This window comes from Pan paniscus, chromosome 12, assembly GCF_029289425.2.
Source record: "Pan paniscus chromosome 12, NHGRI_mPanPan1-v2.0_pri, whole genome shotgun sequence".
Classification (NCBI taxonomy): domain Eukaryota; kingdom Metazoa; phylum Chordata; class Mammalia; order Primates; family Hominidae; genus Pan; species Pan paniscus.
The window spans coordinates 107,296,189-107,368,277 of NC_073261.2; positions in this window are offsets into that span (position 1 = coordinate 107,296,189).

Consider the following 72,089-nt stretch of genomic DNA (forward strand, 5'->3'; position numbering starts at 1 on the left):
GAAGTGGCTGCTCTCAGGGTAATTTTGTCATTCTGGCTAATTGAAGCTTATGCTCTCTTCTGAGAGCAAGAAGCTGAACTCTCAGAGGCTCCCATCTGAGTAGATAAAACCTAATGGTTTGGCCTTACAAACCAAACCTCTTTCTCAGCTTTACAACTCAGAAGGGAGGTGGACCATTTGGAGAGAGTCCAAGTAGAAGGAAGATAATAGTAAAAAGGCAAGTTTTGTGAAGAAAGGCAAAAGAATCAGCACTGCTTAGCTCAAATCCTAGAGGGGTAACTTGTAGTTCACAAATATTATTACGGTGGGTAGTGAGAGCAGAATGGGGACAGATGGGGGAGGATGAAAAACCAGTCATGGCATGCAGAGAAAGAGTTTGAAGCTGAGGGCTTATAAGACAGAGAAAATGAGAAGTTGGAGGAATTTGTGTGTGGAGGCAGGAGCGTGGCCCAAATGGCTACTCATCGAGTCATTATAACTTACTGGTCACAACTACATGCCAGTCCCTGAATGTGTGGGGTGTGCAAAGTGACCCAGATATATTTTTGAAGCAGGGGCCTGTCACTGTGATGTCCTGGAAGAGATGACCAGATGGCTGTGAGGTCCCATGGAGTGTTCCCGTGGCCTGGGTCAGGGAAGAGGGCAGTGTGTCTGGGAAGGGGCTCCTCCCCTTTGGAAAACATAAGCCTCCTTGGCTGGGTTGACAGGTTCTAGCTGACACTCCAGTTGGCTTTCCAACTGTCGGCCGGAAAAACATCTGGGTGAGCCCAAGGGCCATGTTGGGGAAGAAAGGATCAGGTAGGTGGTGTGTATGGAGAGGGAAGGAAAGGTGGCCTATGAATAACAATCAAACAAACAAAACCAAACAGCAACAACAAAACTTTCAAATGAACCAATGGTGTCTTGTGGGGCTTGGGCATCAAGGCTGTGTAGGAGGCAGTGAGGTGTCTTTGCCACTCAGCCAGTGCCTGGGGTGTTTAGGGCTGATAAGGGCAATCCTAGGGCAGGTCAGGAGAAGAGAAAGGGGCTGAGGGCTTGAGTGGGATGAGGCCGTCATCTCAGGGCCCAGGAGAAGGGAGTTCAGTGTGGATCACTGGCAAGCGTTGCAGGGCAGGAAGGAGCAGGGGGAGCAGCTCTTAGTAGATCACAGCATAACTCCTACAGGAGTTTACATTTTCTCAGTGGCAGAAAAGAGCTTGGATAATCAAGGTGATAACAAGAGGCCATAAGGACTAATGAGACTCCAAAAGCTTGATCTTAAATCCTCATTCAAAATTTGAAAATGAAATTATGAGACTGCTGTCTGAGGAACTCACTGAATGATGTTTGAAAAGTCCAGAGCTGCATAAACCCATAGGGTTAAACCAGAAAAGACTCTTAGAGGCTGGAAGCCCAACCCCATTTGTTTGCAGCTGAGGAAACAGAGAGAATGGGGTTTATCCCTAATCCCCCCATTAGCTGGGCTGACCTGGGACTACCCAGGAGTCCTGAAAGGCTGTGGGATGGAGGATGTAAGTGGCGATGAGAGGGAAGCATAACTGCTGTGTGCTTATTTGTACACTGAAATGATCCCATCAACCAGAATATCTTAACTAAGCACATGCCAACTAAGTGCAAGGCATTGAGAAAGGTAGTGAGGTTTTCGATTAAGAGCTTCCAATTCTTTTGGGAGTAACAAGACATCTCTGGTGGAGAGAATAATACTCCACCCCACATTAAGCCAGAATGGTACTTTTTGTTTGCATACACAATCTTACAAATTAGGAGGCTTACTAGCCCTCATATCTTCCATTCTTATCCGAGCAATTATTCACGAACTTCATTTATGAAACCTAAAGGCTCAAGGTGGATTTAACAGTAAACCAAGAGCAGAATGCTTGGTTGAATAAGGCCAGGAAGCATGCACACACTGCCCGTCAGCCTCCTCAAATATTATTCTAGAATATGGATTGCTTGATAATTCATTGGATGGAGAGACCACTTTAGTGGGCATGGTCCTGGATGATTTTGAAGAGGAGCTCAGAAAATACGTGTGTGTGTGTGTGTGTGCGTGTGTGTGTGTGTGTGTGTGTATGTATGTGTGTAGCCACAAGAGAAGAGGGAGAAAGTCAGAGAGATGAGAGAAGAGGAGACTCCACAAGGCATTCATAGGCTAGTTATTTGGTAAATCATGGTGTAGCTCCTACTTATGATGCATAAAAATGCATGATTGATGCTGGTGGTATATGCTGATGTTTTCTTCACAAACACCTGGGGCCAGGCCATGAAAAGCAGAGGGGAATTACGTAAATTCCTTCAGCTGAGTGTCAGAAAACCTGAGTTCTCTCCTTCCCAGTTTTGCTAGCTTTCTGTTGCCCTCATCCATGAACAGGGGTGTCTTGATAGACAGATAATTTAAACTTACAGCCAATAGTAATGGTGTGGCCAGGGAGCATCTGGATGCCTTCTCAGCTCTGAGTCCAGACTTGTTTAGTGAGGGGAGTCAGGGTGCCCACGAATGGCTGGCAGGACTCCCTGGGCAGGAAGGAAGAGTGCCCTCATCAGACTCCTGTTCTTTGTCAACATTTTCCTTCAGCACCACCCTACCCTGGAAGCTCCTGAAAGAAAAGAGTCACTCTACACTCAAAATCTCTCCTTGTTTACAAGATATTTGGGGCACGGATGGAATTATTGCATCACAGGCCAATTTCTTCACCTCTTTTAAAAATTTTATCACGGGAAGCAGCATGCTGAAAGATCTCAATGCTACTGAAGATTGCAAAACCAAGTGGAGATTCATCTGTTTTGGAACTCTGTCAAAAGACTTTTCCATATACATTCCATTCCCTTCCACAGCTCACAGTGTACCTACCCTGTACTTTCAGAGCAGTGAGGCAGCTTCTTCACCTTTCTCAAGCCAGGGCAGGTCCTGACAAATTACTCTGTATCAGGATCTTTCCAGGAGACATTTTCCCTGGTAAAATGCTCATGAAACTTCACTGATGTGGACAATCTCTGGTAACAAATCTGAATTGTCAAAGATAACAAAAGCCAAGAAAGCCAGTTGTATACCCAAACTAGACTAATAAATGCTTCCTGATTAATAGGGGGTTTTATGAAATATGTTTAAATAAGCAGATTGAATTGGATCATAATTAACATTACTTATATAATTCATAAAAATAGTTATTTCATTAAATCAGAAAGAAATTTCTACTTTGTTATCCTGTTTGTTTTGCTGATATTTTTAAATCAAAACCCTTTTTATTCAAAGATGTGGCACAGGTAAATTTTCAGCCAGACACTCAATTATCCAAATAACTGACATCTTTCTGCTCTCAGAAAAACGCTCTAGGAACACAGGCTGCTTGTTTCTCTCCTACCTTGGCCAGCAGAGCATGGCAGTGTAAAACACAGAAAATTGGCAAAACTCCATTTTCAATCTGTGTTAGAAACTGGGATCAATCTTGCTTCTCTTTCTCCCTTAAATAGAAATAAGAAATAAAAGAAACCCTTTATGTAAAATTGAATCTTGACATTCTCCAAAGGGTGGCAGCTCCTACATTGCAGATGAAAAGGGCTCAGTTTTCCCAGAGAATACTCTGAGAAAGGAAAGTCAAGGTGAATGAATGGCCTTCTCCTGTGAGTGCAAGAACTTCTCCTCAGCCACCTCCAAGAGGACAGAGGGGAGGCATCTGAAGGTTAGGGAACTGAGTCAGCAAGGGCCAAAGGGACATGACAACCAGAGAGGTTGGGAGTGGGAGCTTTTGCTGAAGTTTCTTTCGCTCGTGTCCTCCCTGGCAAGGGGCTTGGCAAGGCTTCCTGCTCTTCCTTCCCCCTTCTCCAAGCACTGAGAACAAGTCGAAAGAGGAAGCATCAGGGGAAGAAGATACTGAATAACTCCAAACTCAAGCACTGTTTGTTGGTTGGTTGATTCATTGATTCACTCATTCATTATTCAGAAAGTATCAAGCATCCTTTGAGTGTCAGGTCCAAGGCCTAGGCTGGAAGTACAGAGATAAATGATTCACAATCACTGTCTCCAATATCCTTCCAGTCTATGGGCCCAAGAAGAAGCTGCATCTTGTCAACCATCTTGGAGTTCTGGCTGAATTTGTATTTGGGCTTCCTCACTCATTGTTGACTTACAGAATCAATCTTTTCCAGTGGATTAGGACCATTAATATCTTATAAGTTGAATAGGAACCAATCTAACCTGCATAAACAAGAGAACTTAGCTTTGGTTCTGCCTCAGGGCAGGCCTAGGATAAGGCAAGTGGGAGGTATTTTGTACACAAAATTTAAGGAGGCTCTCACTATCAAGGTACTGTGAGTACAGGGTCTGCCTGGATATGGCAGGTTGACACTTTCTGTACCAGTCATTTAAATGCTCTGAGCCTCAGTTTTCTGTCTGTAAAACTGGGACAATACCCATATCATAGAGTTGTGGAAAATTTAGTAATATAATGTTTATGCAAGTACATTACAAACTATAAACAATACATATATACGTTGGTTTTATCAATAGTAATAATTTTCATTAATCACGACATTGATAATAACCATAACCAAAACATCCTTTGCAGTGAATGTAGCACATTACATGGGAAAGTGGAAGACAGAAATGGAAGAATCTGGTCCTTCACCTTATAAGAGGCAAAAGTTAAATATAACACAGTAGTTAAGTATAGTAAGATTTTGAGCTATAGAGTCAGAGAGACTTGGATGTTAATCCCACCTCTGTCATTTACGAATGTTTAAACCAACCTCTAAAATTCACTTTCCTCATGTGTGAAAAGAGAATAATAATAACTCAGTTGTAGGGTTGTTATTGAGGATTAAATGAGATGATGTGTGTAACACTCTCACCATATCGCTTGATATTTAGAGAGCATTCCACAAATGTGAACTATTATTGTTACATGGAACTGTAACGAACCAGGTCCTGGTGCAGACTAGAATGTCTCTTGACTTTGCTTTTTACATTTTCCATAGCTGAAAGCATATTACAGAATTCTAAATTATAAGGATATTTTCCCTGCAGGCTTGATTTTAGGAAGAATTATGCTAAATATTGTTCTGCTCTTTCAAAGTTTATCCAGAATGACAGTTGTGGTGTATAATACCTGAAACTAGAGATTGGAACTTTTTCTTAAAAATAGGAACAGGAGGTCGGGTGTGGTGCCTCATGACTGTAATCCCAGCACTTTGGGAAGCTGAGGTGGGCAGATCACTTCAGGTCAGGAGTTCGAGACCAGCCTGATCAACATGGTGAAACCCCATCTCTAGTAAAAATACAAAATTAGCCAGGTGTGGTGGTGCATGCCTGTAATCCCAGCTATTCAGGAGGGCAAGGCAGGAGAATCGCTTGAATCCGGGAGGCAGAGGTTGCAGTGAGCCGAGATCACACCATTGCACTCCAGCCTGGGCAACAAGAGTGAAACTCTGTCTCAAAAGAAAAAAAAAAAAAAGAACTGGAAACTACATTAATGAAATCAGGTTTTAATATTCTTATTAATTTAGTAATTTCAATATTTACCTTAAATATTATTTTAAAATGGGAATTTCATTTAAAAAAAAATTTTTAGACAATGTCTTGCTATGTTGCCCAGGCTGGACTTTAACTCCTGGGCTTAAGCAATCCTCATGTCTCAGCCTGCTGAGTAGCTAGCTGGGACTACGAGGAATTTCAATATTTATTTTAAAAAACATCAAGAGTCTGTCATTGTCATGACCTGACTCCTGATTGCCACAGGCCCACTCTCTGCTTCATCCAGTGAGAGGAAGAATGACCTTTGTAACTCTTCTGTGAAGCTAAAAGTGAAAAGGAAAGATAAGCTTTGGTAACATTCTCTTACTTTTGAGAAACCATGAGCAGAAGCCAGAGGCATGAGCAGAAGCCAGAGGCATGAGCAGCGCTGGTCTGGGTCCCTTGCTGCAGGACTTGGCTGGTGCCTAGGGACAGGGAGGCCACATGGAGTACTGAGAATCAGGAATGGAAGAGAAGCATTGTCTCAGCCCCACTAGAAGGAACAGGCTTGGAACTAAGTAAGGCCCATTCCAGCCCTGGAAGAGGTCAAACAGAACATCCATAGGCTTAGGGAAAGACCTGACTATTCAAGAAAGGATGAGAAGCCTTCTCTAAGCAAGTATTTACTGAGCACCCAGTAACACCATCAGGACTTCAGGTATCATAGACACGATGGCCAGACCTTTAAGGAGCTTCTGGCTGGTATGAAGCCAAGAGTTCCGCACAGTACGCGGAAACTCACTTCTATAACGTAGACTTGCTGCTAGTCATATGAGGATTCACAGGTAAACATGATCACATCTCACCAATTTGCCTCTTTCTGACCATATCTTATTCACTCATCTGTTGTCTATCTATTCCTGTTGCAGATGCCTAATCCAACTTCTGGCATAGAGAAGGCCCTTAGAGAAAAACGTTGTGAATGAATGAATGAATGAATGAATGAGTGAGTGAGTGTGCTGGGTGTTGAATCAGGTCCTAGCCTTGATGTGCTAGGAAAGGGATTCTTGATGATGAGTTACAGGATTCTCTTTTACCAGGGAGAAGGGATCTTGGACACTAGGAATCTTTACTTATCCTTGAATGCTAGTTAATTAGGTCATTAGAGGGATGTTCTTTATTTCATAGGGTGCATTTCAATGCACAAAGAAGATCAAAGTTGAAGACTTTGGTTTGTGTGCAATTAAAATATATGTGATAATTTTTTTCCCTTGAGTTTAAGTTTAGAAATAAATGTGTCTCCAAAGATGGATTTAAATGTTTTGGATTTATAGGTATTAAACCAATGTACTTTCCCTTTTTTGTTGTTCAGAGTGCTTAAAACTTAAATCAGAGCCCAGCTGTTGTGCTAAACCTGTCTCAGTGCCTAATTCCATTGTCATTCTTACTTTACATTGAGTTTTTATCTTGGGATCATAGGATGGGTTTTCATGAAGCCACCATATATTTGCAACAATTTCTGGGAAGAGAGGACATAGATATCAACATTTCCTTGGAAGGATTTGTGATTGTTCACAAAGTCCAAGAACCACAGGTTTAACTGATTTTCATTTTCAATGGTGATTCCCAGGACACACAAGCCTATAGTGACTGGTGAAGCTGAAGCAATAGATACTCAAGAGTAACTCTCTAGTTTATATCCCCCATTTTGTTACTGTGACCCCAATATCCTTACCCAACCCCTGTCTTACTTTGAAGGCAGGGTCCACAAAATACCAGTTGTACCAATGGCAGAGCTCAGCTGCCTCTCTCTTGCCCAGGGGTGAGATTCACTCTCTCCCACTATTTCCCGTAAGACCTTTGCAAGTCAAATACCTTACATCTTTTCATGCTATAAGCTGTGTGGGAAATGTGATGTACTTTCTGCTGCTCTCATTGCTTCTGAGAGCTGTATAATACTGTAGGGAGGCAGTCAGAAAAAAGCTGGAGTTCAAGAACTTCTAATGGAAACTTGGAAACAGTGCCAAAATCCAGTTTTCCTCCCTTGCTTTTCCTATTTGCAAAACAGCGTAGGAGATTGGGGCTAGTTGATTTCTAAGATAATGATGATTTTTCCCTTGACTCTTGACTCTTTTTTTTTTTTTTTTTTTTTTGAGACAGTCTCACTCTGTTGCCCAGGCTGGAGTGCAGTGGCACGACCTCAGCTCACTCCAACCTCCATCTCCCGGCTTTGAGCAATTCTCCTGCCTCAGCCTCTCAAGTAGCTGGGATTACAGGTGCTTGCCACCATGCCTGACTAATTTTTGTGTTTTGAGTAGTGACAGAGTTTCACCATGTTGGCCAGGCTGGTCTCAAATTTCTGGCCTCAAGTGATCTACCCGCCTCGGCCTCCCAAAATGCTGGGATTGCAGGCGTGAGCCACCACACCTGGCCTTGAGTCCTACTTGCTGTTTCATTACTTGCTACCCAGAAAATTATCAATTTTTCTCATACCTCTTATCTCAATTCTAAAATAAGAATGTCATTGTAAACTATCAATCCAGGGCAGGGGTGAAGATGGCTGGTGAGTGAGTAGTTAGCAATAATAATAACAGTGGAAAATGAAAGAGATTAAGTAATTTGCCCAGTGTCACAAAATAATGAGAAGCAGAGACCCAAACCCAGGCCTAGCTGACCCCCAAATCCATGCCCTGAAACACTTTGCAATACTACCAAGTGCAGAGGGGCATTTGCGAAGATCAATCATGGGATACAGGTTTGCCCTGAGTGATGACATCGCACATTAATCAAACTTCACTTGGGGGCAGGAACTGGATTCTAAAAGCAACCTGAAGGCTGCAAGAACTCGGAAGACAGAGTTACCTTCAGTCTTTATGAAGCCAAGGGCACCAACTGAGCAATCTGGAAAGGACTTTTCTAGTTATTTCAAAGCTTAAATATGTAATAAAATTCTTGAAAATAGGAAATGCCAACCCTTTGTTCATATAGCTGTATTTTAAAAAATTATCCTAAGGATAGATTCAGAGGTGTACACAAAGTGAAACATACCCATGGTCACTTCAGTGAACATTTATAGTATCAAGAAAGATGAAATGAAGCCAGTGATCAACAAGAAGTTTGCACAAATACATACACATATACACAGTGGGACGTTAAGCAGACACTAAGCCCAATGTGGAAGAGTATGTACAGATGGAGGAAAGTTTTCTTGTGATATTGCTAAGGAAAAAGGCAGGCTACAAAACAGTATTTATTTTTATTTCTTAAAAAGTATATTCACAGATTAAAAAATGGACTTGGGCAAATGTAATATTCACTTGCCCGGAGTGGTAAGACTCCAGGTGACTTTTGTTTTCCCCTTTGTGATTTCCCACTGTCTCTAATCTTTCTGTAATGAGCATGTATTACATTTGTAGTCAGAAAAAATGTCTAATAAACATCATGTATTAAAGAAGCCAAATCCTGTCCCTGTAGCACTCAGCTCAGGAGTTATGCTGCTTTGTGGCCTCAGTGTCATACAGGAGCTCTAGTCTTACAGGATTTCAGAGACTCACCCTCTAAGCTTCTGTCCTGAGGGCTCTGGCACTGGCCCTGAGCAAGTGCACTGGGTTGGAAGATAATCTGAGTGTCACCTCTCCTGGATACAGGTAGTTACCCTTCTCTGCAAAGCCAGGTGACGGATCTGATCTCATGTACCAGACCCATTTCCCCTGAAGAAACTTCTTCCCCAACCCAGTGGACTGCCTTGTAAAGGGTGTCCCTTGTCTCCACTGGGTGGGCGTCTTTGTGCTACGGGATGTGGTGATTGTCAGCCTTTCCAGGGACTTCCTCAGGCCTTCAGGCAGGAGGCACTAGGCAGGCTAGGACAAGCTTGTGCTTGCCTGAATTTGCCCTGGCAACACTCAGGGCTCGGCTTTGCTCCATTGTCATGCATAAATAGCAGATAATCCTTTCAGAAGTAGGCAGGATTTAAGTCTTATAGTCACCTACCCAGAGGGAGCCATTGGCGGTGCTCAGCCCTCTCTGTGCTGTCTTGCTTAGGATGTGAGGGTGTTGGTTAGATAGGCTCAGTGTTGTAACCAGCAGTCCGTGGACTCAGTGATTCTGAAGGGCAGCTGCCTGTCAACCTTTAAAAACATGGTCATCCCACTCTGAGATGACAAGAGCCACTCCTCTAGGTGAGTCCCTTCTATTTGTCGACACCATCTGGTTGATGTCTGACCCCAGGGGCACTGGCCAAAATGTGGGGCTAGTTTGTGCTCACTCTAGGAGCTGAGGAGAAAGGTGGGCACCCTGAGCTGGAGGAAGGCTGCTTTCACAGTACTATGCCTGGGAGGACAAAACCATGGACAGATTCAAGTGCAACTGCTTTTGCTCCTCTGACCTTGTGACCTGAATGGGGAAAAGTGCCTCTGTGAGCATTGTCGGCGGGTGGTGCAGGGAGAGGGCAACATTCAAAGCTCTGCTGTGCATGTGTTCCCTTGGTTTTCTTGCCTTTCTTTCTCCCCCTTTGAAATGAAAAATAAAGCCACCTGTCAAAGCTGGTGATATGTTCAGACCTGTAACCCACACAGATTCAGGAAGACTTCAAAGTGGAAACTCCTCGGATCTGATTACATTTCATCACAGATGGTAAATTTATGCCCTGAGCCCCCACCTCTGCTCTGACTTCTGTACTTTAAGCTGGTGAATAGAATATACAGTGGTGTTGTTTGCAGACTAATGAGTTAAATGCCATTTATTCTCTTAAACTTTAGAGACTATCTGGATTTCAACAGAGATGAAAATGAGACTTAGCTTTTTTTGTAGATTCCGGGCCCTGAAAGACATTTGCCTTTTAGAAGATAAAACATTCCCTATCAGGGTGTCTGCCAACTTGATAGCACTTTAACTTGTAAAAATGGAAATAAAAATAGTACATAAGTCACAGGGCTGTTATGAGCAATCATTAAGTTATTATGTGCAAAGCACTAGGAATACCGCCTGAGACAAATTAAGTGTGGTATATGAGTGAGGTATTGTTTTCCTGAGGCATCAGATACAGATGAGGCTGGAAAAAGGAAGGTGAGTCTGTGTGCTGACGATGTATCTGTAACTGTGTATGCCCCCTGTCTAGTAAACTCCACTGGCAGCCACTCCAGGCACACCATGATCTGACTCCAACTTAGCAAAAGGAGAAAGCCCTATGTCACATGGCTTGCTTCTGCAGCAATTTTACTCCAGAAAACACTGTCATGTCGCCTCCTCAGAGAAGACCTACCCAACTTTTGCTGTCTGTTATCTCTGAACCTATATAACACACATATTCAGGGCCATGGAATTTGGTCTTGGGATTGGACTGACTAAAAAAGTCTGTTATTTGACTTATCCTATGAGGCTCTTTTTACTGCTTCTATGAGAGGAGCCCATGGGGCTTCTCTGTTGTTGCACAGATCTGTCAACTTCTGATTGTTGTTCAAGGCTCAGATAAAAAGCATTTATTAAGAAAAGAGTAGGAATGACTTGGAAGAGATGTTGGGCTCATTTTAGAACGTCTCTCCCCAAGGTTAAGCTGAGTAGCGCAGACCTGGGGAGCACTTCCCCATCCTGGCAAGGGAGAGTCTGTTACCTCATGTGCACAGAGCACTCATTTGTTTTCCACGTGGGTACAGCTAGCCCAGCAGGAGAGAACATTTCCCTCTGGTTCAGGGATGTTCCTTTGTTTCCTGCTCTGTCAGCTGTAAGGTTCAGGCAGCATCACGCCCCCACAGCCTCTCAGGGCACAAGGTGGGAGCTCCAGGTACATGCCTCTAGCTCATGAGTTGTTCCTGCCTGGCTCTTCCTCGGGCTGAGAAAGGATCCAAATGCAGTCTGGTTTGGTATTGAGTAGCTCCTCATGGCCACTTGACTACCGGCTAAAAAGCATCCCTAGAGAGAGCATTTCTAGGCTGTGCTCTTAGAGTAACTAAAGTTGTATTAGGGGAATGTTTTCACATCAGGGTCCTAAGTTGACTTTAGACTCCCATTGCTCTCTCCTCCCTTTCCTTTCTTTGTGGCACTTTCTACACAGATTAGAATCCTGTAAACATACTCTTTTAGACAATTGCTATTCCCACTGGCTCTTCAGCCAAGAATAGAGCATTCAACAGACATCTCCTGACTGCAGACTCTGCCCATGATCTCGAAGAAACAAAATAATTGCCGTCATCTTGGAGCTAACAGTCTCGTGGTGCAGACAGATATGTAAAGAGGGCAGAGTCCGTGGCAGTGGAGGTGTGTGCGGGATGGGGAGCTGGAAGGACCATGCTCTCCACAGGCTGCCTTCTCCAGCCTCCTCCAGGGGTGGCTTCCTTGTCTAATGGAAAACCGCCACAGCAGGGACCACCTCAGAAGGTGCCTTGGGGACACATAGATTCACCAGATGTAGACATCTTCTTTTTTGGGATTGATACTGGTATTAACCATGGCCTTCTCTCAGCTTTGAGGCTTTCAGAGAAGCCCTGTATCTCTACACTGAAACTTAGCCTGGTTCTTAATTTATCGGTCTTCTTCTGTGCACCTGGTCTTCTCTCTGATTACCAGGTTAATTTAAATATCAAATGCTCTTAAGTTTTTTTTTTTTTTTCTAGACTCCTCACCTTCTTACACCCATCCCAGCCCAACTTGCATGCAGTCTTCATAGCTTACTCATCCATTCTCAGCCTTTGCTTGACTTTTGGGAGGCACTGTCTATACCCTTCCTATAGAAACAGCCACTCCCATCCCAGGCCTGCCTCTGGTGTTGTGGTATCATAATGCCTTCAGTTTAAAATCCTGCTGAAATGCTCAGCACTTGTAAGAGAGCTCTCTTAGATTATGAATAATTTGGAACACAGATTGCTTCCCATATATTTTGGTGCCCCTTTCAAAGTCTAGAACAGTGGATTACATGTGGTAGTTATTCAATATGTTTCTGTTTCTGATTGCTAATAATTTTATGCACCTTATTTCTAAATCTGTCAATAAATACTGCTTGACCATATTACTCTTTCAAAATTAAAACGAACTCCTCACACACTTGTACACACAAGAATTACAATAGTTCCTGTTTATTGAATACTATGTGCCAGGCTGTAGATGACTTACATGCATCATTTTATTTTAACCCTTGTGATAACTCAGCAAAGTAAATATTATCTTTATAGTACAGATAAAGAAACTCTGGTTGTTGCAAGAGCCTGGATGAACGAAAATCTGTATGCCCACTGTTCATTCAATGATGATCTATGCCAATTGCCTAGTGTAAATGCCTCTGCCTGGGGGCAGTGGGATTTGGAAGGGATTTCATGATGTATGAGAGGACAAGGGATTTTAGGACCCATGAGTCCCCCTGAATTGCAGAATTTTCTTTTTCTCTTTTGCAGTATTAAGCTTTAAGCAAAAGTTACTTTAAATAAAGTGATGACAATAAGAGGGTCATTTGGGTATTTTTACTCATCATGTGACTCAATATGGATTACTCAATATGGATTTAGCACAGCTGTATTTTAATAATCTAAGCCAGATTAAATGGATCCATGTTTGAAATGTGTATTTTATTTAACAATGTGTTACTTGCAGTACTTTAGATACAAGTGGGCTTCTAAGTTCCTGTTGAGGAAGCTGTGTGGATGTTCAATGAGCTACAGGTTTCACAAGATTTGTCTCTTCCAAATCTTATAAAAAAATAAGCTTCAGTAGCTCATGTGTTTCTCAAATAAATGAACACTAATCAAGTCACACAGTTCAGTTCATTTAGTTTTTAAAATAGCTCCATGCTATTTTACTTTAAAAATCTTAAGAGATTTCCTGAAGAGATCATTACCACCAAGTTGGTACTGACTTGTGGAGGCAATAAAACAAATAAAGTCATTAAAAATAATTTGAACAAAAGGGGTAACTTGATATCATGCCGTCTACCTTCGGTTAAAATGACATTTTAAAGTTCTCTTTCATCTTACTAAACAGATCTCTAAAAGAAAAAAATGTGATTAATAAATTATCCTCCATAAATCTTATGATAACTATTATAGTCTTTGGAGAATTATGAATCCACATCTGGAAAAAGTATTTTATATGCTACTGCCTGTAAAGCAGCATGCCATGCATTTTACAAGTGCACATTAGTAAGTAAAAATACGGTATGTTTTTTGTGTTCATCATTTTCCCCTCCAAAAGAAGTGTAAGCCTAGTTTATTTCATAATAAAGAGTGCTAATAAAGTTTATGTGAAGCTTGTTTTCTGCCCTTACTTTGGTGCTGATGCAGTTTCGGTAGGTTATTTGGAATGGGCTCTCCATGAGAACTCAAGGAAGCCTTCACTATAAGCTGACTTGGTTGGTGCCCTTAGAATCCCTGTGTGGGCAGAGGCCAGCTGGTCCAGAAACATCACAGGAGTAAGCAGAACACATAAGAACCACACACTTCACTTTTCTCATGTGCTTTTGAATTTGATCCCTTTTATACTATTTTAAATGCACAAGTCTCAGGAGCTAGTGATTCAAAATGCAAGGTTGGCTCATTTTTTGAATTAGGAATTTGATTAAACTTAAACATTGGTTAAATAAAACGAGCAAAGTACTTTGAGAGCCAACAATGATCCCTTGGAAATAGAAAATGTTTTTTCGTTTCCAAGCAGCTGTTTGCAATAAGAAATGGCTGGTGAAAGAGAAGGACGCAGTTAAGTGAAGGTAACCCCTCCAGGGTTTTATGGTGCTCTGCAGTCATGTGAGCACAGTCAGTGATAAATATCGCAATAGAGGTTTCAATGTGCCTGGTTTTATTTTCACGTGGATGCTTGAATACATTTCAACTCAAGTCACAGAATGCATTTAATGACTGTGGAAAAGCACGATCATAACATACACAAAAGCAACCTTAGAAAAAAGAGATGTACGAGTCTCATTTCTGTAAGAATAACCTACAACAACCCATAACAAAAACACCTGTAAACCAAATTTTCTTTTGTTTGGATTTTGGAAAAGCAGCAGGCTATCTACTAAGTAAATACCAGGCCTTTGGGCTCTAGAAACTTTTAATGCATTTATCTTTTGGGCCTTGTTTCCAAACATTTAGAATTACCAGATAAAGGGCTTGTGATGCTGTTGCATAGTGAGGACCTTAAAGGTCACCGAGTCCAGCCCCATTACTTCACAGATGAGGAAGCTGAGGAGCAGAGTGAGAACCAATGACTCGCAAAGACAGGATTAGGACCAGTGTTTCCTAAATTTAGGCCTCCCAACTCCTAATCACTCCAGTAGATTGAAAATATTTCTAATTTAAAATGGGGGCAGCATGTCATGTGAGGAGTGGGGTCTGCATTCCTTTAAGAGAATCATCAAAATACATTTTCTAGAATCCAGTGACATTTATTGACAAAGGCAATTGATAGTTCCATTCAAAGTGTCACAAAAACATCACCTAATTACTATGAGATAGGTAAATGTAGGTATCTTTGCTTCACGCAGGGAACACTGGGAAATAGTTTTATTGTTCTAAATTTCTAGAATTATTTCTACCAATAACTAGATGTGTGAGCTGGCATAATTCTCACAAAAGCTATGCACCTAAATTTCTTCAATTTTAAAATAAAAACAGTAAAGATAATTGTAAAGCTACCTTTTAAATAAAAATATATGTTTTAAAAAGTTCCAGTAGGGGTCTTCTAATGTCCGTTTCCATTTCTAACCAACGCCTATGGATGTGATGATATCAGGCATTGCTGTTTAACAAACCACTCTAGAACTCAGAGGCTTAAAGTAGCAATCATTTATTGAGCTCTTGGTTCTGTGGGTTGCTGATTTGGTCTGGGCTCACTCATGTATCTTGATGAATGTACTTCTGAGGGTGAATGGGTTATTGGCTATTGGGGTGCTCATCTGGGCACATGGCTTCTTTTCTTATATAAGCTAGCCTGGGCTTCTTCACATCTTGGTTGCAAGTTCTAAGAGATGGAGTAGAGTTAATCAAGCCCTCTTGAGGCCTACACTTCAAACTGGCACACCATTATTTTTATGTCATTATATTGCCAAGTCACAAGACCAGGCAAATTCAAATAGAAGGAGAAAAAGACTCTTCCTATTGTTGAAAATTCACAGTTCAAAGTCAAAGTGACATAAATACAATGACAAATGGAGACTTGTAATTATTTTTGCAGTCTACAATAGTGGCTATTATTATTGAGAATACTATGTGTTCCATGAATCACCGGTAACAAAAACCTTGGATTTCATGAATCAGTATAAAAACAAAATATCATAGTGTGAGAAATACACACAAGTATTCAAATATTAGAAATTTTTGGTTAGAATAAATTAGAACATTTAAAACCAAATACCAATCACTCTCTATCCCCATTATTCTATATATAATTTTGATTTACTACCAAAACAATGTAGGAGGAGTATAATCTCAGACAAAAGAAATGGCAATCTCTCACTAGTATTTTATATGCCTAGTTTATTGTCCTTATTTTCCTTACTGGTCTGCCAACTGGTGAAAACTTCATTAAGAGTGGCAGTGTTTCATGCTGTGAAATTTGAGGACCACTGACTGCCCTAGAGAGTATTTGTGCCAATGGTCAGGTGGTGAGCAGCTCCTCATGTATGGCTTTACATAAGCCTTCACTGTGAATCTGAGTTCCAGACACATCTCACCTACAGATTGGTTTGAGTAACACAGTGAAGGATGATTCCAAAGACCTGGCCCCATTGGGACCAGATTTAATTTGTTAAAATATCAAAGAACACATGTATCTCTCAGTCTAGTGGCATAACAGTAAAGCTCAGTGCTTTGGCTCTATTCTTACCTGGACAGCTGCTGGGAGAAATAGGCCCTCAGAGAGCCTGATTCTTACAAGGGTGCTGCATTCCCAAACTGAGAATTCTCCATTAAACATTTACTTGGTCAAACTTGAGTTTTTCTATCTGTAAAATGGGATAATAGATAACACTATTTTCATTGTATTTTTGTCAGTATTAATTAAAATAACACATGTAAAGTGCTTGAAACTATGCAAGGCTCATCGTAGGTGCTCAACAGAGCATTGGTTCGTTGGCTGGGTTTTAAAAAATGTTAATTTTTGCACAACCTGCCTTCGTACCACAAAGTTGAGTATGATATGCCAAAGACTTTTTTTTTGCTTTAACTAAAATAGATTGTGTTAGGAAAAACATTCTAGCAAAATAAATATGAAATCATAGGCATATTTTATAAAAATGAGAACAAGTGCTTATAACTGGAGATCTTTCTCACATATATTTAAATAACATCAGTATCTACATAAATTAATCCTGGTTCTTTAAATAGCACTTACCTACCATGGATGCTTTACCATGGGGAAGGTGGGTTCCTTGGGCTTCTAAGATAGCCTAGACACTTTTGTGGAAATTAATTTGCTACTTTTTTTTTTTTTTGCTACTAGCTTTTGTGACCACTACTCCAACCCCCTCCTTGCCAACAACTAATATATAAGGAACCACTTACAACTTCTCAATCAATGACTCCAATTTATCTTTTTTTAGTATGCACATCTTATTCTTATAGTTCTCTAGGGATATCAAGACAAGGAAATAAAACAGAATAATGTGATGACCTAGTTTGTATGAAGCCACTATTGATGGGTATGGTCTAAAGTTTGGTTTTGTTTCATCCCTACTACCAGCTTTTCTTACAGCTATAGCTTTCTTTATTCTTAATTGACATTAAACAGTCTGTTACCAACTATTGCTAAGACAAGTTAATATGCAGAACTGCTTCTTGGTTGCACGTTGGAGTTGTAAAATTTTCAATGATGCTAGAACTAACAAGACTTTAAAACCAAGACACAGTGATTTTTCAACAAGTCTATTTACATCATAGTCTGTGACCAAATTTTTCCTATTGCTTTTCTTATTAAGTTGGCTTCCTTTTTCTAAATAAGTGACTTCTGAGACCAACACACACAAACACACAGACACACACACACACACACACACACACATACACACACACACACACACACACACAGTCTCTGAACAACGAAAGTCTCTGCTACAGGTGGCCATCACAGGGCCTCACTTACACTAGTAACTTAACACAATGACTCTCTCCACATTGATTGGTGGTGATTGAGAAACCAGGACTGGTTTCTCACCTCTGTGGTTCCCCTGTGCTCCCAATTCTGTGATATGCTATATTAGCCCACCACTCTGGAAGGCTTTCAGAGCAATCGTTAATTCTATCTGTTATAGATAGAGTTAATTCTATCTGTGGCTACTTTAATGTCCTTTTAGCATCCCCGGAGTCGTAATTCTTGCCAAGAAAAATTGATCCCAAATTTTGCTGGAGCCAAAGAAACCACCTCAGTGGCTTTCTTAATGCTGTTGGTGTCAATGAATCTCCCTCCCCACTTCATACACACCTTTCTACATCCATGTTAAAAAGCCACCTGTGAATGTATGTGCATGTGCGCATGCGTGCCATTTCCTTTTTTTTTTCATTTGGAATATTATGTTTAAACTTGTCATTTAAAGCTTTTGCTAAAGCTATTTATTATACCCACTATCCATCTGGAAAAATGAAGTTACAGTAGACCAATTGATAAACCTGAGAAAAATAGAGAGAGGAGGATGTTGTGAATAATAGTAATAACATTAACAGGACCATAATAAACTGTTAATTTCCTGAGCTAATTTTAAAAGCCTATGATTATGAGTATGAAAACTCACTTCTCTCTCTATTGAATTGAGAAAAGTCTGTGGATTATGGCAATCATATATGTCTGACCCTTCATTTGTATTTTTAAGCTTTGTTTGGCAAGCATCTCTTAGTATCATTTTATTTTTTTTACTTTACTTAGCAAAATAAATACCTTCATGATGAGGTGGCATGAAAATCCCTTACTATAAAGAAAACCAACCTTAAATACTATGCTTTTTGAAATGGAACTGACCTCCATGGAATAGAAAGAAGGAAGGCAATAAGAAAACAGAAATGCCTCCCTGAAACAGAACCCAGAATCTAAAACCAGTCATTCTCTTGAGGGTTCAAAATGTTTTCCTTCAAATTAAGTTAGACTTGTGTTTCTACCACTATAGTTTCAGCAATGGAAATTTGATAAGGATGGCCATTGCTCTGTTCCCAGATGGTCCAGAAGATCTACAAGCCTCCCAAACAAACTGTTCACGTTCCTGAGCATCAATTCTCTAATAAAATTAGGTGCATTTCCAATAGTAACACTAACGATTGCTTGTTCAAACTTAATCTACAAATCTCCTGAAGTTAAATAGCACAACTCTGAATATATATATGTATTTTTTTCTAAAAATCAAAGTGTTCTATATGTGAGATAACTTGCATTTTTTTTGAAATATATATTGATAGTTGTGGGTAGGATTTTCAGGAAGAAGAAACAAGGAAGAGCCCAGCCTAGCAAAGGTTGGATGGGTAGAGTGAACAGCTTCTGACATGGCTCACAGTGATCTCTTTCTCCTGGTATTATTGCCCTTGGCAATCTCCTCTCCTTGAAGATAAGCTTGACTTGGTAACTTATTTCTAACAAATAGAATATGGAAAAAGTGACTGATGTCACTTTCAGGATTAGGTTATTATGAAAGACTGTGACTTTCTACCTGCTAACCCTGTCTCTTCACCTCTTCTTGTGAGCTTGCTCTGATGAAGCAAGCCACCATGTCATGACCTTCCCTGTGGAAAGGACCATGTGGCTAAGAACAGAAGGTGGTCTCTGGCCACCAGCCAGAGAATAATTGAGTGCCTCATCATAACAGTGCACAAGCAACTGAATTTTACTGACATCAATGTAATGAGCTTCGAAGCAGATTCTTCCTCACACAAGCTTTCAGGTGATACCACAGGCATGGCAGACACCTTAATTGCAGCCTGTGAGAGACTGAAGCAGAGGACCCCGATACACTGCACCCATACTTATGATCCACAGAAATTGTGAGATAATGAATATGGGTTGTTTTAAGTCTTTGAGTTTTGGTGTAACTTGTTATGCAGCAATGGATATTGTATTAGTCAGGGTTCTCCAGAGAAACAGAACCAAGAGGATGTGATTATACACACACACACACACACACACACACACACACACACACGAATATGATTTGTTATAAGGAATTGGTTCATGCAATTATGGAGGCTGGTGAGTACAAAGTCTTCAGTATGGGCCAGCAGGCTACAGATCTAGCATTGCTGATAGTGGAGTTCCAGTCTGAAAGCCAGCAGGCAGAGACCTGACAGATGAAGACGGTGCAGATGAAGGTGGATACACAGATGGAGTCCAAAGACAGTCTGCTGGAGAATTACCTCTTGCTTAGGAAGACCCACCTTTTTGTTCCATTCAGGATTTCAATCAATTGAATGAGGACTGCCCACATGATGGAGGAAATTTGCTTACTCACAGTTCACTTATTTAAATGATAATCTCATCCAGAAACACTGTCCAAGTTGACGCATAAAATTAGCCATCACAGATGTGAAGCTAGATCTTATAGGTGTCTTTTAGTGAAGCTGGGACACAACGCCCTGGGCAAGAGAGAGAGCACATTTCAGTTCTACAGCAGGCTGTAGTTTTAAAGAACCAGTGTTCCAGGAAGGAGGGTCTGACAGTGTTGTGTGAAGTTCAGAAACACAAGCCTCTGACCCCAGCAAAAGATGAGCTAAAAAGTCTAGTGACCACTCTAAGAAGAACCTCCTCACCATGTTGGAAACTATCTGAGGAGCAACAAGATTCAGGTCATCCAGTTTTCTTCTTAGTTATAAAATTAGTTATAGCTCAGCTCTCAGGTCATGGCAGATGATTTCAACAAATTGTTAAGAGAGCATATATACATGGAATGCCCACTTAGATATGAAAGAGCATATTACTAGCATTACTAGCCTTCCAGAAATCCATTGTATATCCTTACCTGGTCATAACTTTCTATCTTCCATGAGTTTTTATTAGGTATTTCATAACCAATAAAATTTGGAGAGTATTCATTAAACTTCATGACTATGAATGTCAGTGGAACACAGAATGTGTATTGATTATTCTAGCTGTTTTAAGATGTTCTTTCTTAGCTAGATTCATTTTTTAGGAGTAAGGCTCTTGTTTCATTCTCTTTGGGGGAACCCATAGCCTTAAGCACAGGAACGATCATCTCATATGTGCCCTGACGGTACCCACAGGTGGCTGTGTGACAAGTGGGTAATGAGAGCAGTGTCCAAGCTCAGATGGAGATTTTCAGGAGGTAGGATGTTTTGGTGAGAGAATACATATACAGCTGGGCCCAAAGATCCCTCGGGGTCTTAGGTCTTTAGGGAAAATTGTCTAGCAGTAAAGAAAGAACTGTGAGCAGCCAGCCTAAAGCTGTATCTTGTATAGACAGAATTGGAATGATTGGAACTCAGACTTTCATAACTGTTTAAAGATAACAGCTGGTTTTAAGTGCTAAAATGTTCAGCAGCTAGGTTTGTGGCTATATTATGAAAGTTAACAGGCATCTGTACCAGAGTTTGCTTTAATTGGAGCTGTGTGTACATGCAAGGAGAGAGAGAGAGAGAGAGATTGATTTAAACATAAGAGGCAGTTCTGAAGGTCACATAAGTATAGTGGGAGCCTACTGTCCTGACTGCAGTATTTTACCAGGCGATGAAATTCTAGGCTTCATGGAAAATAGAATCTGAATTTCTTCTATAAATTGTAAGTGTTTGTTTCATTGTGGCCTGCTGGCACCAGGATTTGGTCTGTCAAGGGTATAATAAAAATGAACACAATGCCAAGAAAAACAAATGCTAAACAGGAGCCTGAGCAGGCTAAAATATGCAAACAAGCCAAGGGATCCCATCCCAGCAGCAGGGTAGGGAGCTTGCGGTGTTCAGGAGAGAGGAGCTCATTGGAGTGGAGTCAGTGGTATGATTGCAGCTTGCATGGTGAGGAAACTTGCACATCAGTCAGTGAGGCTCTTGGTGCATGTGTCCACCTGCAGGATTAGTTGAGATTAATGTGCATTGAAGTCCAGTTTCATCCTAAAGTTTCCAAGTGGAATCAGATTCCGATGCCAAGTTGCCTCAAAACAGATGGGCAAGACTTTTCCATGGAGAAAGAGCACCAAGGTGAAATGCCACATGTCAGGAGAAGGTATTTCAAACTTAATTCACAACAGGCAGAAACAATATAGAAGAATAAACTGGCCTGCAGAAATTTCTGGTGTGAATATTGAGAAGGAACCCAAAGTTCTGTTCTTAGAGAGATGATGCTCTCTGTCTGCTCTCTCAGGTTTCCAAAGTTCACCTGTTGTGAAATGCTAGCATTTGTTGCTGGAAATTGACACCGAATAATGTTTTCACCCTCTGCAAAAAAACCACTGTTTTTATGAATTCAGTGTGAGACCAAATATGTCATCGCTTTTACTCAATGTTACAAAAAGGAGAATTTTTTCAGCTGTCTTTATTGGAACAGAGTATGTTTTCACACTACTTTGTGTAAGTGTCTCCCATTTTAAGCTCTTGTTTTTATTGGATACTTCAACATTTTCAGCCCAAACTGCACATATCCCAAACCCACTAGCTTATAGGCCAGATGACTGGGCCAGGGAATAGCCACTTATTCCCAGATTTACGTCAAAACTGATTGAAGTGAATATCTAAACACACCACCTGCATAGTCTTCAGTCTTAGTTTGCTGGGACCCAGTTCATTCCCAAGTGTGGTTATAACTATAGGCTCCATTTTCATTAAATTCCAATACGCGTTATTTAGAACCTAAAAAAAGACTTTTCATCCCTCTGAATCCCTAATACGTGTGGTTTAGCATCACCAACTCTGCAAATCTGTCCTGTGACCACAAATGGAAGAAGGAAGAGGTAGTGTTCACATGTGTGGAGGAGGAGATGCAGAAGAGATGGTGGCATGGACAGTATTTTGACATAGATGTTCAAAGAAAAAGAGTGTTAGAAATGTTGCTAAACGCCGGGCACAGTGGCTCATGCCTGTAATCCCAGCACTTTTAGAGGCGGAGGCGGGCAGATCACCTGAGGTCGGGAGTTCGAGACCAGCCCGGCCAACATGGTGAAACCGCATCTCTACTAAAAATACAAAAATTAGCTGGGCGTGGTGGTGGCACCTGTAATATAGCTACTTGGGAGGCTGAGGCAGGAGAATCGCTTGAACCTGGAAGACAGAGGTTGCAGTGAGCCGAGGCTGTGCCATTGCACGCCAGCCTGGGTGACAAGAGCCAAACTCTGTCTCAAAAAATAAATAAATAAATAAATAAATAAATAAATAAAAATAAAAAAGAAATGTTGCTAGGACAAGTGAATAACTGGCAGAATGCCAAATGGAAATTACTACAAAATTTCATATGTACTCTAAACTCTAAAATAATTACAGATAGATTAATAAATGTAATATATAAAACCATAGACATCTTCCCTGCCCTGGAATTCATAATTTATAACTATTATGCATAATTACTAATTCTTAAAAACTATACACTTGTTAAAGGCAAGTATGGTACAATGAAAACTGGTCTTAGCTTTAGAAAATGTGGATTCTAATCTAACTTTATTATTTGTTAGCTGTGAAACTTCAGGTAAGTGACTTCACTTCTGTGTGTTTTAGTTTCCTCAGTAGTAAAACGGAGATAGCAGTAGTCACCTTGTAGCCATTGATATGATGACTCAATGATATAACCTGTGAGAAAGCATTTAGCACTGTGCCAGGCACATATAAGGCATTTAATAAATGTTATAAAAATGAACGAAAGTATGAAGTTGGCACTTATACATGAGGTTAATATGGGATAAATATGTATGAATGGGAAAAGAACATATTTGAAAGTGGAATATTATGGCTGGGAATGTGGGCACAGTGATGGCTGAAAGTAAACAGAGCACGTGGCTTTTCAGAATGACTGTGCCTTTTGAGGGTGGAGATTATTCACCATGCTGTGTTTCCTTTCGTTCCTGGGGGCTGTTCCTTCATCTCAATCCACAGTGTGATAAACAGATGAATCTCTTTGAATGGAGTAAGCCAAGACATAACTGAACCCAAGCAAAATGACTCTTCAGCAGGGTTGGATTCCTCTGTTTTAAAAACATTCCAATGGCAGTATCTGGAATAGGCAAAGGGAAGATAGAAAGGTGGTCTCAAAGTGATGGCCAGCCCTGGTCACTCCTCTTTACCTCCCATTAATGATCTTTCTGGCCTGCTGCAAACAGCAGAGCACTAAGACGTCTTTCATCATGGAAGACTGAGGTCAGAGGTTCAAGGAGAGTAGCAGCTATTCAGTATTATATCATGTAAGGGAGGCCAATATTTAAGGGAGGGACCTCTGCCTACTATACATTTGTTTTCACCATCAGTAACTTACCAAGCTCTGTCCTACCCACTTGTTCAGTTTGGAGATTCAACATTTATTTCTTTGGCCTTGGGTTGCTAGATTTTACTTGATAGATATCTTCAGTGTGCAAGACCCACTGTTATAACTGAGAGAAACTAATTAGCAATTCATTTCTGGCCTCAATTTGCATACACACTGCTCCTTTCACTGGAGTTTTGCCACTTTCTTTAAAGGTAAATTAAACTTAGCAAACTTTATCACGCGCCAGCTTGTGGAGGGCTCTGCTGTACACATGGTAGGCGATGACGAGGCACAGAGCTTGACCTCGATTCTCTCCTTAGAGTATTCAGTCTCATGAGAGATGTTTGGTTTCTTTCACGAGGGAGCTTGGTGGAAAAGCTTTCCATGAAGTGGTATAAGGGCTGCAGTCTACCAATGAGGAAACTGAGGCAGAACAAAAGAGGAGGCAAAGTCATTGCCAGAGAAAAGATGCTGAACATTATTTCAGACCTGTAAGTAAGACTGAGAGTGGAGGGAGGGGCAACTTACAAAGCTCAGGAGTCAGAAGGCAAAAGTGACAGGAGCTAGAATTCCCTAAATGCAACCCTTGTATGTGTTCCAGGGAGATGTTAGGTGGCTGAATGAGGAATACAACATATTTTACCTGTGAAATGTTAAATAACTTTATTTTAGGACAATAATAGATCAGTTGTTCAGAAATTATATTTTTATATTGGTAATTCCTAGATGATTTGTACAGACCAACATTCCTTCGGAAACTTTAGAAAGGGACAGATTCCTTGGAGTTTTAGAGATGAGGGAAGGCTTTCTGGAGGAGGTTGAATTTGAACTTGGTCTTGAACTGAGTCTGAAAGAGGAGTGAAATTGGAGAATTAAAAAGAGGTGACGGAAATTGACTGCAGGGCTCTGTATTCTGTCTTCTGACAATTTCCTTATTTGCCTTGTTTTCCCTAAACACTGCAGCATTGAGTTTCTGCTGACAACTCCTCTGCTGAAAAACCACCCCTGGCCGGGTCTATGCCCACCTTCTCTCCCCCTGGCTGCTTGCCCCATTCCAGCCCATCAGTCCACTTGAACTCAGTATTTTAGGTCTTTCTTTACCTACCTCTCCAGGAAACTCCTTTCATCAGCACCACAGAGACAACCACTAAGTACCTTCCGGAGCTCAGAGATCTGCTTTTTTCATCACTTTGGGTCTTCCAGGTCTTTCACAACAGGTAACACCCAAATCCTTTCCTATATCCCAGATCTGTCTCCTGCAGCTCAAACACATGCTTTTTGCTTTCTATGGACTTTATCCCCCCAGATAGCCTGCCAAATCATAAACCTCACCTGATCAGCCTCTTCCCTTCTGAGCCCACAGTTCCTAATCTTTCACTCAGAAAGCACAGGTGCAATTTAGTCCACAGGCTTTTATTGAGCACCAAGTGTTTGCCTAGGCCTGCAGCAGAGGTGCATTAAAAACTCAGAGAGAGGTGAATGAATGTGAAAGCCATGTGCTTGCATCTGATCCCCGTAACAGCACCTGGATGCTAATAGGCAGGGCCAGTGTTACGAAGGACATTTTAGAAAAGGGAGGAATGAGTTGCAAGAAGGTTAAGTGACTCCCACAAGTCACAGAGCTTATCCTTGGCAAAGCCAGGACAGTGCACCAAGTCTTCTGACTCATGGTTCCATAATCCTTCTCTGGCATGTTTTCCCCCCACCATCATGCTTCTGAACAACAAACCTTACCTATGGGATAGATCCTGATATTGTACTTATATTCTAGACATATTGAGGGTTAGAAAACTTCAGTAATTTGACCAAAGTTAGGTGATAAGTGGCTGTATTAGGCCATTCTTGCATTGCTATAAAGAAATACCTGAGACTGGGTAATTTATAAAGAAAAGAGGTTTACTCTGATGGTAGTTTCTTTTGCTGTGCAGAAGCTCCTTAGTTTAATTAGATTCCATTTGTCAATTTTGGCTTTTGTTGCCATTGCTTTTGGTGTTTTAGACATGAAGTCCTTGCCCATGCCTATGTCCTGAATGGTATTGCCTAGGTTTTCTCCTAGGGTTTTTGTGGTTTTTAGGTCTAACATTTAAGTCTTTAATCCATCTTGAATTAATTTTTGTATAAGGTGTAAGGAAGGGATCCAGCTTCAGCTTTCTACATATGACTAGCCAGTTTTCCCAGCACCATTAAATAGGGAATCCTTTCCCCATTTCTTGTTTTTGTCAGGTTTGTCAAAGATCAGATACTTGTAGATGTATAGCATTATTTCTGAGGGCTCTGTTCTGTTCCATTGATCTATATCTCTGTTTTGGTACCAGTACCATGCTGTTTTGGTTACTGTAGCCTTGTAGTATAGTTTGAAGTCAGGTAGCGTGATGTCTCCAGCTTTGTTCTTTTGGCTTAGGATTGTCTTGGAAATGTGGGCTCTTTTTTGGTTCCATATGAACTTTAAGCAGTTTTTTCCAATTCTGTGAAGAAAGTCATTGGTAGCTTGATGGGGATGGCATTGAATCTATAAATTACCTTGGGCAGTATGGCCATTTTCATGGTAATGATTCTTCCTATCCATGAGCATGGAATGTTCTTCCATTTGTTTGTATCCTCTTTTATTTCACTGAGCAGTGGTTTGTAGTTCTCCTTGAAGAGGTCCTTCACATCCCTTGTAAGTTGGATTCCTAGGTATTTTATTCTCTTTGAAGCAATTGTGAATGGGAATCTACTCATGATTTGGCTCTCTGTTTGTCTGTTATTGGTGTATAAGAATGCTTGTGATTTTTGCACATTGATTTTGTATCCTGAGACTTTGCTGAAGTTGCCTACCAGCTTAAGGAGATTTTGGGCTGAGATGATGGGGTTTTCTAGATATACAATCATGTCATCTGCAAACAGGGACAATTTGACTTCCTCTTTACCTAATTGAATACCCTTTATTTCTTTCTCCTGTCTGATTGCCATGGCCAGAACTTCCAACACTATGTTGAATAGGAGTGGTGAGAGAGGGCATCCCTGTCTTGTGCCAGTTTTCAAAGGGAATGCTTCCAGTTTTTGCCCATTCAGTATGATATTGGCTGTGGGTTTGTCATAAATAGCTCTTATTATTTTGAGATACGTCCCATCAATACCTAATTTATTGAGATTTTTTTAGCATGAAGCACTGTTGAATTTTGTCAAAGGCCTTTTCTGCATCTATTGAGATAATCACGTGGTTTTTATCTTTCATTCTGTTTATATGCTGGATTACATTTACAGATTTGCACAGGCAACCTACAGAATAGGAGAAAATTTTTGCAATCTACTCATCTGACAAAGGGCTAATATCCAGTATCCAGAATCTACAAAGAACTCAAACAAATTTACAAGAAAAAAACAAACAACCCCATGAACAAGTGGGTGAAGGATATGAACAGACACTTCTCAAAAGAAGACATATATGCAGCCAACAGACACATGAAAAAATGCTCATCATCACTGGCCATCAGAGAAATGCAAATCAAAACCACAATGAGATACCATCTCACACCAGTTAGAATGGTGATCATTAAAAAGTCAGGAAACAACAGGTGCTGGAGAGGATGTGGAGGAATAGGAACACTTTTACACTGTTGGTGGGACTGTAAACTAGTTCAACCATTGTGGAAGTCAGTGTGGCGATTCCTCAGGGATCTAGAACTAGAAATACCATTTGACCCAGCCATCCCATTACTGGGTATATACCCAAAGGATTATAAATCATGCTGCTATAAAGGCACATGCACACGTATGTTTATTGGGGCACTATTCACAATAGCAAAGACTTGGAACCAACCCAAATGTCCATTAATGATAGACTGGATTAAGAAAATGTGGCACATATACACCATGGAATACTATGCAGCCATAAAAAAGGATGAGTTTATGTCCTCCGTAGGGACATAGATGAAGCTGGAAACCATCATTCTCAGCAAACTATCGCAAGGACAAAAAACCAAACACCGCATGTTCTCACTCATAGGTGTGAATTGAACAATGAGAACACTTGGACACAGGAAGGGGAACATCACATACTGGGGCCCGTTGTGGGGTGGGGGAAGGGGGAAGGGAAAGCATTAGGAGATATACCTAATGTAAATGACTAGTTAATGGGTGCAGCACACCAACATGGCACATGTATACATATGTAACAAACCTGCACGTTGTGCACATGTACCCTAGAACTTTAATTAAAAAAAAAAAAAAGAAAAGAGGTTTAATTGGCTCACAGTTCTGTAGGCTGCACAGAAAGCATGGTGCCAACATTAACTCAGCTTCTTGGGAGGCCACAGGGAGCTACAATCATGGTGGAAGACAAAGGGGAAGTAGGCACTTCACATGGCCTACTTCCCCTTTGGGAATAAGAGAGAGACAGAGAGAGAGCACGTCAGCAGGGAGGTATCACATACTTTTAAACAATCAGATCTTCTAATAACTGACTATCACAAAGACAGCCCCAAGCCATGAGGGATCCACACCTCCCACCAGGCCCTACCTCCAGCATTGGGGATTACAATTCAACATGAGATTTGGGCAGGGACAAAAATCCAAACTATATAAGTGGTGGAGGTGGGACTTGAACCCAGAACAGAATGAGTGTAAAACTCATACTCATAATCATCATGTAATCCAGCTATGGTTACAGGAAGGGATTTTTTCCCTGTGACTTTGAGGCAGAATCTATACTCATCAATAGAAGACGGAGAGTCTTGCACTTGGTTTCATCATAAAGAGGAACTTGGTCACAGAGGAGCATCGAATAAGAAAATGGGCAACATTGTGGGACAATGAGTGCCCTATTAATGGGGGGCCTGTTTGTTGGACATGCTACAGAGTCCTGTATTGTGTGCGATGTTGGAATAAGCAGCTTCTGAGGTTTCTTGCAGTCTTGGCATTCGAAATGTTCACAAAGTCAGCACCTATCATGGAATTTGCCATAAATAAAAAAAGCTATGTTTAGAAGCTCAACTCAAGTATTCTAGAACTGGGAGATAGAAAAGTGATCTTCACTTTCAGGACAGTTCCTTGAAGGTTTAAGGATTTGTGACGAGTCACTTAGCTTACAAATGCCCATGGGTCCCACCGATAATACAAAATATATTCTCTACTCTATGTCTGTCTCCCTCTTTCTGATCCCCTTAGGGCTGCATTTAAGAATCATCCAAAGTGCACATTTTCTTTCCTCTTTCTCATAATAACCTTGTAAAAACTTCTTCAGAAAAGAGAAGAAGCTGATTTCACTCTATTGTGTCTTTAGGGCTGGGCTACCTGAGCTATTGCTCATTTTCCTGTTTGTTTTAGGGTCTGATGCAAGATGATTTTTAAATTCTGTATTGTAGGAATTTAGTTCTTAATATGTCAGCTCCATCCCACTGAGTGTTCCATCAACACACAACCCAGTTATCTGCAGGGACCTTGACCCCAGACGGGTAGTCCCAGATGGAAGCCAGGACATTGCTTCAGGAAGGACTATGAAAAATGCACATAAGATACAAAAATGTGGATTATGTGTGAAACAAACAAAAGCACCAGGCAACGTGGAATTTATGTCAACAAAAGCTTGGTGCAAGCTGTTGCTTGCTTCTAAGATGGAAACAGACTCTGGTGCCTGGGGAACAGTAGCAGAGAAGGACTTTCTGCACAAAAGTTGCAAAAACAAAAGGGATGACCTGTTTTGACGATAATTGCTTTCAGGTCTTAAGCGCTCCTCTTTTCTGCATTTACCTCTCCCAGCATTTATAGTGTAGCTGGAGACGTCACTGATTACTGAGCCAGTCTAAGCCATGAGGATGGAAATTGCTGACATTTGTAATGTTTTGACATATTCAAGAGAAGAGAAAAATAGTCCAAAGAGTGGGGCTGCCAATCTTGTTGATTATAAACCAACCTTATGACTGAATGAGGCATGGCAAGGTTCTCAGAAAGATTCATGCACTGGAATCTCGTGAACTGACATACGTCATGCTCCAGTTACAGGTCAATTACAATATTATGACAATTTTTGTTATAAAATTATATATTTAATATTCAACAGAATATACAAACACATACAGATGCTAATTTGTATGTACAATAAAATATACAATTAAATATGCAAACATGCAAGTACTATGTTGATGTATAGTATTACATATATTATAATTAATACATAGTTATATGATGTATAATTATGTTAATATATATTTACTATGAACATTCAATATACAAATATTATGCAATTATACAATTAAAATATAGTATATTTAATATATAATTGTTTGAATTACCGTGTTGGACCCCACATTCCAATTACAGTATTAAATCTGGTGATATTAAACTGCACAGACTTTAGGTGTTACCAGCCAAAAATATTATAAGTTCTGATTTCCAAGTTAGCTATAGAAATCCAAAATTATTCCCCCACTGAGGGATATTTCTAGGTAGGAGACAACCAATATATACAGTTTTTTAAAGCAAATTATTTTCAGTGACTTAACGCAATTTCCTTGTTCCTCTATGGATTGCTGCTGGAGCCCCTGGCACCTAAGTGCCGCAAGCCACTGGGTCAGATATACAGATGTATTTGACAACTCTCCACTTGTGTGCTGGCTGGGTTGGCTCTCAGCCACCCTGCTACCACAGAACTGCCTTCCTGAGGTGTTCTGGGGAGAAAGAGCCCCGTGCAGTCCAACTGGCAAGTCTTTTGCATAAATATATCTCCCTTTACAAGGCTGATGAAATTTTGTGGCCCACTGGCCACAGCCTCAACCCAAATCCATGACCGCCACACACTCTCCTTCATGTGGGAGGTACCGCTCCTGTTCTTGCTTCTTTAGACGGCTCCCAAGGCACAGTGCAGCCTCGTAAAGGGAGATTGCGGGTGGCAATCTGCCAGTTCTGGCGAAATGAAGCACCAGAAAATAGAGTTCGCCTTTGTGGAGAATACTCCATTTAATTCCATTTCATTTAATCCAATTCATATTTAGTGAGTGACAGCTGTATGCCAGATTCTGTGGAACTGCCTGTAGCCTGGACTTATTTTAATTTTTTCCCATTTCTAAGTCTTGATTTCTTCATTTATCAGGGTGTTATTGATAGTAATACGCCTCCCTCAGGATTCCAGTGAGGTTCAATGAGAATGCATATGTAGGGTATCCACCCCATTGCCTGGCACATGGTGGGCACATAGTAAACAGCAAGATCTCAGAGGTATCCCTCCATTGACCCCTAAGAATCGTTCCAGGCATGGACAGAAGATCTGTAGGGAGAGTCTCTGTAGGGGGCGATGTAGATCGCTCCTCAGGACCACATTCCCGCATTGATGCAGCTGGGTTATACTGCAAACTTCATAGTGCTATGGAGAAATTACATGAGAGGATGCCTGCAAAATGCTTAACTCATACTTAATGCCCAGTACATTTCATGTGGTGTTATTACTATTATCTATTTATCAGACTATCTAGCTATACATCTATCTACAAATTTACTTTGTTATTACTGATAATTTTTTTCTTTTTTTCAAGACAGAATCTCATTCTATCACCCAGGCTGGAGTGCAGTGGTGCAATTATAGCTCACTGAAGCCCTGACCTCCCAGACTCAAGCAATCCTCCTGCCTAAGCCTCCAAGTAGCTGGGACTACAAGTGTGTGCCACCATGCCCAGCTAATTTTTGTATTTTTTGTAGAGTTCAGGGTCCCACAATGTTGCCCAGGCTGGTCTTGAACTCCTGGGCTCAGGTGATCCTCCTGCCTCAACCTCCCAAAGTGCTGGGATTACAGGCATATTTTCTTGGCTGGAAGCCTCTTGCATTCTGGAGGTCCAACAGTGCTTCTACACCTCTGTTGGAACTTCCTGGCTCCTGAAAGAGTTTGGTCATTCCTTCCTCCCTTCCACAAACATGTACTGAGCACCTGCTAACTTCCAGATACTTTGTTAAGCTCTTAGGTCCCAAAGAAAGATTGGGCCACCTGAACTGGTCACATGGCAGCACCCCTGACTTCTAAAAGGTTATGGTTTGCTTGGGAAGACAGAGAAGTTAACACATAATTTCAGCCCCATGTAATAAATGCAGGGGCAGAGGTCACCATGGGGTGATGTGAGAGAACAGAGCAGGGACATGCACTTTGCTATGGGTCTGCTGGAAGGGGTGGCCAGGGACAATTCCTGGCAGGGAGGGCTCAGCAACTGCATATTGAAGACAATATTTCTCAATTCTTGAGACCTAAGAATCACTATTCATGCTTCTGTTCTAGAAGCCCCAAAGGCCATGGCTAATGACCAAAAATGTTTGTATTTTGCCAGCCAAATATGCTTGGAAGGCAGAAAAGTAGGCTGGGCTTTCTGAGTGAGTTTCATCCCCATGGGCAGAAACATATCCTGGTGTTCCCCATGGTCTTCAGAGTAGCACTCAGGTCTGTCCACGGAGGGACAAGCCTGCAAGTCTGATGCCAGAGTGGCCAGGGCAAGGAAGTTCACGAAGCCCTAGGCAGGAAGTGATAACCAAAGATATAGAAAGCCAATTGGCCCTCCATTTCTGTTATCTGGTGTAGAAAGTAATGCTCTGGATACCAAGGTTGGCTTCTTAGTTAATGCTTTGACCAAAGGCCCGTAAATCTTCCTCATGATTGCAGCAACATTTTCAAGAACCCCGACTTAGAAGCCTGTGGTGCCATCCAGGCCTATGCCTGAGATGGAATCCGGATGTGCCCTGTACCACATTTCTCCTGTCCATTTCTTGTTACTGTATTTTCCTCTGGTCCTTAATATCTGTGCTAATTTTCTGTCCCATTTTGTTCTCCCTCAGGAAGCCCTGAAAGTAACTTCAAATCTCATGAAAAGCCAAACAGCTAGCTCAGCTTTGGGGGTTCACAAAGAAGCAAATATTAGCTTTCCAAAATGAGGCACACATTCACTTCTTAAACTTTCATGCATATAATGTTAGACCCCAAGAAGGTGGTCTCTGCCCACTTTGAGGGTTCAGAGACCCTTGAGAATATGTGAGCACTGAGATCACAACAGTGAGTCAGTATATTTGGTGGGGAGGGAATGGCCCCAGCTCCTCAGTTTTACAGCTAAGGGATCTATACCACCTTACTCTGCTGAAACTGACTTCAAGAAGAGGCTAAATGAAACCAGTTCCTTCTGAAGGGGATAACTGAGAAATTGAAATGAATTTGTTCAGAAGGACCTAGGACCTTCCTTCTAGTACTCATTTTTAATAGTGATAAAACTAGGGATCAGTAAAATGGAAGTAGGAAAAGCACAATTATGAAGCCCATTTACTTGTATTGTACAACTGTTGTAGCCATTTAACATCTGGCTTCTCATTTGACCTACCAAGAGTGATGGTGTGGAGTGCAGTAATGAGACCATCACCTCCATCCTTCAGATGAGGAGGCCACGTTTTAATACTGCTATAGGACACAGTCAGGTGTATACAGCTTGTCAGTGTAGCAGAGCAAGATTTTAATTCAAGATTTTAATTCAAGCAGAGCAAGATTTTAATTCTCTGTTACAAAGCTCAGTAGTGTTTCCAGGATATAACTTATCCAAAACACATTTATTGAGCAACTGCCATGGCCCTGGCCCTGGGCTGGGATGTGGGAGAAAGGAGACTCCTGAGAGGAATATTAGAGGCAGACATAGTAAGGGCCATGAGTGCAAATTCAGGTCATGGGGCTCAGAGCAGCAGAGACCATCTCAAACCAGGGATCAAGACAGGCTTCAAAGGAGAAGAGGTCCTTAACCTAGGCACTGAGGGTGGTCAGAATTCAGGCAGGAATTAAGGAAGCAGTGCTTACCCAACAGGACATTAGGCAAGCTCGTCACTACAGGGGCATCTCTTATGTGGCATTGCACAGTGTCAGAGGGACAGACAGTGTTCAGATGGATGTGAAGGGGGCTCAAAAGACAGCTGTCTTTGTGGGGATTTGGCTCCGGTGTTGTCAGTATCCCTTGTTGGCCTCCTTCTCAGGCCTTGTCCTGTTTTGTCTCTGGTACAGGGTGGTTTGGGCTGCTGAGACGTGGCATGTTGCTGATACTGGTGACAGTGGCCCTGAGCACAGTGTGGCTTCCCCAGCCTAGGTTCACAGGATGTGCCTCTTCCTCTTTAGCACTTAGCTGAACACCGCGAGAGGAGGCTGTAGAGCAGCTCCCTGGCCTCGATGCTGCTGTCGGGAGAAACACCAACCTTTTAGCAGTTTGCGGAGGCTCTCTTTTATCTGGGCTGTTCTCAGATGTGAAGGACACAGAGCAGAAGGTGTCTGAAGGCCTGGTTAGCAGGGGGTGAGGGAGAGGAGGAGGGGGAACTGAAATTCAAAGCCAAGACCCTCATCAGCACTGCTCTGTGGCAGCTCATCAGTTCTCCCTCTTCTCACCCGCATGGGAGCCCATGCGGGCCTGCTCTTGCCTGGCTCTGGCCTCTGCAGCATCTGTTAGCAATGAATAAAGAAGAGGTGGAGGGGAGCAGGGCTATGGGTGGGGGCAGGAGGAAGGTCTACTTAAACACAATGTGTTTGCTCACACACATAAAACCACAGGCCTCCTGGAGGCGAGCACCCCGCCAGGCCCCCCTCATTCTTGAATTTGTTATTAGGAACATGCAATCTAGGCTGGCCTCAGTCCTCATTTCTTACATAGTGAGGGGCTTGGGTAAGGAGGGTTAGTTCTTAGGGCCTTTCCTGGGCTGACATCCTGTGTCAGAGGTGAGAGGTTTGCTGGCATAGTTCTGAGAACTGACCAGTCCTCACTCAGGCACATGGTGCCGCAGGACACACAACATCTCTAGTCTGTGAAGGAGGCTGGGTCTTCTCTAGGCTCCACAGAGGGTGAAGCAGACATTCTGGAGAAAGGCTCCATACAGCCCACAGGGGACATCTGATTCTCCACCTTGGCAGGTAAGATCTCCAGGCTCTGATGTCAGCTTTCCCATTATTCTCATTAAGTGGCATCATGTTTATTTCAAAGTCATGACCTCCAGGAAAATAAGAGGGAACAAGAACACTGAAAATGTCCCGAAGCCCAAATTCAGTCACTAGAATATTTCTGGAAGCTGGACTGTTAAAGGTGATATTATATATAGAATGAAACAGTTCCATTATTTCTCTTAGCAAGTGACTCCTCTTAGGAAATTATTGAGAGTAGGCAAAGAGTTGGAACCTCCCCAAAGTCCCTCAGGATTATGAAATGGGAAAAGGAAACAAAGGCCCATCCTGCCCCCTCCTTTCTGTGCTCCTGAGGAATGAGTGTCCTCTCACAGGCTGTGCAGCTTCTGTGCTGGCCCATCCATGGCAGGGCTCATGGCTGGATCTGAGACCCTCTGCTGGCCTCATCCATGGCAGGACACATGGCTGGACCCAAGACCCTCTGCTGACCTTACAATGAGAGAATGAAGAAACACACCTCACCTTGGACTTCTCATGCTCTGATGATCTGGTGACCAAGTTCTGAGAGATTCTTGCCAGAGTTTCTATTTTTAAGACCCTCCACTGCCTTTGGGTGGTGAGTAGGTGAGAGATAGGAAGGAAGACGGGCAAAGAGGAGCAGAATGGAATAAGACAAGGGAGTTAACGGTATGGACATGTTGTATATCTGATTCAGAATGAAGTGACGAACCCACCAGTAGGTAGACTGCACACGAGTAGAAGTTAAAGCAGGGCACAGGACAGGGACACTGGTGCAGGGGAAGCCCCAGGAGCATTGTGAAGGGATGTAGCTACATCTCAGTTTTTGGCAGGGCAGTGCTGACTGTCCCCCAACTACAGCCAAAGGGTCATCTTTGCTGAGCAAGTTAGATACCCTGTGCCCCTGTTATAAACTCTGGAAGTTCTGCCATCACTGACCCACTATTGTGACCCTAGAAATTAGCCTGTTTCTAGGGTCCCAAGTTTCCCGCATATCTCTAAATTGGAGATTCCATTACTCAGACCCCTCTGCAGCCTTGGGGATTAATGAAAGCCTTGTTCACAAATGTCTCAGAATCCATAAAGGTTTAGATCGATAATTAACAAGAAGGAGAAGGCATAAACATTTCAAATATGTATCAACTCCCTAATCTATAACAGCCAATAAGTCTAAAAACTGAGTGGCCACAATTTCCCTCAGTGACAGGCAGCCCATGCACTTTCAAAAGTAATTCTTCATTAGGCATAAATTACCACTTGGGGAAACCTTCCACGGATGCCATGGCTGTGGATTTATTAAGTGAAAATGAAACTTTTAAATAAATATCTGGAACAAAAAATGTATTTCCATCTAATCGGGCCATGAGGCGGGAGTGTTTAAAGTGCTGTGGAGGCTGGACTTTGAGAGCAGAAACCTGGGCACATTTCTTTAGAAGCCTTTTTGCTGAGTCAGTCACTGCCATGCCATCTCCCTCTCCAACTCCCCAAACACCTGGATCCTCCTGACATTAGCCAAGAGCAATAAGGGCAGAGAAGTCCCTAGGGGAGAGCCTTCCCAAACCCTTAGGGAATCTGATAGGTTCTGAGGCATCTTATTTCTCTAGGAAGATCTTGATTTGGAATCCGCAGTCAGATTCTCAACCAGGGGACTTCATGTATCCACCTTCCCAGCCAAATGTTCCTGCCAGCTTGTCTTCCCCTTAAGGGCAGAAGAAGCCAGTTCATTTAGTTCCTACGAAATAATCCTCATGAGAGACCAAGGGAAAACAAAATGTGAGACGGAAGGAACACATCAAAAATCTAACCAGCTCCACAGATATTTGATGGCATTCCTGTAGTGCAGGCAGCAATGCTCAGTGAACACTATTTGTCTCTCCAGCAGTGATTCTAGCCCTTCCATATTGTGGAGCTTCCTACTTCCAGTTTCAGGGTCCTGATTACATGATATAGATCATGGTCATTCCTACATCTCTTGCTAGAGAATGGTGTAAAACTCAGCCTAAGCTAATCCACCATGGGGCCTTTCCTGTTGGCAATAATTTATCTAGAAATGGGCAAGAAACATACTTTCAAACCATGAGCTGTAAGAGGATACTTTCTTGGGGCTTTTGGTAAAAAATTTCCTTAGACAAAAGGAAAACTTCAAGGACACCTGGTCTATTGCTGCTGTTGACAATCATGAGGAAGTGTTGGTATTGATGGGTATCCTGTGATAGCAAAGGGAACTAGCCTTAGGATAAAGCTGAATCTATAGCAGGGAGAACAGTGATGAAACCTAAACTGGTCCTTTATGACCTTGTAGATGGACTAGGTTAATCTTCTTTTCCCTTTGGAAATTCAAATTATAACACTGGAGTTCTTCAAGTACTATGAGAGATGGGGTATCTCAGATCGTTGATCCTTCCAGCTTATTACTGGAGGAGATGTCATGGCTAGAAACAGTGACAGTTGCGCTGAAAACCAGCTTTTCACTGGGGAAGAGACTCAGAATCACATAAAAAGAAATTGTCTCCTCTAAGTAAAACTCTTTATAAGTTTCTTTTTTTTAATATTTTACATTCTTTATTTATTTATTTATTTATTTTTATTTTTATTTTTTATACTTTAAGTTTTAGGGTACATGTGCACATTGTGCGGGTTAGTTACATATGTATACATGTGCCATGTTGGTGCGCTGCACCCACTAACTCGTCATCTAGCATTAGGTATATCTCCCAATGCTATCCCTCCCCACTCCCCCCACCCCACCACAGGCCCCAGAGTGTAATATTCCCCTTCCTGTGTCCATGTGATCTCATTGTTCAATTCCCACCTATGAGTGAGAATATGCGGTGTTTGGTTTTTTTTGTTCTTGCGATAGTTTACTGAGAATGATGATTTCCAATTTCATCCATGTCCCTAAAAAGGACATGAACTCATCATTTTTTATGGCTACATAGTATTCCATGGTGTATATGTGCCACATTTTCTTAATCCAGTCTATCATTGTTGGACATTTGGGTTGGTTCCAAGTCTTTGCTATTGTGAATAATGCCGCAATAAACATACGTGTGCATGTGTCTTTATAGCAGCATGATTTATAGTCCTTTGGGTATATACCCAGTAATAAGTGTCTACCTAGAATATTCCTGAACAGTCTCCTAGGAAATACAAAAGGATATTCTTGTAAGCAGAAGCCAATCAAAAAACTTTAATAGTGCTGAAACCTTAGCGTATTCGCAAAATTGTAAATCTTATCTGGGTTCAAATAGATCATGTTATAGTTTTTTTTTTTTTTCACTTTCTGGTCTCAAAAATGGTGATAGTTGATGAATTCTTTTTCTTGTTCAGAGTCCCTAACATAATACCAAAGACCGAGATACTTCAACATGCCCATTTTCTTTAACATTTTCAAAGAAAATATTCAACAGCCTTCTAATTTTCAGAATTGCAGGTCATTCTGGATCAATTTCACCCCATCCAAATCCCTTAAGGAGTAAAAACACTCACAATAAACTGGGATCTCAAGAAAACAATTAAATATATTGGAAGAAAACCTCTGTGGTTTTTCTGTAAAAAAAAAAAAAACCCATTACTACACATATGAGGGTAATGTTGACTCCCTCACTGGGAAAACTAGCATTGAACCCTTCTGGTTCGTGTCTGTTATCCCCCTGGGTTGCATACTTTGCTTTTCTTCCCTCTGTGACTGACACTGATCCCTACTTGACATCATCTGCAATACTGTTGATTCAATCATGAATGGAAAACTGTGAAGCAGGCCATTACTTTTATTTTAATTCAGTGGGTATTTTGGAGTCCTTTCTGTGTGCAAGACCCAGTGCTAGATGCTCAGACCTCAGAGTGAATATGATGTAGTCTTTGTTCCCACAGTCTAGCAAGGCAAATACATAAATATCATAAATATAAAAATTGAATACATATAATCTATGCTAGGATAGTGGAAACACAGAAGAAGCATAGTTAAGCCTGCTGGGGTATAATTTTGGTGCACTTCCATAAAGGGTATCCTGTTAAAGGATAAATTTAAATTGGTCAGAAAAAACTGAGTAAATTGTATTGTCCACATTTCTAGGCAAGCGGGGACTATTTCAGATGACATTGCAGGTTGAGCATTCCTAATCCAATAATCTGAATTTCAAAATGCTCAGAAATCTCAAACTTTTTGAGTGCCAGTATGAATCCATAGTGTACATTTTCACATCTACTTTGATGTGATGGGTCATAATCAAAATGCAGGTACACAACACAGCTCATTCAGTTTGCCATTGTTTGTTGTTATTGTTGCCTAACAGCTGATTCAGGTTTTCTGGTGATGCTGCTGTGATGCTTAGTTACCCTGCACACATTACTTTTGCTCTCTATTAATAGTATGTCATATTTTTTACTATTAAGTACTTATGTGTATGTGTGAATAAGTGTAAGAAAGTGACTGTTTATCAGTAGCATATAAATTCAGAGTCAGAAATGATGGTGACACCAAGCAACCACAGATGATTCACATGAGTGGCTGAGACGGTGATATCTTTGCTTTCTGATGTTTCAATGTACACAATTGCTTTATGCACGAAATTATTAGAAGTATTGTATAAAATTATCTTCGGGCTCTGTGTATAAGGTGTATATAAAACATAAATGAATTTCACATTTAGACTTGGGTCTCATCACCAAGACATATTATTATGTATATGCAAATATTTCAACATTAAATAAAAATCTGAAATCTCAAAGCACTTCTGGTCTCAAGCATTTCTGAGAGGGAATACTGAACTTGTACTAAGTAAAAATCCACCTCAAAACTTAATGGATTAACAAAGCAATATTGTAACAATTATTTTGAGAATAAATCTGCAAATTGAGCAGAGCTCAGCAAGGATGGTTTATCTATGTCCGTGTGGCATCATCTGGGATAGCTCAACTAACAGCTGGAGCATCTGCTTCCAAGATGGTTGACTCACATGAATGACAACTTAATGCTGACTGTTGGCTAAGAGGTCATCCACAGCTGTATACTGGGAGCCTCAGTTCTCCACTGTGGACCTCTCCACAGGCTGCTTGGGCTTCTTCCCAGCATGGTGGCTGGCTTCCAAGAGTGAACATCCCAAGTGAACAAAGCAAAAGAGAAAGATATTTTTATTACTTAGATTTGCTAGTCACATAATATTATTCCCACTGTTCTTTATTGATCAAAGCAGTCACAAGATCCTGCCAAGGTCCAAGGAAAGGAGATATAAATCCCATCACAAAATGAAAGAATTGTCAAAATCACATAATAAGAGAAACATGTGAATGGGAGATATTATTGTGGACTCTACGAAAACTCAATTTGTCAGAGTTTTATTTCATCCTTCCAATATGTTTACCTTTTATTTCCCTTTTTCAGGGTCTTATTGCATTAGCTAGAACTTCCAGTACAATGTTGAAAAGAAATGGTGAGGGGAGGACATCCTTGCCTTGTTCCTGATTTTAATAGAAAACTTTTGAGTTTCTCACTATTAAGTATGATGTTAGCTATAGGGTTTTTTTGGTAGATATTCTTTATTAAGTTGAGAATGTTCACCTCTATTCCTAGTTTAGTAAGAATTTTTAAAAATCATGAATAATTGTTGGAATTTGTCAAATGCTTTTTCTGCATGTATTGATATGATCATGTGATTTTTCTTTTTAGCCTGTTGATGGGATTAATTACATTAATAGATTTTTAAATGATGAACTAGACTTACCTGCCTGGAGTAAATCCCACTTGGTCATGGTGTCTAATTTTTTGTATTCATTGTTGGATTTGATTGGTTAGCATTTTGTTGAGAATTTTTGCATCTGTGCTTATGAGATATAACATTCGGTAGTTTTCTTTTCTTGTAATGTCTTTATCTAATTTTGTATTGGGTTAACGCTGGCCTCATAGAATGAGTTAATAAGTAGTCCGTCTACTTCTATCCACCAAAAGAGATTTTAGAGAATTGGTATAATTTCTTGTTTTAATGTTTTGTAGAATTAGTTAGTGAACTCTAATGAGCCTGGTGTTTTCTGTTTTGAAATTATTGATTCAATTTCTTTAATAGATACAGGTTTATTTAGATTGTCTATATTTTTGTGTGTGCTGCTTTTGGCAGTTATATCTTTCAAGGAATTGGCCAGTTTCACCTAGGTTGTCAAATATGTTGGCATAGAATTGTTCATGTTGTTCTTTTATTATCTTTTTAATATCCATGGGATCTGTAGTAATGTCTCCTCTTTTATTTCTTTTTTTTTTGATAATTTGTGTCCTCTCATTTATTTGATTAGTTAACTTGGTTAAAGACTTATCATTTAAAAAATATCTTCAGAGAGCCAGCTTTTGGTTTCTTTTCCTTGATTTTTCTCTTTCAATTTGTTGTTTTCAATTTCTTTGGATTCTGTTCTAATTCTTACTATTTCTTTTCTTGCGTTTACTTTGGATTTAACTTCCTTTTTATTCCTCAGTTTCCTGGAGTGAAATTTAGATTATTGATTTGAGATCTTTCTTCTTTTCTTATATGTGCATTCAATTTGTAAATTTGTTTCTAAGCCCTGCTTTCTGCTGCATCCCACAAATTTTGATAAGTTGTTTTAATTTAACTTTAATTTAAAATGTTTTTGAACTTTTTTCAGATTTCTTGTTTAACCTATGTGTTATTTAGAACTCTGTTGTTTAAACGCCATCTATTTTGAGGTCTGCTAGCTACCTTCCTGTTAATAATTTGTAGTTTAACCTGGAGAAAACTAAACTTTTCAATCTGTTAGTATCTTTTGCCTTCCTTATGATATAATTTATTAGCACATTTTAAATTTTAGTTTCAGATTGATGTGAAAGTTTATTTTCCTCATATTCCCCTTTATATGTTTTCTTACTAAGAAGGTTTTTTGATGCGAATTCTTAGTGCTCTTGAACCTACAGGCCAGCCCCACATCGTCTAGTGGCATTTTGGCATCTCTTCTTTGTGGCAGAATTGTGGGAATTACATATCCCATCACTGAGCCAGCAGGTAGTATGGCTCTATTCTTGGTCTTTGTCTTTGTTTTCCTGCACCCTATGATCACTGTCTCCTATAAGCATAAGCCATAGGTAGAATATGCAACAGCTTCTTTGGGCTTCAAGTTATGGTTTGGAACTTATTCAGCCTTTGATTTCAGACACTGAATCCAGCTTCAGTCTTCTAGTTTATATGGATCCATGTTCCTCCATGAGAATGGGAGTACTGACTATCACTGCTAGGGTTTGAATTGTGACAAAGAAGGTTTATGGCTCCAGTTGTGCTCTGTGCTTTGTACTGAAGTTCTATTTCTGTTCATGCTGATATTTGCTATTTGAGCCCAACTATGTCTTTTTGCATTTCTCTTTTTATATTTAATTTGTCATTACTCTATGTTGAAAGCTGATAAAGTGTACCAGATATAAACTTAATATGTCATCTTTGCCAGAAATCTTCTTCTTATTTACTAAATGGAGAATTGAGGCTCAGAATGGAAATGTATCTTGACGAAGGCCTTAGAGTGATCTTGTCCTAGAGCCTGAGAGATACTCAGGTCTTCTGATTCCAAGCCCTGGGATTTTTCACTATTCCCAGGTGGTCAGAAACTGATATGAGGGAAAGGTCTCAGCATTGAGCTGCTTCCTGCCTTCTTATAGGAATAAACTAGGAGTCAGAGGCAGCCACTGGGGGATTCAGTTGATGTTTCCTGATAAGCAGAGAAGATGTTTAACAGATTTCTTCACTGCCAAGTTCATATCTGACTCAGAAATCTTTCTTTCAGCAAGCTGTCATGAGTCTGAGTGAAGCATCTCACCCAGAGTGTGCTGTGCCACATTCAGCAAGGGATCTTTGTGTTCACCAGAAAAACTAAAGCTCTCTAAATGGTATTTTCCATTTGGAGGCAACATAGCTTCCTTATAAAGAAGAAATAAGAAATAAAATTCATTTTTAATTTAAAATAGGCAAACATTTCATTGTATGTTATACAAATAAATTAACATAAATGTCAACTGAAAAATGTCACTCAGCTTAAGAAAAAAATTTCCATGTCATTTGTGTTTGGGTAGGAAAGCAATTCTTCAAAAGCTTGTTGCTGGCAAATGTCATCTGAGCGGAGACCCATTCCTTATACTATTGCACAGCTATGCAATTAAAGGCTACCAGACTCACTCAAGTATGCTATCACTTAAAAGTCTATAAAGATAAAATTATCAAGCAAATTGTTGTCTGAAATAAATGAAGATGTTTTAATTAGAATATAAAGATAGATATTTATCTTCCTTTTGGTTGCTTAACAAAATAAAAAAAAAAACCCAACCAGGGAAAAAAATGTTTTTGGTCCATCTAGCCATAGCAAATACTGCAGTCCCTCTAGCCACAGCAAATACTGCAGTCAGACCATGATATTAGAGTTTCTTCATGCCCCAGCTTGACTGTCTTAATGCACTGAGACTTCTTATACTTCTGCATTTGTGTGGCTCGTACCATGTCCCCTTGTACCCATGGCTTGTACCATGTACATGTGACCCCTCTCTCCCTAATCCCCATAACCCCAAGTTCTAAACAAATCCCTATACACTTAGATAGCCACCTCTACTTGCAAAATGTGCATTGGAAGATGATTTGTTAAGTTCTGTGCATTGTACCCTTCACATCTCTCATCACTCAGCCGTGATATAAGTAGGTATTCAGTCAACCGAATGCCAGAAGGAAGGTGGTTGCAGATAAAGGGCAGCCACAACCTCAGAAAGTTGTCATTACAGAACATAGCTGCAGGAAGGGGGTATTTCCTCTGCTATGTTCCAAGATTAAGACATGTAGCAGTTGACCAATGTGAACAGGCCAAGCAGAGGATGTTTAAAGGATCAAGTCAGTGTTTGTGTAATACTTTGAAGACAAAGGTGAAGATAATGAGCAAATTCTTATTATCGCAAATAATCTAATAATTACTGTAATAATTATCCTCATTCAACCAGAGACCAGAAATAGAGATTTTCAAGTGTATTGAGTTTCATTAAGTATTACACATTCTACAGCTATAGTAGCACTCACTGTGAGAGGTAAAGCAGATTAAATAACCATGAACCACAAAGCCACTCTGCTCACTCCTCAGGTCTCAAATTGAGTTACCTTTCTCACACCTTGCAACCAAATTACACAGAGCAATAAATGCACCAGAGGTGGGCTGAAAGGAGGCCAGAGAAGGGAGAGGGTAGGCTAGCTCCCAGTTTTTCCATCTCTGCATTGTCAAAAGATAAGTGAATATGTCTAATGAACCAGCTAATATCTTCGTGTTAAACTGACAGGTTGTTTCGACATCTTTAGACACAGCCAAACAAAGAATGAAAACAAACTGGTAGCCATGTTTGTAGTTCCTGATTATGGGCACAAAGCAACCAAACACACCTGCAAGAAGTACTAAAATGTAGGCTTTGATGATAGCTTTGTTCAAGATCCTCATCAACCTCCTCACCTTCCATTAAATTTGTTGTGATAACGTAACTGTGGGGCATGTGTTGGTCCTGTCCAGATCAGAGTCAGACTCACATTTTACTCTCAAAAACAGGTGCTCAGCTGTAGCTGAAGTGCTCCATCACAGTCAGGTAGGTATGAGAGAATAACAGATGGGTTCCTAGGCATACACCATGCCAGGATTTAGAGACTAGGCCTGCATGTGGGAAGAGTTGATCAAATAATCAGGAGGCCTGATATTCTGCATTTAACCTAGTTTCCAAATCCCAGGGCTTGAAAACCTTGAATTTTAAAGACTAAGGGGAGTTTTGTGGCAGGCAGAGATATTCTACCTCATGGACTAGGGAGTAACGTTTGAAAATTTGATGTTATAGAGATGGTCTAAAAGAAATTTGAATCAATTAAGAGACAACAGTGCATTATATGTTAGGAAGGAAACTGTTATGGTCCGTTGTCTAGTCACAATGCAGTTCTACTCTAAAGGACCTCTTGGAGTCCACCTGAGGAAAAAACCCAAGGCTGGAAGGATGGTGGTCTTGGCAGGTGTCCCTTCTCTGATGTGGCAAGAAAACCCGTGTTAGCAAGCATTAGCGCTACCTAAGACACAAGAGCCTGCTTTCCTCTCCTCTCTGCTTTCAGCCTTTCTGGATTATTCTTCCTGGAACACAGTCTGGGACCTTGCTTCAGGGACCTTTCCAACTACTCTAAGATGGTCATCATCAAATACTCAAACACATGAGATCAGTGAGCTCTCATGACTAAGCGACTGAAAGGGTCATATGGTTAAGAGGAGTGGAGGAAATAGCAACAGTTTTCCCAAATCACTGGAATTTTGGCCAAGAGACCTGGAATAAAGTCTCATCTGTGTCACCTAGAGCAAGTTATATGGGACTTCCTAAGAAGTAAAACAAAAACAAAAAACAAACTAACAAAAAACAGATGCAACAAAGCTTTTTTTTTTTCTTCTTAACATGGAGTTAGCATAAAGGTAGAATGAGATGATCTTTTATTTCATAACTTTTTCTTTTGGTGTATTATTTAAAAATACCTTTCTATGCATGGATGATAAAGATAGTTTTCTATTTTTGTTATTTTGTTAAGAAGTTTTTGTTTTTTATATTTCGGTTTGTGTTTTAGTACTGTTTACACAAGGTTATTATTTTCCCCCATATGGATAGCCTATTATGTTAACATCTTTCATATAATCAACTTTCTTAGTGATTTCTAATGTAATTTTTTGGTTATAAAGCACATCTTCATTAACATGCAGATTTCTTTCTGGGCTCTCTATTTTGTACATTTGTTATTCTCCTTTTGTGTAAATATATTCTTTTATAATTACTATAGCTCTAAGTAAGATTTGGGTTCTAGTAGGAGTTATTCTTCCTTTTCCTACCTCTTTCTTTTCCTCTTGGTTCTGTTTCATAGACTCTTTCCTTCTCTAATGATTTTTAACTCTTCCTAGATTTTTATCATAACTTATACATTTTAGAATTGATTGGAATGATTCCATTTCATTAAAATCTTATTGGAATTTTTATATGAATTGCATTTGATTTGCAGACTAATTTTGAGGAAAATTGATATTTTTACAAGATTGGGTTTTCCAAAAGTGAACATTATAATTTAATATATTTATTCTGGTTTTCTTTAATATCCTTTAAAATTTTTAATTATTTCATTGTAAATATCTGACACATTCCAGACTAATTTCTGGAATCTTTAAAAAATCATATTTTAATTGGTTACTGATAATGGATAGAAAGAATATTGATTTATATTTGATGATCTTCTGCTCATCAAAATTGCTTGTAAGAATCAGGAGCCCAACAAGAAAAAGATACACTCAAATTAGGGTAATTTGAGAAGAGATTAGTAAAGGGATAATTTACAGAGGTGTGAGAGGGTATGTGAAATCTACTAGTGGTAATGCAGTAGGTCATGGCTAGGAATAGCAAGGATTCATTAGCACCTTTGTACCTGAAGGGACCAGAGGAAGGAGCGCAGGGAGACAAGAAGGTTCCTGTGGAGAAGTCTGCCTGACAGATGCTAAGACATTGGTGGAAGGGATCAGCTAGCCAGTGGTGGAGCAGAGTTGGGAGACTAACACCCTGTCCTCCCTTCTGATAGATCTCCTGCCTTTGCCCCTTTTCCTTCTCACCACCTGCCAAATACATTTGACGCTTATAGAAGTCAGTCTCCCAGGGCACTGAAAGAGTGAAGAGTAGAGAGTGGATGTGCAGGTGCAAATGAAAAATATTCCTGCTATTCCTGACATCTATTAGTTTTAGTATTTGTCTATAGATTTTCTTGTATTTACTAGATCGGCAATCATGACAGCATCAAATAACGATGTTGTTTCTATGAATCTTTCAACATATTCTTTTTTTTGTCTGATTTCACTAACTAGGTCCTCCCATATAATGTGAGCTGAAGATAGTGATAGTGTGTCAGTTTGTCTTGTCACTGACTTTAACGGGAGGACTTCTAAAATTTCAGCAGTAAGCAGGGTATTTACTTTAGTATGATTTTTGTTTTAGATTTATTTTATCATGTTAAGTAACATTGAGCTTCAGGTATACTGTACCTCAATCTGAGGACAAGAGAAATGTTTGAAGTTTGATTTTTACAAGAATGGGTTCTATTGACACAACTCAACTCTTGTGATCTTATAAGTGAATGCATCTCCAAATCTAAATATATATATAAATGTATAAAAGTATTTATTTAATACCAGCTATATATACACAAGCTAACACCAAAAGCACTTTGTTTACTATAAAAATTCTAGAAATATTAGTTTTGATAATCTGAGTACATACAGTCACATGACAATATGTCTATTGGACATCCACCAAAATATCTGGTTTAAATGTTCAACTCTTTAATTAGTTGCAATTTATGCATAGTTAGTAAAGATATAATAATGACTTTGTCTACCCTTTAAAAAATGAACTATTGATGATTCATTTAACATAGATGAAAAACATCAGGTTCTTTTAATAACCTTGACTCATCTTTGCTCCTTTTCTTGTATCCGCCTATATTGGATATTGGAGTAGTATGCATCCTTCTTTAGATATGAGCTCCTTGGAGACAAGGACTTGTCTTATTTATTCCTGTATTTCTTATAGAACATTACACAGGGTTTTACATGCAATAGGAATGCATCTAACACTGGTTAAATAAATGCATGAATGGATACTGATGTCCTTTGTAGCCTTGGTACTTTGGTTCAAAATCTAGGGATGATGGAAGGTGGGCTTAAGGGACTATTACTACAAATGACTCCCAGCATCACGGGTGACCTGAGACAGGTTTCTGAAGAAATCTGCACATTCCATTCATTTTCGCTGGTGTTAATGAAGAAAAAGAAAGGCTGGAGGGAAATTTGCACATTGAATCAATTAATAAAAAGATTGTATATAAGAAGTATCACTGGTTCTGTGTCTGGGCACTGCATACCCTCTATCCTAAATTATACTGAATAAATCTGTGGGTGAAAAAAACTTGAATGAATCTTTACTACAATTTCTCAGGTTCTAAATACTTATTCACCACTGTATTTAATATCAGCCACAATCTTTTTCTTGGCCTGCGTCTACATTTCTGTGCACTTACTGTCTGGACGCACTTCTTAATTTTTAAACAAAGGCCTAGATAGGTACACATGCAGACACAGTATTAACAGAAGAAAAGCAGGAGCCATTTACAACTGGCACTTGTCCAGAACACAGACAGAGCCATGCCAGGGGCCAGAGGATTTTCAGTCTTCTCTGCTTATTGAAAACGGAATTGGAGAAAAGAGGCATTGCCGAGGCAGACAACCAGATAGAGTGGCTGCACCATCCGCAGGCTTGCTTCTGCCATACACCTCGTAAATTGATAACTTGGGATAAAATTTCCCAACCAGTAACTGGAAAAGAAGTGGGTTTTACAGCAAATCAAGTCAGGCTGACAGCTTCCAATAAACAGAAAAAAGGTCATCTCTGTAACCTGGATAGGAAATCGCTGTCGGCTTTCCCCATCTCATCTTTAGCACAGATCTTCTATCATGTCAGGAGTTGACCCGGCCACTGCTTAGAAAATAATAATTGTATAATTAATGCATAAATCACATTTATTGAACACTTACCAGGTGCCAATAACTGTGCTAATTGATTTATAAATATGATCTCATTTAATCTTCCCCAAAATCTCACTGTAATTATTTTGATTTCAGATAATAAAGCTAACGCCCAGAGAAGTTAAGTAATTTTCCTAACAATGCACAGCTAGTAAAGGGCAGAACCAGGGCCACGACTCAAGGTTAGTTTATCTGATGACAATGCCTGCTCTTCATAGTCTTCCTTCCACCTTCCCACTCCCAATTCTACCCCAGGTCACTCTCCCAGAATCCGGGGTACCCTCCACAGACTGTTAGCATAGTCCATCCAACAGTTTAATATGCTTAGCTGCTTAGATGGCTGCCAACCCACCAGGCTATGAACTCCTTGAATGCAGGAGTGAGTTCATCTCTGTATCCCCACTGTGTAAGACAGTATCTGGTACAGAATGTGAACACAGGAATGATTTGATGACTGAGTAAGTAAATTACATAAACATCTGGTAAGGAGCTGCTTTGTTGAAGACCTCTCATTAGTTGCTTTACTGATAATTCCTACCCCTGTATGCAAAATGAAGTCACAAAATAGGATTCTTGTTTATTTTGAGATGTAGATGCTGCACCAGTTTTTTTTTTTTTTTTTTGGTGGAACAAAAAATAAATGCATCAGCAGAAGAAAGTAAAATGTTCTCTTCAGGAATGGGTGATGCAGGAAAAGACTACAAGTTTAGAGTTAGGATCCTGAAGGACAGGTGGTCAGTCTGCAAGCATCAAATCAAAAAGGCTTGCTTCTCTCACCATCCAGAGCCCAGAGTGAGTTGGATCAATGTAAATGAAAAGCCACCTCTCAGGAAATAAGGCAGCTCCCCACAGACTGGGTGAAGTCGGCTTCCAGGACTTGGTCTCACTCTTTCTGAGAGAGTACCAGACAACAGGTCTGGTCTCCGAGTGTTCTCTTAGAAATGCAGCCATCACTGTGCAGCACACACTGAGGAGAAGCTATACCCTGATGGGATCAAAGAATATGGTCCGAGTTTTCAAAGACAGCTGAGAAGAAGGAACAAGCAACCCGGGTTGACTCTGTGGGCCCCCTGCATGGACCACACACAAAAGGATTCACACATACCTGGAGCTCCACCCACATGGGTTTAAGTTTTTTACCAGCTCCTTAAAGAGGAGACACTGGGGACTGAGGCCAGTATCTACAGCATGTCATTCATCCTTTGTCCTCCATAAGGTCCCAGAGTAAACTCTATCAAGTTCCAATGCCGGAGTGTGTGTCCAATTATTCTTACCTGATCTTTAGTTAAATAGCGAAAAGCTTTTCCAGATACAAACTGGATAGAGTCCATTAATTTACTGGAAAAGCCAAAGCAGTTAGGAAGCCCTTTTGGTAGGATCTTACCTGAAAGTTTTACATACTGATCAAAGACTTGGGGATCTACAGGAGTCTGTCCCCACCCACCCCAGATTGCTAAGAAGAATGGTATTTTAGGAGCACAGCAGGCTTGTGTAGAAATAATAGGAAAAATGCTAGACAAAGCTGCAGATAGAGACATACAAAGGTCTAACCTTTCCTAGTCAAGCCATTCATTTCTGTAGGTATCTTCCTGAGCTATCCTGAGTGTGCATTTCAGTGATGAATCCCAGATTGCTAGAAAGATGTGCCATATGTTTCTTGATATTCTAGTGGCCTCTATACTTAGAATAATACACATAATGTTGAGTAATAGGAAACTCTGGTTGCAATGCTTTGTAAGCGGTATGGTGGAACACATTGAGTGGACAGGTCCCTGAGAAAAGCCATTCAATATCTGTCATATCTGATAGCTACAATCGCCCATGGAAGCTCAGTATTCTGATATTCTGATGTCTTTTTTAAAAGTTAATTTCCTAAAAGGGCATGTAATATTACAAGGGGAGCCTCCTTTTCTGCTATGGAATCCCAGTAAAAGTGCACTTTTTATGATAATGTTAGTCACTGACAGGCACAGGTTAGGAAAGGTGAAATATTTTTAGATCAAATCACTAGGAAAGTATGTAAACCATAGACTTTGGTATATGCACTTGAGTGCAGGCAGAGATGGAAATAAGGAATCTGTTGGCTCTTTATTCCTGATGAGTTCAGATTAAGTAATCATTCATCTCCATTAGTCACCCCCAACTCCCCCAACATACACACATGTGCCTACACACTGCTGTGCATACACAGGTCCAAGCCTGGTGCAGACATGGTTTCCCGTGTTCAGCCAGCAGCTTCCCACAGCTGGAATGGGGAACACCTGCATGGTGCTGCTTTGTGTCGGCTGCACTCACTCATAGGTGGCCTGGTTACCATCTGCATAGGTAAGGCCGACCAGACCTGGTCTATAACCACCAGCCCAGTTCCTACAGGCACAAAGTCAACCTGGACATAAAGCAGGCATCCTGCCATACCTGAGAGGCCTGCTTCATGTCCGTGGTTCTCTCTCACACAAAGAAGCCTATTTATTCCTCCCGCTCTCTTTCTTGATAGTCACATCTTCTCTTTGTTTTTAGTAGTTGAGTCATTCCGGGAGCTGGAGGGATAGGCTTGGGACTCAAAAATAAGTGGCTCTGTCACTGACTCATTCATTCATTTAAGAAACTGCTGTATACTGCTGTACACCAGGCTCTGCAGAGACAAACCTGCATAGAACTTCAGCCCTGACCTTCAGGGCCTCAGAGTCTAGTGGAAGAGACAAACTTGTAATCTCATAACTGCAGCCCAGTGTGATAGGAACCCTTAAATCAGTGCACATAAAGGATTTTGCAGGCATGAAAGAGAAAGCAACAGACTTCATCTGGAAGAGCTTGGGAAGATTTTACAGAAAACACTGTATCTGATGTGGGCATTGACAAAGACATAGGAGTTTGCTGGCTAGAGAAGTGGAGAAAGCTATAAAGTCACAAGTAAGAAACCACAATGCTGGTTTAGAAATGGCAGATCGGGGAATAAGAGGCAAAAGCAAATGATTTTGCAATTGAATTAACTTAAAAATCAACAACTAGAAGACCTCAGGAAAATTCCCAAATATTTGGAAACTAAATAATATATTTATAAATAACTTGTGAGTCAAAGATGCAATCCAAAGAGAAAAGGAAGCATTTTGAACTGAACTGAAGTGAAAGTTAATATATCAAAATTTGTGGGAGACTGCTTAACCAGAAATTAGGGGGAATTTATAGCATTAAATGCCTCATAAAAGAAGAAAGATCTCAAGTTTCCACCCTAAGAAGCAAGAAAAAGAAGAACAACTTAAACTCGAAGTAAGCAGAAAAAAAGAAAGAAAGATCAGAGCAGAAGTCAATGATATTAATATCAGAAAAACAGTAGAGAGAATCAGTGAGACCAAAAACAGTCTCTTTAAGAAGATTAATAAAATCAGTCAACCTCTAGCCAGATTGATGAGCGTGAAAAATAGAGAAGGCACAAATTACAAATATAAGAAATGAGAAAGCTGGGATCAGTACAGATTCTACAGATATTAACACTATAATAAGGGAATAGTATTAACAGGTTTATGTTAATAAATTCAGCAACTTAAATGAAATGGACAAATCTCTATAAAGATATGAACTACCAAAGCTCACTCAAGAATTATTAGATAATATAAACAGCCCTAGGTTTATTAAAGAAATTTAATTTGTAGTAAAAAAAGAACTTTTTTTTTTTCAGAGAAAACTCCCAGATGGTGTCACTGGTGAAATCTACCAAACATAAAAAATAATATGACCAGTTTTGCATACTCTCTTCTAGAAAATTTTGATGAGGAGAAACTATTATCCACCACATTCTGTGAAGCTAGTAGTACTTTGATATGAAAGTCAGACAGAGACATCACAATAAAACTACAGACCAATGTTTCACGAACATATTTATGAGATTTCAAGCAAAAATTTAGTAAATTGAATATACCATGGCTAAGTGGACCTATCCAAGGAATGCAGAATTAGCATAATATTAAAAAATCAATGTAATCTATCACATTAACATACCAAAAATTTTTAAAAATGGCAATCTCAATAAAAATAGACAATGCTTTTGAAAAAAATTTCCAACATGCATTCTTGATGAAAAAAATCTCTCAACCAATTAGAAACAGAAGAAAACTTTCTCAACTCCATAAAAAGTATCAAATTAAAAACTTTTAGTAAACACCATACCAGAAAAAGACGGAATATGTTCTCTCTAAAATCAGGAAGAAGACAAGAATGACAGCTTCAACCTCTTCTAATTAACTCTGTGCCAGAGATTGTAGCCAGTGCAATAAGGTAAAGAAAAAAAGTCACTGAGATTGAAGAGGGAAAAAAATAATTCTACCTTTATTTTCAGATGACATGATCACCTATTAGAAAATTTGATGTAATCTGAAATCTCAATTAAGATGGCTGATAAGAGGCAGGACTAGCTTGCAGCTCTCGATCAGATGGATAGAGCAGCGTGTGGAGACTCACATCATGAACTTTTGCTTCAAGAACTACTGTAGGAACATACCAGCAAAGCTGAGAGAACCCACAGACCCTTTGAAGGAACTTGATCACTGCTGTAGGCTCCCTGGGACACCAAAAAACTATGAGTCTGCTTGCTTTCTCAATGGGGAGGCTCGTGGTCTGGAGCAAGTTCTCAGCCCTGGTCACCGGCTGCCAAAAAATAGACTCAGTGCTGTTGGTGGGGCACTGTGGGAGTGAGACTGGCCTTTAGGACTGTGGGCTGTGTGGGAGCGGGGTGAAGCCTGTGACTACTGGCTTTTCCCCACTTCCCTGGTGAGCTGTATGACTCAGCAGAGGCAGCCATAATCCCTTTGGGAATATAACTTCACTGGACTTGGGGAACCATCCCCCATCCCCCACAGCAGCGGCAGCAAGCCCTGCCCAAGGAGGGGCTGAGCTCAGACCTGCCTATCCCTGCCCACACCTGACGGTCTTTCTCTACCCATCCTGGTAACCAAAGACAAAGGTCATAATCTCTTCAGAGTTCTATGGCCCTGCCCACCACCTGAGAAACCTGAATACTTACCCCGGTGTCCCTAGGGCAAGTTTGCATCCTACCTATATGACCACAGCTGATGTGCTCTTGAAGGTGCCACCTCTTGGCTGGAGGCCAACCAACACAAAACCAGTGCACTAAACAAAAACACAACCAAGGACCCTCACAGAGTCCACTTCACTCCCCTGCTATCACCACCGGAGCAGGTGCTGGTATCCATGGCTGTAAGACCTGAAGACAGATCACATCACAAGACATTTTTCAGACATTCCCCAGTACCAGCTCAGAGCCTGGTAGCTCCGCTGGGTGGCTAGACCCAGAAGAGAAAAAGACAATCACTATAGATTGGTTCTCAGGAAGCCCCATTCCTAGGAGAAGGGGAGGAACCACATCAAGGGAGCATCCAGTGGGACAAAAGAATCTAAATAGCAGCCCTTAAGTCCCAGATCTTCCCTCTGACATAGTCTATCCAAATGAGAAGGAACCAGAAAAACAATTCTGGTAATATGACAAAACAAGGTTCTTTAACACCACCCAAAATCGTACCACCTCACTAGCAATGGATCCGAACAACGACAAAATTTCTGAATTGCCAAAAAAAAAAAGCATTCAGAAGGCTGACTATTAAGCTAATCAAGGAGGCACCAGAGAAAGATGAAGTCCAACTTAAAGAAATCAGAAACATAATATAGGATATGAAAGGAAACTTCTTCAGTGAAATAGATAGCACAAATGAAAAATGATCACAACTTCTGGAAATCAAGGACACACTTAGACAAATGCAAAATGCACTGGAAAGTCTCAGCAATATAATCAAACAAGCAGAAGAAAGAACTTCAGAGCTCAAAGACAAGGCTTTCAGATTAAAAAGAATTTTTTAAAACAAACGAGTCCTCCAAGAAATTTGGGACTATCTTAAATGTGCAAACCTAAGAATAATTCCTGAGGAAGAAGATAAATCTAAAAATTTAGAAAACAGCTTTGAGGGAATAATTGAGGAAACCTTCCCTGGCTTTGTTAGAGATCTAGACATCCAAATACAAGAAGCTCAAAGAACACCTGGGAAATTCATTGCAAAAAGATCATTGTCTAGACACGTAGTCATTAGGTTATCTAAAGTCAAGACAAGGGAGTCTTAAGAACTGTGAGGCAAAAGCATCAGGTAATCTGTAGAGGAAAACCTTTGAGGGTAACAGCAGATTTCTCAGCAGAAACCCTGCAAGCTAGAAGGGATTGGTGTCCTGTTTTTAGGCTCCTTAAAAGAATTATCAGCCAAGAATTTTTTATCCAGTGAAAGTAAGCTTCATACATGAAAGAAAGATGCAGTCTTTTCCAGGCAAACAAATGCTGAGTGCATCCACCACTACCAAGCCAGCACTAGAAGAACTGCTAATAGGAGCTTTACATCTTGAAACAAATCCACCAAAATAGAACTTCCTTAAAGTATAAATCCCGCAGGATCTATATAACAACAACACAATGAAAAAACAAACAACGTATTCAGGCAAAATTAGCACAATGAATAGAATAGCACCTCACATCTCAATACTAACATTGAATGTTAATGGTCTAAATGTTCCATTAAAAGATACAGAATGGCAGAATAGATAATAATTCACCCACCAAGTTTCTGCTGTCTTCAGGAGACTCACCTAACACATAAAGACTCATATAAACTTAAGGTAAAGGGGTAGAAAAGGATATTGCATGTCAATGGACACCAAAAGCAAGCAGGAGTAGCTATTCTTATATCAGACAAAACAAACTTTAAAGCAACAGCAGTTGAAAAGGACAACGAGGGACATTATATAAGGATGAAAGGACTAGTCCAACAGGAAAATATCGCAATTCTAAATATATATGCACCTAACACTGGAACTCCCAAATTTGTAAGAAATTTACTGCTAGACCTAGTAAATGAGATAGACAGCAACACCGTAATAGTGGGGGACTTTAATACTCCACTAACAGCACTGGACAGGTCATCAAGACAGAAAGTCAACAAAGAAACAATGGACTTAAACTATACCCTACAAGAAATGGACTCAAGAGATATTAGAAAACATTCTACCCAATAACCACAGAATATACACTCATTCATTAGCACATGGAACATTCTCCAAGATAGACCACACAAGACAAGTCTCAGTAAATTTAAGAAAATCAAAATTATAGTAAGTACTATCTTGGACCACAGAGGAATAAAATTGGAAATCAACTCCAAAAGGAACCCTGAAAACCATGGAAATTAAATAGCCTGCTCCTCAATAATTGTTGGGTCAACAATGAAATCAAGATGGAAATTTAAAAATTCCTTGAGCTGAACAATAATAGTGACACAATCTATCAAAACCTCTGGGATACAACAAAAGCAATGCTAAGAGGAAAGCTCATAGCATTAAATGCCCACATCAAAAAGTCTGAAAGAGCACAAATAGATCATCTAAGCTTACACTTCACGAAACTGGAGAAACAAGAACAATTGACCCCCAAACCCAGCAGAAGAAAAGAAATAATGAAGATCAAAGCAGAAGTAAATGAAATTGAAACAAAAATACAGTACATAAGATAAATGAAATAAAACCTGGTTATCTGAAAAGATAAATAAAATTGACAGGCCATTAGCTATATTAACCAAGAAGAGAGAAGATTCAAATAAGCTCAGTTAGAAATAAAGTGGGAGATATTGCAACTGATACCACAGAAATAGAAAAGATTATTCAAGGCTACTATGAACACCTTTATGCACATAAACTAGAGAACCTAGAGGAGATAGATAAATAACTGGAAATATTCAACCCTCCTAAATTAAACCAGAAAGATATAGAATCTCTGAATAGACAAATAACAAGCAGTGAGATCGAAATGGTATTTAGAAAATGGCCAATAAAAAAGTTCAGGACCAGATGGATTCACAACTGAATTCTATAAGACATTCAAAAGAATTGATACCAATCCTATTGACACTTTTCCAAAAGATAAAGAAAGAGGGAATCCTCCCTAAATCATTCTTTGAAGCCAGTATCACCCTATTACCAAATCCAGGGAAGAATATAACATAAAATGAAAACTGCAGACCAATATTCCTGATGAAAATAGATGCAAAAATCCTCAACAAAATGCTAGTGAACCAAATCCCACAGCACATCAAAAAGATAATCCACCGTGATTAAGTGGGTTGCATACCAGGGATGCAGGGACGGTTTAACATACATAAGCCAATGAATGTGACACACCACACAAACAGAATTAAAAACAAAAATCACATGATCATGTCAATAGACACAGAAAAAGCATTTGACAAAATCCAGCATCACTTTATGATTAAAACCCTCAGCAAAATTGGCATAGAAGGGACGTACATTAAGGTAATAAAAGCCATCTCTGACAAACCCACAGCCAATATTATACTGGATGGAGAAAATGTGAAAGCATTCCCACTGATAACTGGAACAAGACAAGGATGTCCACTTTCACTACTTCTATTCAACATGGTACTGGAAGTCCTAGCCAGAGCAAACAGACAGAAAAAAATAAAGAGCATCCAAACCGGTAAAGAGGAAGTCAAACTGTCCTCTTTGCTGATAATATGATCGCATACCTAGAAAACTCTAAAGACTCGTCTTAAAACCTCCTAGAACTGATGAATGAATTCAGCAAAATTTCAGGATACAAAATTAATGTACACAAATCAGTAGCTCTGCTATACACCGACAATGACCAAGCTGAGAATCAAATCAAGAACACCCAACCCCTTTCACAATAACTGCAAAAATAAAATAAAATACTTAGGAATATACCTAACCAAGGAGTTGAAAGAGATCTACAAGAAAAAGTACAAAACACTGCTGAAAGAAATCATAGATGACACAAACAAATGGAAACACATCCCATGGTCCTGGATGGGTAGAATCAATATTTTGAAAATGACCATATTGCCAAAAGCAATCTACAAATTCAATGCAATTTCCATCAAAATACCACCATCATTCTTCACAGAACTAAGAAAAAGCAATCCTAAAATTCATATGGAACCAAAAAATAGCCCACATAGCCAAAGCAAGACTAAGCAAAAAGAACAAATCTGGAGGCATCACTCTACCAGACTTCAAACTATACTGTAAGGCCATAGTCACCAAAACAGCATGGTACTGGTATAAAAATAGGGACATAGACCAACGGAACAGAATAGAGTACCCAGAAATAAAGCCAAGTACTTACAGCCAACTGATCTTTGACAAAGCAAACACAAACATAAAATGGGGAAAGGACATGTAGAAGAATGAAACTGGATCCTCATATCTCACCTTGTACAAAAATCAACCCAAAATGAATCAAAAACTTAAATCTAAGACCTGAAACCATAAGGATTCTAGAAGATAACCTTGGAAAAATCCTTCCAGTTGCTGGCTTAGGCAAAGACTTCCAAGAACCAAAAAACCAAAGCAAATGTAAATGCAACAAAGAACCAAAAACCCAAAAGCAAATACAACAAAAACAAAGATAAATAGATGGGACTAAATTAAACTGAAAAGCTTCTGCACAGCCAAAGAAATAATCACCAGAGTTAACAGACAACTCACAGAGTGGGAGAAAATCTTCACAATCTAACAAGGGGTTAATATCCAGAATCTACAAGGAACTCAAACAAATCAGTAAGAAAAAAAAAAGAAAAAATAAACCCATCAAAAAGTGGGCTAATGACATGAATATGTAATTCTCAAAAGAAGATATGCAAATGGCCAAAAAGCATATGGAAACATGCTCAATATCACTAATTATCAGGGAAATGTAAATCAAAACTACAATGCAATACAACCTCACTCCAGCAAGAATGGCCGGAAAAAAAAAAAAAAGATAGATAGATGTGGTAAAAAGGGAACATGTTTACACTGTTGGTGGGAATTTGAACTAGTACAACCACTATGGAAAACAGAGTGGAAATTTCTTAAAGAACTAAAAATAGATCTACCATTTGATCCAGCAATCCCACTCCTGGGTATCTACCCAGAGGAAAAGAAGTTATACGAAAAGGAAAACTGCACATGCATGTTTATAGCAGCACAATTTGCAGTTTCCAAAATAGGGAACCAGCCCAAATTCCCATCAATCAATGAGTGGATAAAGAAAATTGCCATCAATCAATGAGTGGATAAAGAAAATTCCCATAAATCAATGAGTGGATAAAGAAAATTGCCATCAGTCAATGAGTGGATAAAGAAACCGTGGAATACTATGGAACCATTAAAAGGAATGAAATAATGGCATTTGCAGCAACCTGGATGGAATTGGAGACTACTATTCTAAGTGAAGTAACTCGGGAATAAATAAGACAAACATCGTATGTTCTCACCCATATTTGGGAGCTAAGCTATGAGTATGTAAAAGCATAAGAATGATACATTGGACATTGGGGAGTCCAGAGAAAGGGTGGGGAGTGGTGAGGGATAAAAGACTTCACATCGGGTACAGTGTACACTGCTCAGGTGATGAGTGCACCTAATCCTCAGAAATCACCACTGAATAACTTATTCATGTAACCAAACACCTCTGGTTACCCCAAAAACCTATTGAAATAAAAAAAATTAAAAATTAAAAGAAAGAAAAAAATAAGCACCCTTTTCTCCTGTTACAAAAAAAAGAAAATTTAATGTAATCTACAAAATGGATAAACAAACTGGAACATCCAGACAACAGAATATTATTCTATATAAGACATGAGCTATTAAGACATGAAAAGACAAGAAGGAAACTTAAATGCATTTTCCTAAGTGAAATAAGTCAAATGAAAATTCAACATGTGTATGTTTGCAACTATATGACATTCTGGAAAAGGCAAAACTATAAAGACAGCAAAAACATTTGTGGTTGCCAAGGGTTTTAGCCGGGTTTAGGAATAGAGTGAGCAGGTGGAGCAAGGCATTTTTAGGTAAGTGAAACACTTTTGTGTGATACTGTAATGGTGGATACACGACATTATACATTTGCCAAAACTCACAGAATTGTACAACACCAAGTTTGAGCCCTAATGTAAACTATGGACTTTAGTTAATAATAATGTATTGATATTGGTTTTCAGTTATAACAAATGTGCCTCACCAATGCAAGATGCAACTACAGGGTTAACAAGGTGGGGCAGTGAGGCTGAGATGAGGTGGAGAGGGTATATGGGAACTCTTCACTTTCTATTCAGTTTTTCTGTATACTTAAGATTGCTCTAAAATCAAGTCTCTGTCTATATATGTTTTAAATAGGGACTCACTGCAGAGTGATTTTAATCAGAACTGTGCTAAATTCAGACTTTGCAGGAGGGTCTGGAAGGGGAAACTAAAAGCAAGCACATCAAGTAGGAGGATATTGCCATAGTGAGTAGGCACTTGGGGCCTGAGTAGGATGGTAGCAGCTAGAAGGGACAGAAATAACGTGAGAAGGCTCCAAAGAATTAGGAGAGCCTAGTGACACCTTAGCTGTGACTGTGAAGAAGAGAGAAGCCAGGGTACATTAGTATTTGCAGACTTCTGATCTAGTCTTGGCTCAGATTCTGACACATTGTGTGAGCTCTGGCAAGCGACTTGGTATTTCTGGACCTTGATTATCTCAGGAATGCCCTGGAGGCATCACTCTCATGTACAGGCTCAAGATCCAACCATCAGAGCTGCCTGTCCGGTACACTAGCTATTAACTTCACATGGCTATTGCACACTGGAAGTGTGGCTAGTCTGAATTGAGATGTGCTGTTTGTGTGAAACAGTGCAAAAAGACTGCAAAAAAAGACTGCAAAGAAACAGTGCAAAATGGAACTGAAAATGTCTTATTCTTAATTTTTATTTGGATAACACATTTAAATTATAGTAGTTTGGATATATTATGTTAAAAAATACATATTATTAAATAAATGTCATCTGTTTCATTTTGCAGTTTTGATGTGACCACTAGAAAATTCAAAATTACATACGTGGCTTGCAATTGTGGCTGACCTTATATGTCTATTGCATAGCAGTGGCCTCTCTTCACCAGATGCTTTGTGTTCAGGAACATCTACAATTGGCCTGGAAAATGTTGTCTGCCTACACAGGGCCATGCCCCACTCTAGGATGGGAGTGGGATGGAGAGAGGCAGACCTATTAGGCAAAGAGACCCTAAGATAACTTGGGACTCCCTGTGAGTCATTTTCCTACCCACTTAGGGGGTATATCCTGGAGAAATCCTTCCAAGTAGTAGTCCAATCGCAATTCCCCAGAATATCTAGAAGAAAAGGCCAGAATTTCTTTCTAAATGCAGAGATAATCCCTCACAGTTCCTCCTTTCTTCTGCCTCCATGCAAAAATTAGCAATTTAAATCTGGGGCTGACCCAGGTGGCTGCTTCTCTCACCTCATCTCACCTTGAGACCTGGCAGTGAGAAAAACCACAAATGATAATTTCCATGTTGAACCAAGACTGATACCAACATGGAGAAAACTTCCTAGTCTCCCACCCACTAGGAAGAAATCAAGCTTGAACCATATATGTTCTTAGTGGTCCTAGGACTCTGATGGTTTTTTCCAAGCACCTTAGGTGTGCAGTACCCAGATCACATATACCTGTACCTCTTACCTGCTCCAGGAACACCATACTGTGTATATATCTTGCCTGTATCTATTTCATTTGTCCTTTCTTATGTTTCCTTTTTCACACCCGGCGCTCAGATAAAGACCCATGTAGTATCCATGTCCCCGTATTTACAACCAATGAGACTCAGAAATGTAGTCATTGCCTGCTTTCATGAGTCCTGGCTCAGATCGAAAGTATTCAGTTCTCTAACATCATCAATGAAACCTGATATCCTTAGTCTGGTATTTAGCCTTTCATATAACGACTCAAGCCAGTTTTCCTGATATATATCTCATTTCTCAGAAGAACAGGGTTTCATCCTTCCCATCAGCAAATTCTTCAACATATAGAAAAGAAACTTTGGCGTGTTAGCAGTCATGGAATGGCATGGCTGTAGAGGCCAAAGTGACCTGATACAGAGAAAAAAAAAAAACAACAAAAAACTTGTCTGTGAAGTCTTCTGTTACATCTTAAACATTCATGCAAATTTTACATTCCATTACACACACACATACACACACACACACACAAACGTATTAAATTACCATTTAGGGAAATTGTTGCTTCAGGATGATGTTCATGAATTCTTATATCCCTTGCACCTAGCCAAGCACTCCCAAGTGTAGGTATTACCTAATTTAAGGAAAAATGCACAACGGAAACTTCTACTTCAGCCAGTCTCGTTTCTTCAGCTAGGAAATCTCTCTCAAGTTTTTCTGTTCCCACCCCCACCAGGAACTAGCTGGCATCTTAGAAGGCCTGGAGTATCTGAATTCCTTCTACCTCTTTGAGTTCCAGTCAAGTTTTACTGCTTCCTAGCACCTTCCCTGACCACTCCAACAGGACATGGGTTTCTGCCTCCTTGAACTACTGCAACAGTGTCTCTGTCCCTCTTTGGTTCTTAGCTGCTAGATCATGGGCTGTGCAATTTTTTTATGTCTCCCTCACTGCAGCATGAGGTTTGGAAAGGCAGGGCCCATGTCAGTCTTGTTCATAGTTATTCTTAGCACTTAGCACAGCGTCTGGCATATCATTGGTGCTCACTGAGGATTTAGTAAATTAGTGAGTGTTTAAATGGAAAATTTGATATTACTTCAGAGACTAACAATATCTTAAGGACAGCGTCTGTCTTCCATGCCCTTGTTTTTCCTGCAGTCCGTGACTAATAATCATTTGGTGTTTACGGGAGGGTGGGTGGATGTGTGGGGATGATAGATGGAGAGTTTGGATATTTGAAAGAATTACCAACCAGCTCAACTTATTTTCTTTACAAACATGTTACTAGAGTGAACCATTCTATATTTCGTATTCTATATAGGGATATGTTTTAAAGTAGCTCTGTACTTTGATACTGCATTCTATCAGACTTGTATATAAGGCCATATTGTTGAGGGCTATTGAGAGATGGAGAAGCAGAGGATTCTTTGAAAAGCTGCATGAGAAAGAATTGTGGGTGGCAAAGGGACAACTAGGTGTAATTGCTAACAGGAAGAGACAGGTGCTTTTCTCATTAGCATCATCAATATCTGTGCTGCTTGTATGATTTCAAAGCCTGTATGGAGAGTTTCCAATGGCACATTCACCATCAGGCTCTATATATCATGAGTAGAGAGGTAATATAACCACGGAGCAGAAATGAATTTCCAGCCTTGTTACAGTTCAGTGTGCATAATGGAGAACCTACAGATGTTAGAAAGAACAGAGAGGCCTGAGCAACGCATGGTCTCCTGAGAGAAGGGATGCATGGGTTTACGAACTAGTTCTAATCGGAAGATTTGTGCTTCTGTCATGTTTGTGCTTTCTGTCATTTAAAGCTATTTACAGATTTGGATTCAAGAGTTTCTGTTCCATATTGAAGCATTTCCAGAAGCAGTGAGAAAAGTGATTGGGGAGGTAGAGAGTCATAGCGTGCAGCTATGGCAAGCAGACGTGATTCCTAAATAAATTAATAAATTATTGCAGAAATTGCGATACTCCAACATGTGCCAGTATTTGTCTCTTTGGCCATATGAGAACAGAGTAGGTTACTGAATTCATAATGTTAACCCTGGAGGAGACCTATCCAAGGTCTACTGCAAGTCAGGAGCCCACTGGGGACTCTAAGGCCAGGGTCTTCCCATGATGTCCTGGCAGGTACACATCCAGACTCTACCACCCTGTAATTTCTGCCCTAGTTTAATTTGGCATGGCCACTTTTTCCTAACTATAGTCTTTTTTCTACCACAGAGTTTAAGTAACACTGATACATAATCAAATAACCCGTAACCTTGGTACTTCAAGTATGATCTGAGGACTAGCAACCTTGGGTCACCTGGGAGTTGCAGGCTTTACTGAGGAACTCACAGATGATCAGAAGTGAAATTTAACATGACCCCCAAGTGACTCATATGCACTGTCCTCTAATGCTCTGCCCTCTAATGCTCTTCACTGGGCTGCTTCATTATAATGGTCATTCTGGGGTCCTTAGATTTCTAACACTTTAGTCTTAAATTATAACCCTATATCTTACCAGCAAACTTTTTGTTTGTTTGTTTCATCTTAGAGATTGCTTTTCCTAGCCCACTTCCGATAAGTGCCACCTTGCTTACTGGAGATGAGTCCTTCAAGGATTTGTGCATTCATAGAGAGTCACTTCACTTCTTTATCCACTTAATCCACATCTGATATTCGTGGCTTATTTTAATATTCCTAAAGATAACAGTTCTTAATTTCCTGAAGCTATGTTAAATTGTAGATCATGTCTTCTTAAAGTTGAAGACATTAGATTCAAATTATAATTTTGATGTTAAGAATAAACCTTTACAAAAACTATAAATGATAATATTTCCAATAGTAGGCCCTTCACAAAAACCGTTATGGGCCCTCACTGGGCAACCTTTTATAAACCAAAAAGACCAGAATAAGAAGTTTGTGTACCCACTTCCACCTCCAGACCCCTGCACAGTACAATGTAACACACTGTGGGGTGAAATGAGCTGGTCTGTACTCTGGGAAAAAGTAGAAATATGGTGAAAATAAACAAACCTATCAGGCATTTAAAGCAGTTTTGGCAGAGGATTTTGTTTGTAATACAACATTGTTATAATAAACAAATGGGGATGAAGAGGGGCTTCATTAGACTTTTTATAGTTTCCAAATGTTCGTGTGAAAGGCAGTGTAAACTGGCTTTTGAATTAATCTACCTCCTCTGTTATGCCTGTTCGGTTGCAATGAACTTGTGGTTTTTAAAATTATCCAGTTTGCTGGTAAGTTTAAAATTGTTCATCTAAAATTAAAGGAATGCAGCCTTCAGATTGAGACAGATGTCAATTCATATGCCAGGCCCAGCATTTACTAGTCCTGTGAACTTTGACAACTCAGTTTTCTCATCTGTGAAATGTAGAACTTCGTAACTGCTATATAGGGTTGTCTTGAACTTTAGAGGAAATGAATGCAAAATATCTGGGAAAGGTATTTCCCTGGAAGACCAGGGAAAAATGTCTCTTGGTAACTTGACTTAGGAGTTAAGCTGCACAGCTGTCCCCAGCATAAAAATTAATCTTATCATTTAACTCTGTCAATAAGACAGATTTTAGAGTTACATTTCAGGAATATAGTGAGTCAAATAGACATCTGTGGATTCCTGGAGGCCATGTTGTTACTACAAGATGATTCCCTGGTTTCAGCCTAAAACTCCAAAGGAGAAATATATCTTAATTTCCTTCCATGAATGCAATGGCTATTAACACAGGTCAAATTTCTTGCTAATGAGGATTTGTGGAGAAGTATCTGTGACCTCAGCATGGGACCAGTCAGACATTCATATGCCTAAGGTGTTTGAATGTCAGGTGTTCGTTGTCCAGCTGAGTTGCTGTACAGAAGAAGAGCTGCTGGTGTGGTACTTGGAAGTTGGACATGGCATATATTAGAGGACTTGGGAGGAAGCAGTGGGGAAATCAATAAGCTGTGTTCTACCCCTGATCATCAGTAGATACTTAATATTTATTTTATGTGCTTACATATCTGTTAATGAAAACTTCTATAATTTTATTTAAAGAAAGCTTATAATTAAGGAGCAGACCATTGGCTGATATACTTTAGGTTCCTTATGTAGTGAAAACAATTTGTGAAGTTAAGGTTTGTGGTTGGAAGTGAGTGAGCTTTAGGCAGAGAAGAGAGTCACACAAGTATTTCTTCACCTGGTTCTTATAGGTTGCGTTAAAAATGAGGTTCACAATTGAAAAAATGTATTTCTAAAATGACTAAGTTATCTCCATTTATTTTACCCTACAAATGATAAAACCATTATTCAAACCATTTATGTTTATTTCTATGAAGTTACTTTTCTTTAATCAATTCTTTATACTGAACATTTTTATTTTTTGTTTCTTACGTAGTTTGCCCTTCTTTGAAAAAATAAATTACATTAGAAAAATCAAAAAATATATTTTTTGTTGATATTTGTATATGATTCAAAAGCAGTTTCTTCAAATTGAAAAAACATTTACAGGTGCCATTACTTTCTGTATTCATATTCTTACTGATTTTAGTTTGACTTTAGGTAAGTCTTTTAGGTATTAAGATAGAAGTTGTTTTTCCTACCCATGCACCAAAGTCCCATACGGAAACTAGAATATTGACAAAAACATGCTATGAAATCCTCCTATCTCATCTCCTTATCTCTTCCCACTTAAGGTAACAGCCATCCTAATACTTTGTTGATTACACCTTTAACAATTTTTATTGTATGCATTTAAGGTGTACAACAAGATATTTTGATATATATATATAGATAGATAGTAAAATGATTACTATAGTCAAGTAAGGTAACATTGACATCATCCACATATTTATTCATTTATAACTTTTTTGAAGTTATTATGCTTTTACATTTTTAAAAACATATACAAAGAGGTTAGGAAATACCTTTATCCCCTAGGAACATGTGATTCTTTCAGAAACATTCAATGCAATGTAAAACAATACTTAGGCTGGAGGAGATGTTCATCCTTGTTTTCTATTTAAATACTGAAATTTAATGTTTGGCAAGCAGTGGCATAAATCAAATTTTATGGCACTCTAAAAGCAGTTCTGCATCTTACGTGAGGAACCTGCTGTTAAATAAGAACATTATGTCATTTACCATCTAGAACTTGGGTAATTAGCCAATTCTAATAAAAGAATGCAGGGTTCATAACATGTTACATCTGAACTTGTTTTCCCATTGGTGCTGTACATAGCAAAATGATGCATTTTATGAGATAGAAGGTGGGTCCTTCTTGTTTCCTGACTATTATGAGTAATCAAACCAGGAAACAATGACTGGTGCTTTACTAGAGGGTAGACACTTAGTAAAGATCAAAGTAACTTGGATATGGGAAATCTATTAATCAATATTTTGTTATGATTGTTAATAGAACTTTTCTATGTGTGTTATCTACTTGGCTGATGACCTAGACCACAAAGTAAATTTGACCAACTTAATCAATAAACATTTGCAAAGTTTTCAGTTTCTAAAAGCTCTTATTTTCATATTCACCTTTGGAAAACTACCTAGAATTTACATTGATGAATGGAAGAATTACCACTATGGAGTAAACTATTTTGGTTACTGAAGAAAATGACCTACTTAGGTTATTGAACCAAGAATCTACCAAAAAACTACTCTGATCTCTTTAAAACTTTCTCATTTTCATCAGATTTCTAGTTGTTGAGAAGAAAAGTAAAGATGTCAGGTCTCACCACACATAATGTAAAATATGTTCACCTTTTGCTATGGTTTGAATGAGTCCTTTCCAAAATTCTTGTGTTGAAACTTGATGACCAATGCAATAGTGTTAAGAAATGGTTCCTTTTAGAGGTGGTTGGGTCATGAGGGCTCCTCGCTTATTAATGGGATTAAGGTCTATGATGGTTAATACTGTCAACTTGATTGGATTGAAGGATGCAAAGTTTTGATCCTGGGTGTGACTGTAAGGGCATTGCCAAAGGAGATTAGCATTTGAGTCAGTGGGCTGGGAAAGGCAGACTCACCCTTAATCTAAGTAAGCACAATTTAATCAGCTGCCAGTGCAGCCAGAATAAAAAGCAGGCAGAAGAACGTGAAAAGACTAGACTGGCTTAGCCTCCCAGCCTACATCTTTCTCTCATGCTGGAGGCTTCCTGCCCTCAAACATTGGACTTTCGCTTTGGGACTCAAACTGGCTTGCTTGCTCCTCAGCTCGCAGACTGCCTATTGTGGACCTTGTGATCATGTGAGCTAATACTCCTTAATAAATTCATATATATATCTCCTATTAGTTCTGTCCCTCTTGAGAACCCTAATACAAGGTCCTTATGAAAGAGGCATTTGCAGCAACATGAATGAGCCTGAAGGACGTTATGTTAAGTGAAATAAGACAGGCACAGAAAGACAAATATTGCATATTCTCACTCATGTGTGGGAGCTGAAATAGTAGATCTCATGGAGGTAGAGAGTAGAATGGTGGGTACCAAAATTTGGGAAGGGTAGGTGGGGGGGGGGTGAAGAGAGGTTGGTTAATGGGTAAAAAAATAAGGTTATATAGAAGAAACAATGGCCAACTCCATTGGCTCACACCTGTAATCCCAACACTTTGGGAGCCTAAGACAAGAAGATCATTTGAGCCCAGGAATCGAGACATGCCCAAGAAACACTGGGAGACCCTCTCCCTATAAAAAATAAAAAATTAGCGAGGCATGGTGGTGCACACTTCTAGTCCCAGCTACTTGGGAGGCTCAGACAAGAGGATCACTTGAGCCCCAGAGGTCAAGGCTGCAGTGGGCCATGAGGGCGCCACTGTACTTCTGCCTGGATGACAGTCTAAAAAAAAAAAAAGAAAGGAAAAGAAAAGAAAAAAGATACAATGAACAAGTTCTAGTGTTGATTAGCACAGTAGTGTGACTAAAGTTAACAATAATTAATTGTATATTTTGAAATAGCTAGAAAATAAGCTTTGGAATATTTCCAACATAAATAAATGATAAATATTTGAGGTGGTGGATATCTCAATTACCATTATTTGATCATTACACATTGTATGCGTGTATGAAAATATCATATGTACCCAATACTTATGTTAAATTATGATGTTATCAACAACAACAAAAAAGCTCCACATAGTGTCCTGCCCTTTTCTCCCTTCTCTCCCATCTGCCAGGTTCCTTCACACAGTGCTCCTTCCCTCTATAGGATACAACAAAATGATATTTTGGAAGGGAATACCAGCCCCTCCCAAGGCACCAAATCTGGTGGCATCCCAGCTTCTGGAACTGTGAGAAAATAAAATTTGGTTCTTTATCAATTACCCAGTCTATGTTATTTTGTAATAGCAGCACAAATGGACTGAGGCATTTGCCTTTGTAAGAAAAATGATATGCCATGTTTGGGAACATTCAAATACATGCTATAGAAGAGCAATTTAACAAATGACCTTTAGCTACATCAACCTGTTTTAATATATGCATGCTTTCACCTTACATATAACAAGCTGAAATAAAATATTCCGTGTGACACATTTATTGATAACCTCATTTTATTCATGGGGAAAAATTAAACTTTCAATGTAAAATTTTTCCTTTTGTAGAAAATAACTTACAAGAATTTTCAGCTTCTTATTTTGTTACAAAAAGCAATTGAAATGTAGATATTGGTAAAAGGATCTTAGAATAATTCTCCCATCTTAATAGAAGTTTTGTCTTGGTTTTGTCTGTCTTATTTCACAATCTTTTATAAAACTCTCCTGAATATCAACTGCAACTATTCAGGTTTGTGACTGGTGTCACAGCAAATTCAGGAACACATTTATTCCTGCTGGGGGCAGAGGGGAGGGGGGCCCAGAAAGGGAAGGAAAAGAACCTATGACTCAGCACTGATCAATTCTACTATTTGGAAAATTAATATCTCAGGGATTGTTTTGTTTTCCAATCTGAGAGCAATCTGCTTTGTAGTTCTTACCTCTTAGTTTACCAAAATCCCTTTCAGTTCCAATAAGGCTAGTACTGACTCATCACAGAGACAGCATGAGGCCATATTGCTTTGTGAAATTTTCATGCTGACAATCATGTTTCCAGACTGGGCCTTTTTGCAATGCTAATTACACCATTACCACTCTGCAGGCTAACATTTCTGTGGCAGAATCCCATAAAAGTTTGCCATATGTATATATCATAAATGCTCATCAGCTAGTTGAGACACATGTCCACACAGAGAGGGAAACTGATGAGATTGTTATGCTCTCACTCCAGGTGATTATGAATAGTGGACACACAATTATTGGCAGGATGTTCATAGATAGATCATTTTGCATATGGTTGTGCTGATCCAAGGCATTGCATGCTTTTAACAGGCTTTAGCGATCCCCATGTATCCTGAGTTGTACTTTTGAGATGCCTACCTCACCTACACACTCCTCCTGACTTCCAGCCCCATATTTCTTTATATATTCATTAAAAAGCATATACTTCAGTTTTGATTCCAAATTTATAAAGAAAGCTATTATGTGCTATGTAATATTTTGAGATTTACTTCTCTGCTTGATTATATATTGCTATGATTTATTCATATAATTGCATATGGAGTTTATATTTTTTAACTGCTATAAGATATCCCATTGTGTAAATATATCACAATTTATCCATTGTATTGTTAAAGAGCCTTGTACTATTTCCAGCTATTGATCTTATAAATTTCTTATATATGTTTTCTGCAGATATGTAAGAGTAGCTTTTGGACACTCACACACACATACACATCTACACACACCTAAGAATGGAATGGAATTGCTATGTAATAAAGGTGTTTGAATATCTAGTCTTACAAGATAATAACAACCTGTCTTCCAACAGTAATTTACACATCTATCAGCAATGTGAAATAGATTTCATTGATCCCATTCTCTCAAACACTGGATTTCTTGATTTTTGCCATTGAATGGTTGTAGATGATATCTTATTCAGATCTTGACTGCATTTCTCACATCCCTAATGAAATCAAACATTTCTCATATTTATTGGTCTTATGTAATTACTCATGTAAAATACCGTTCATGTCTTTTGCCTACTTTTCTCTTGAATTCTTTTCTTTTTTATTTCTAGAAGTTATATGTTTTTGATACTTACCCTATGTCGGTTATGTATATTGCAGTATATTCTCCCAGTTTATAGCTTAGCATTCTGCTCTTTTAAAAAATGTTTTGCTATATACAGACATTTTAATTTTAATGTAAACAAAATTACCAATTGTGTTTATTATTAGCAACATGGTTATTTTAAGAAATCTTCCCCTACTTAAAGATTAGAACTACAGTTTTCATGTTATGTCAATTAACGAATGTGTTAATTCATTAACTACAATGTTATACATGCAGGCTATAGAAAATGCATAATATACAGTTTTCAAAAACCTCTCAACCTAGAGGGGAAATAAGCTCATGAATAGATGATTATGTAGAACATAAGTGTTATTTTATTACAATATGTTGTACACTCAGGGCAGAAGTATGCTTCCATAAGGCAGGATACTGTAAAGTAGATAACTTTTGTAGTTTTCTTTGTATCTATCCTAAAACTTTACTGAAACAGATAGGAGAATATAGTCCAATTATTTGTCTGTAAAAATATTTAAATACCACAAAATAATCTGCTAAGAATGGCTCATAAAAAACTGATTGTATAACAACTTTTATATACTTATTTCCTTGTGAGCTTGAAATTCCTCCTACCTTCATCCCATTCACCACTGAGTATGTCTTGGGATCCTTATTTCTTTTTATTTTATTTTATGTTATTATTATTATACTTTAAGTTTTAGGGTACATGTGCACAATGTGCAGGTTAGTTACATATGTATATATGTGCCATGATGGTGTTCTGCACCCATTAACTCATCATTTAGCATTAGGTATATCTCCTAATGGCATCCCTCCCCCACTCCCCCCACCCCACAATAGTCCCCAGAGTGTGATGTTCCCCTTCCTGTGTCCATGTGTTCTCACTGTTCAGTTCCCACCTATGAGTGAGAATATGCGGTGTTCAGCTTTTTGTTCTTGCGATAGTTTACTGAGAATGATGATTTCCGATTTCATCCATGTCCCTACAAAGGACATGAACTCATCATTTTTTATGGCTGCATAGTATTCCATGGTGTATATGTGCCACATTTTCTTCATCCTGTCTATCATTGTTGGACATTTGGGTTGGCTCCAAGTCTTTGCTATTGTGAATACTGCCACAATAAACATACATGTGCATGTGTCTTTATAGCAGCATGATTTATAGTCCTTTGGGTATATACCCCGTAATGGGATGGTTGGGTCAAATGGTATTTCTAGTTCTAGATCCCTGAGGAATCGCCACACTGACTTCCACAATGGTTGAACTAGTTTACAGTCCCACCAACAGTGTAAAAGTGTTCCTATTTCTCCACATCCTCTCCAACACCTATTGTTTCCTGACTTTTTAATGACTGTCATTCTAACTGGTGTGAGATGGTATCTCATTGTGATTTGATTTGCATTTCTCTGATGGCCAGTGATGGTGAGCATTTTTTCATGTGTTTTTTGGCTGCATAAATGTCTTCTTTTGAGAAGTGTCTATTCATATCCTTCGCCCACTTTTTGATGGGGTTGTTTGCTTTTTTCTTGTAAATTTGTTTGAGTTCATTGTAGATTCTGGATATTAGCCCTTTGTCAGATGAGTAGGTTGCGAAAATTTTCTCCCATTTTGTAGGTTGCCTGTTCACTCTGATGGTAGTTTCTTTTGCTGTGCAGAAGCTCTTTAGTTTAATTAGACCCCATTTGTCAATTTTGGCTTTTGTTGCCATTGCTTTTGGTGTTTTAGACATGAAGTCCTTGCCCATGCCTATGTCCTGAATGGTATTGCCTAGGTTTTCTTCTAGGGTTTTTATGGTTTTAGGTCTAACGTTTCAGTCTTTAATCCATCTTGAATTAATTTTTGTATAAGGTATAAGGAAGGGATGCAGTTTCAGCTTTCTACATATGGCTAGCCAGTTTTCCCAGCACCATTTATTAAATAGGGAATCCTTTCCCCATTGCTTGTTTTTCTCAGGTATGTCAAAGATCAGATAGTTGTAGATATGCGGTATTATTTCTGAGGGCTCTGTTCTGTTCCATTGATCTATATCTCTGTTTTGGTACCAGTACCATGCTGTTTTGGTTACTGTAGCCTTGTAGTATAGTTTGAAGTCAGGTAGCATGATGCCTCTGGCTTTGTTCTTTTGGC